The 72,089-nt window shown below is 39.4% G+C and overlaps 3 protein-coding genes and 4 long non-coding RNA genes across 7 annotated transcripts; all 7 read left to right on the top strand.

The window, feature by feature from the left end:
* The first annotated feature begins 11,728 nt into the window (after window positions 1-11,728).
* On the top strand, window positions 11,729-12,406 carry LOC133708195 (vacuolar protein sorting-associated protein 32 homolog 2-like). The gene has a single exon (XM_062133649.1). The coding sequence runs from the start codon at window positions 11,729-11,731 to the stop codon at window positions 12,404-12,406; it is 678 nt and encodes a 225-aa protein (XP_061989633.1).
* Window positions 12,407-16,805: 4,399 nt separating this feature from the next.
* Window positions 16,806-18,493, top strand: LOC133712411 (uncharacterized). Its single transcript, XR_009847385.1, has 3 exons — window positions 16,806-17,265; window positions 17,381-17,454; window positions 17,667-18,493. It is a non-coding gene; the product is annotated as an uncharacterized LOC133712411 (long non-coding RNA).
* A 6,295-nt stretch (window positions 18,494-24,788) lies between these two features.
* Window positions 24,789-25,109, top strand: LOC133711228 (uncharacterized). Its single transcript, XM_062137383.1, has one exon. It carries the CDS (start codon window positions 24,789-24,791, stop codon window positions 25,107-25,109), a length of 321 nt encoding a protein of 106 aa, XP_061993367.1.
* Window positions 25,110-29,224: 4,115 nt separating this feature from the next.
* Window positions 29,225-40,849, top strand: LOC133711226 (receptor-like kinase TMK3). The gene is made up of 5 exons (XM_062137382.1): window positions 29,225-29,838; window positions 38,479-40,400; window positions 40,499-40,566; window positions 40,655-40,717; window positions 40,829-40,849. Exons 1-5 carry the CDS (start codon window positions 29,225-29,227, stop codon window positions 40,847-40,849), a joined length of 2,688 nt encoding a protein of 895 aa, XP_061993366.1.
* A 274-nt stretch (window positions 40,850-41,123) lies between these two features.
* LOC133708592 (uncharacterized) lies at window positions 41,124-43,387 on the top strand. The gene is made up of 7 exons (XR_009845913.1): window positions 41,124-41,167; window positions 41,326-41,402; window positions 41,490-41,561; window positions 41,687-41,810; window positions 41,925-42,056; window positions 42,157-42,850; window positions 43,266-43,387. It is a non-coding gene; the product is annotated as an uncharacterized LOC133708592 (long non-coding RNA).
* A 424-nt stretch (window positions 43,388-43,811) lies between these two features.
* On the top strand, window positions 43,812-57,498 carry LOC133708863 (uncharacterized). The gene is made up of 6 exons (XR_009846108.1): window positions 43,812-44,146; window positions 45,111-45,173; window positions 45,489-45,529; window positions 56,472-56,575; window positions 56,728-56,847; window positions 57,371-57,498. It is a non-coding gene; the product is annotated as an uncharacterized LOC133708863 (long non-coding RNA).
* Window positions 57,499-58,167: 669 nt separating this feature from the next.
* LOC133707810 (uncharacterized) lies at window positions 58,168-60,365 on the top strand. The gene is made up of 2 exons (XR_009845292.1): window positions 58,168-59,201; window positions 60,137-60,365. It is a non-coding gene; the product is annotated as an uncharacterized LOC133707810 (long non-coding RNA).
* The last annotated feature ends 11,724 nt before the right edge of the window (window positions 60,366-72,089 follow it).

The raw sequence follows: 72,089 nt of genomic DNA, 5'->3' as shown, positions 1-72,089 counted from the left end.
AATATAGTTTTGTTCAAGTGAATGAAATTGAATTTTGTGGCCTTTGTGTGGTGAACTAGTTTTCTTAAGTTTTGGATCGTAGTATGGAGATGGACTGCAGTGAATTTGAAGTTGTTGTGTGTTTTAAGTTTAAGTAGGCGGGACACTTAAAGTTTTGCAATGGAGTTGATTTTGGTGTCATTAATTGGGAGAGTTAGAATCAGTTCTTGTGAATGATGTTGGATGAGAGTGTGTGCCTTTGGTGATTGATTTTAGGTGTTATAGTTAAACGCAATTTCGGATATTGATTTTAGTGACCTTGTTAGGTATATCCATAGTGGTTCAAGTGAATTACTATGTGATATGGAGTTTGATTCGATTTCTGAATCGCTAAATGTTAGGGATTGAATTGTGGTGAGTTTTTGTTGAAGCAATTGATAGATGGAATTATCGAGATTCTATAAGAGTTGTAAGAGTAACTTTAAAGATGTTGGTTTTTCCTAGCTAACTCAGGAAGTGTTTAGCTTTATTAATCCCTAATTCTAGCGACGAAATTATTGTGTTTGGTTTGACTCAGAGGATACTAGCTTGACCTCTGTGTGACTTAATTGATTGCTAGGTTTTGAATGATTGTTTGTGATAAATCATTTTGAAAGATGTGTGCAGCAGAGTTCTCGATGGTTTTGAAAAGAGTATTGAGTGACCAAGGTTCGATCCTTGGTGTTGTTGTTGGTTAAACAAAAAGAAAAGAAAACATGCACACAATCTTATTGATTTTATATTACAAAAAGGGAAACGAGGACTATGCTATACTAAGCCTAGTCAGCAGCTCCGGATGGGTTGAGGCTGAGCTCAAGAGAAACGTTTGAGCCACTGTGGTAACCGCCTGAGCCACCAGAATAGTAACCAAAAGCGCTACCTTCCTCGGAAGTAGCCTTCAGGTTACCAAAGACGTCCTCGCCGTGCACGGGGAACAGAGGAAGAGTTTGAACCTCCTGGTGATCTCCTCCTCGTTGTTGCAGAGATGTTTGTCCTCCTGTTGTGCCAAAAGAGTTGTACTGGTATTAGTGTTGAAGTGTGAGGAAGAATATGAAACAAAATTTAAATCAAGAAATCCTTCATTACCAGTAGAATAGGTGGAACCAAAGTTGAGATCAATGGATCTACCATCATCAGTAGAACTAGTGGACCCAAAATTGATGTCAATGGATCCACCAGCTGGCCCAAAATTGATGTCGATGGATCCACCAGCACCAGTAGAACCAGTGGACCCAAAATTGAGATCAATGGATCCACCAGTACCAAGAGAACTAGTTCCCATGGGCACTGGAGCAGCCTGATTACACCTATTCATCTGCTTCTCTCGAGCCCTGACGTTTTGGAACCAAAAGTAAATGTTCTTACCCTCAACATGTCCATACTGGTTCAGCTGGAGGCAGATCTCGTGAATGTGCTCTGTAGTTGGGCACTTAAATCCCTTGACGTAGTAAAGATCCTTGAGGATTCTTATTTGTTCTGGAGTAGGAATCCACCTGGTACGGCTTCGCCAGAAATCCATGTTGGCACTACTTCCGGCTGCTTGGGTGTTTCCTCCCTCCTCTGTTGGTTGCTGTTGTTGTAGTTCCATTTGTTGCGGGGTTTGGAGCTCCATTAGTTGCAGAGTTTGTGGCTCTTGGGTCATGGGGTGAGAGGATGTGAAAATCGAGGAATACATGGTTTAGTGTTTGAGGGAGATTTTGTTAGAAGGATTGGAGTTGTTGAACTGGTGATTGGAGATCTGAGATTCTCAGAGGAAAGATGAGATCGAATCTTCAAATGGAAGAAAAGATCTGAGAAAGAAGGATTGAAGATTTGGAGGAAAAGATTGAAGATCTGAGAGTGAAAAACTGGGGATTTGAGAAGAGAAAGGCTGAAGAGTTGAGAGAGAAAGACTTGAGCTCGGAAGAAAATTTCTTTTCCTTTGGAGTGAACAGTTTTTCTCCAGAATGCACCTATTTATAGAACAAGGTGAGCAGATCTCCACCGTTGGATGGACGATCTCTGAGATTCATTCTACGCGTTGGATTAAAGTCGCCTGAAAACACGGAAAAGCTGTTGGCGCGTGGAGAGCGTGTGAGGGGACTGAGAGAATCTCGAGGCGCTGTGGCAGACAGCTTTAGCCGAAAGTAAATTTGACTTCCGTAAATCACGGAAGAGACGTGTCGTGGCACGTGGAGTGTACCGACAGTTTGTTTTTATTCTATCGCTTATTATAGAATAAATAAAAGGAGTTGCATGGATAGTAACGAGAGCAGCTGGTGCTCTAGTGGTTGAAGAGCAAAGTCCCTGTACTAGAGGTCCGAGGTTCGAACCTTGCCTCTCGTTTATTTTTATTATGTTCGCTTATGACATAATAAGTATAACATTTGTACACATTATATTAAGCACAGCTTGTGCTCCAGTGGTTGGAGACAAAGGTTTTGTGCAGCAGGTTGAGGTTTCGAACCTTGCCTCCCCCGTTATTTTATTTATGTCGCTTATGACATAATAAATATAACACGTGAGCATATATTAATGAAGGCAGCTCTTGCTTCAGTGGTTGGGAGCAAAACCTTCGTGTTCGAGGTCGGGAGTTCGAACCTTACCTCCTACAAATATTTTTGGATCTCGTATATGCTTGATATACGGACGCATATACGGTATGTACGGTATATATACGTATATACGGTCTGTATGGTATGCATACGTATATACGGTATACCTACGGTATGTACAATTTCATACCGTAGCCGAGCTAAAAAGTTGTGGGCCGAATAGTAGGCCCGAATAGTAAGCCCAAATTGGTTGGGCCTATTCAAAATGCGTTTGGTTCGGCCGAATGGTAGGCCCAAATGTTAAGCCCAATTGTTCGGCCCGAATGGTAGGCCCAAAAGGTAAGCCCAATTGTTCGGCCCGAATAGTAGGCCCAAATGTTAAACCCAAATTGGTTTGGGCCGGTTCGAAATGTGGATGGTCCGATTTCTTCAGGCCCAAATGGCCAGCCCTAGTGCTTAGCCCAAGGATTGAGCAAGCCCAAGTCATCATCACTGGGTGACATAATTTATTGGCGTGCTTTTGGGGATGATTGTTTTGAGTGATGCATCTCTATGGTTGTAAAGAGTGGTGCATGCTTAAGTTTTACTATGGAGATTTACCGTGATGCTAATTGAGTAGCGAAACACTTTGTGGGAGTGTTTACTGTGCTTGTATGCCAGTACAGAGTGATGATCTATGTGAAGATCTATGTGATGATCTATGTGAGGATCTATGAGATGATCCACGTGATGATTTTGTGTAATTGATGTGGAGTGATGTTGAGCAGTTGTTTTGTGAATCCACATTGTGATGAAAGGATTTAGTGGCCATAGGAATGTATTTTTATACAAAGGGCCGTGGCTTTGTAGATTACTACAGATTTGGAAAAGATGGAGATTCTATGGTTAGGTCAACCTTAATCGAGAGGAATTGACTTACGCTCAAATTTCGGGACGAAATTTCTTTAAGGAGGGTAGATTGTAATACCCCGAAAAATCCAAATTAATTTCCGTGGATTTTTAGAAATGATTTCACGATAGTGGGAGCGAGTACGAGGCTCGGAGAAGTTGTGGAATTAGTTCGAACGATTTAATTTTCGAAAACGAACGTTATTTAGGGGGTCTCAAAAAGTGACTTTTTATACGTTCGAAATTTGGGAAAACTTCCTTCATGAAAGTTGTAGAGCTCGTCGATACGATCTCGTGCATATGTGGAACCCAATATTCGGAGTTCGTATGAATAAGTTATGAATATTTGAAAATTGAGAATTTTCTATAAATACAAAAAATCAGATTTCCCAATAAGGAAACCCGAAAATTTCCAGATTTTTCTCCTCCTCGCTGCCTTGGCTTCACGGCGTCGCCACGACTTCATCCGGTCACCTATGGCCATGAAATTGATATCAATCTCTTCGCCTTGAAACCAGCTTTCCATTCATATATGTCTTGCATCCTATCATTCACCATAGACAACGAATCGAAGCAAAGAAGGTCAGACCATTTTTCATGCATTTCTTCAAATTCCAGCCAACTCCGGCAAAGGTAGGAGGGGAGACCAACTGGGCTTTGTTCGCCTTGCCATGCTCTATAAACTCACCAAGTTTCACATCTCGATTCAACCCGAGGAAGACGAATTTCAGATTTGAGCGATTTTGGGCGATTTCGGCCTCTTTCTTCTTGAGGTAATTTTCGACCACTTCCGGTCATTTTTAGACTTCATGCTAGTTAGGAAAGTGGTTGGGCTTGATGAGATGAAGAGGAGCAGCCCGGCCCCGACACCATTGGCGGTGGTCGGCGGCGGCTCTGCCACTAACTCCGGCGGCCCTTTCCGGCCAACTCCGGGGGTCAAAAATATAGTTTCTGTGCATTTTTAGATTCTATATTTCAATACGATCATTTCAATATATTATACGCAATTTTCGGATATCGTATGATTTAGTTATGAATTTTACGATTTCGAACGATTTCGATTGTTCGATTAATGATCTGTGAAGATCGGACCGTCTGATGGACTTGTAGTTTTGATATGTTGATCGTATGACTGTCCCAATGACCTTGTGTGGTCATGGGCGAAGATCCGACCGTTGGATCTTCGTATAATTGCAAAACAGTGATTCGGGAGGCGATTCGTGAGAATCCGTCCGTCGGATTTTTATATAAGTTAGAATCCGACCGTTGGATTGTCGTTTAAGTATGTTTTGGAATTGTTAGCTAAATTCAAGTCACATTTGATTAGGTGATTGACGGATTGATTTGGCGGACGATTCGTAAAATCGTTGTTGAGCTGTTAAGAAGACGCAGCTGGATTAGAGGTGAGTAAACCTCACGTGGTTCATATTACGAACCCAATACAATTAATTGCTTTATTTTGTTGCAATCATATGAACTATTGTTGGTGTTACTAGACATTCCTGTGTGAATGTCTGTATATATATTATTACGTGAAATAATATGTATTGTTGGAGTTGTGTTGAGTTATTGTTGAGAAACAATATATTGTGAGAGGTATTGAGTTTATTGTTGAGAAACAATATATTGTGAGAGGTGTTGAGTTTTATTGTTGAGGAACAATAAATTGTTGTGATCTGTGGAGATCACTAGGTCACGAGGTGACCATGACATCTATTAGTGAATCACGCTCTCGTACCGGGCTGGTGGTTATTAATAGTATTAAATCGTAATCACGTCTGTGGCCGGACGAGTGGTTACGTTCAGTTAGAGCTCTAGTCTGTTTGCCAAATGTGGAGTGACCTTATGAGTGAATTTGAGAGTAACTCATAAGTGTCAATATATATATGGTAACCTTATGAGGGAAATTGAGAGTAACTCATAAGAGTCTATATATATATATATGAGTCTGTCTACCAAATGTTGGGAAATCTTATGAGCGAATTTGAGAGTAACTCATAAGTGTCTATATATATATATATATGAGAGTGAGTGATCTTATGAGCTAAATTGAGAGTAACTCATAAGTGTCTATATATATATATATGAGAGTGAGAAAGTAACGTGGGTTTGTGGTGGTCTTGTAATTTAATAAATCAACAGTTCTTTCTTGTTTACTCATACTGGCTGTAAAAAGCTTACCGGGTTTTGTGTTGTTGCAACTCCCGGTACACTATTCAAATTGTGTAGCAGGAAATCCTACAGGACAGGAGAACCAGGACGGTGATCGTGCGGTTAGAGCAATTGTTAGAGTTTTACAACAATTGTAAGTTGTGAGGTGTGTTATGCTCATTTAGAGCTTTACAATATTGCTTGTGAGAGTGAATTGTAATAATGAACTCGAGGTTTCGAGATTTGGAGTTTGTGTACCGTGTGGTGAGGTTATATTGAGAAAAAAATTCAGAACGTTTATTTGATTAAGTGGTTTAATTCATGTTTCGGATTTGAATTTATCATTCAAAATTCGGGGCGTGACACAAGGTGATAAGTAACGATGTAGTTAGAGCTCTAACGTGTTGTGGGAAAGACCACAGTGGTGATATTTGCAGGCTGTGGGAAAGACCACATAAGTGATATTGAGGTTAGGGGATTGTGAGGATGTATTCCTTATTATTTCCCATGAGTTGGTTTGACGTTTTCTTTGTGGATGTTGAGGTTGTTGGTTGTTTACTTGAGTTAAAAGAATTGTGATTTAATAAATCAACCTTTAATTTCTTGTTTACTCATACGAGCTTTCAGAAAGCTTACCGGGTTTTGTGTTGTTGCAATCCCGGTACACTATTCAAATGGTGTAGCGGATAATCCTGCAGGTTAGGATAATCAGGGCGGAGACCGAGCTGGTTAAGAGTTGCAGCATTTACTTTCTTTTCCTTCTATTGTGAGGTTTGTTATGCCCATCTAGAGCTTTACAATTGTGTTTCAATAGCCACACCCTTCCCTTAATAATCTTATTATACCTGTTTGTTTTTGAAAATTTTACATGCACGTTAGACCTAATTAATTCAGTTACCTTGCTCTTCAACCGCTCGGGTTTCCCTCACCCCCAAACACCCTTTTATTTTCTCAACCTTTCAACTTTACCCTTTGAATGCCTCCAACACCTCATGTAGCCACACACTCGTCGGTGGCGAGATGGGTGCACCGAGTGCAGCAACTTTAGGCTGCAATGGCTTTTAAATTTGTTGGTGGTTGAGCTCTAACCTCGCCATGGATCCTGATGCAAATCCTTGCAAATTTAGTTATAGATCATGTCAGATCACTTACAGTACTTCAGATCACTTGCAAATTATATAACGCTACCACATCCATCAACTCTGGCTTTAAGCATTATATGAGTTGGGCCGTGGTTAAGTATATACTAGCCTTTAACCCGTGTGTTCACAAGGATAGTCGAAGAGAGGAAAATGTGATTGTTCTCTTAATTTTGTTTGTTTTCATTTTATGTTTATCTAACAATTAAAAATGAAAATATGCTGATGTAATAATTTATTAAATAGAGGGTTTTTTGGGTGTTTTAAATTTTGGTGAAGTCTATGTCACCAAAATTAGGGTTCCAAAAAAAAAAAAAAATGAAGACGCGACATAAACTATAATATTCATGAATTATTTTTACAAACTAGATTATTAGAGCGTCAGTAGCGGTGGACTCAAAATTTACAATTATATTTGGGCCCAAAGATATCAGTCGATCTGAATAGTCAGCAAAAAAAGATAAGATTGAGTTTCGAATTTTGCCCGTACTTTAGACCTATTTTGAGACTTATACGAAGAATCAAAATAACACGAGTCGTTATTGGCTCCTTATAGTATGGCGGAAGTTCGAAATGCCCTCTTCCAAATGCATCCCTCCAAAGCACCTGGACCGGATGGTATGTCTCCTTTCTTTTTCCAGAAGTACTGGGATCTTGTGGGGTCAGAGGTTAGTAGAGCAGTGATTTCTTTGTTGACAACTAAGGACATGCCTTCGGATTTGAACTTTACTCAGGTGGCTTTGATTCCGAAGGTGAAAGAAGTACAAAATATGTCACAACTACGACCTATTTCTTTATGCAATGTCCTTTACAAAATAGCTTTGAAGGTGTTGGCTAATAGATTGAAAGTGTTATTACCAACCATTATCTCACCACAGCAGAGTGCGTTTTTCCCAGACAGGTTAATCTCTGACAACACTTTAGTGGCATATGAACTTGCTCATTATATGAATAAGTTGCGAAGAGGCCAGGAAGGATTTTTGGCTCTCAAATTGGATATTACTAAAGCCTACGACCGTTTGGAGTGGGATTTCCTCAGGAAAATAATGCTCAAAATGGGATTTGCGGCTCAATGGGTGGATTTGATCATGTTTTGTCTTTCCACTATCCGGTATTCTTTCCTCATTAATGGGATTCAAAGAGGGTTTGTTACTCCTCATCGAGGATTGAGGCAAGGTGATCCCATCTCTCCTTATTTGTTTCTATTATGTGCTGAAGGATTGTCAGCCCTTATTTCTCACTCTGTGGCTAATGGTCAGTGGCAAGGGCTGCGCGCTTGTGATGGGGCCCCTGTTATTAGTCATTTGCTTTTTGCAGATGATAGTATGTTGTATTCTAACGCTTCTTCTCAGGATTGCATTTTGATTCGGAATATATTAAATGTCTATGAGAGAGCTTCGGGGCAAAAGATTAACCTGCAAAAGAGTAGTGTGGTATTTAGTGGGAGTGTGCCTTCCCATATGCGGCAATCATTGGCTGACATTCTAGACGTTCAAGTAGTGGACAAGCATGACAAATACCTTGGCATTCCTACTTTGGTAGGCAGATCCAAAGCTGACACTTTTGCTTATATCAAAGATAATTTGTCAAAGAAGCTTACAGGTTGGCGTACCAAATTATTAAGTGCTGCTGGTAAGGAGATTCTGATAAAAGTCATAGCACAGGCAATGCCCCTATACACTATGAATTGCTACCTTCTACCGCAGAATTTAATTCATGAACTCCACCAACTTTGTGCCCAATTTTGGTGGGGGAGTACAAAAGATAAAAAAAGCTATGCATTGGAGAGCGTGGGATGAGTTATGTAAACCTAAAGTGATGGGTGGAATGGGATTTTGTCATCTGTTTGCTTTTAATCTAGCTATGTTAGCTAAACAAGGATGGCGTCTAATTCAAGATCATGAGTCTTTGGTTGGTAGGCTGTTGAAGGCAATCTATTTTCCCTATTGTAATTTTTGGGACGCGAAGGTTGGTTCAGCTCCATCCTATGCTTGGCGGAGCATTCTGAATGGTAGAGATATTCTACAGGTCGGTATTCGGCGTCATATTGGGGATGGTAAGTCCACCAACGTGTGGACTGATCCTTGGTTGATAGGGGAGGATTTGACTTCTTTCTATTCTCCTAGAATTAATATGGTTTCAGACCTTATTTTATCTCCAGGTGTTTGGAACCAGGCTTTACTACAGGAGCTCTTCCCATTACATATTACACAAAAGATCTTGGCTCTTCCGCTTAGTAATCGTATGCATGATGATCAGTGGATTTGGTCTGGTGATAAGAAGGGAGGCTTCACCGTCAAATCCGCCTACCATATAGCACGGGATAGAGTTTTGGGTGAGAATTCTGGCATGCCTAACCCTAGTGCTGAGCTTTGGAACCGGATTTGGCAGGCCCCGGTCCCGGGGAAGGTTAAAATTTGTGTGTGCAAGGCGGCGTCCAATATTCTTCCATCTCGGAGTCGGCTAAGTTGAAAAGGGTATAGACATTGATACCCAATGCCCATTCTGCGACGAAGAAATTGAGTCCCCTCTACATGCAGTAATAGATTGCTCCCATGCAAGCTCATTTCTTCAATTGGCGAATATTCCCAATGTTCCCTCTGCTGCAAGTGTGATTGATTGGTTAGTAGCTTCTTATTCTCAGTCCCCTACTACCTTTGCTACTTTGTTGATGGTGATTTGGGCAACTTGGCGTAATCGAAACGCCAAAGTATGGGGAGATGAAGCTAAGTTAGCTTCGGAAGTTGTGCCACTTACTCTAGGCTGGTAGGAGGAATTTAAGGTTGCTCATTCATCTTCTCGCCTTGCATCTCCATTACAGAATGTTAGATGGAAGAAGCCTCCTATAGGTATGATAAAACTAAATGTGGATGCAACTTTTAGCAATGTGGGTGGGAGTGTAGGTGTTGGGGGTGTGTTTCGAGACATTGTAGGCTCTTGTTTAGGAGGTTTTCGCCACACACTCCCTGCAGCTTCTTCTGCTCGGCATGCGGAACTGGTAGCGCTGCTGGTGGGCGACTAGCTAGCTATCTCTCATCAATTTGTCCCTCTGATAGTGGAAACTGATTGTCAAGACTTGGTACAAGTTGTGACGCATGATTCCCTTGATCATTAGGAGCTGGGCTACCTCTTAAGTGACCTTCGAGAGGCCCTGCAGCTAGCATCCTTTGCGCAGGTTCACCATGTGCGCCGAGCAGCAAACATAGTGGCTCATACTTTAGCCCAAGAGGATAAAAATGGACAGTTTTTTATGCAACTCTTTAATGTACCTCCTCCAAATGTGGTGGAGCTTATATCCATTGATTGTAATGACTTGTAAGTCAATGAAATCTATTTCATTTCCCTAAAAAAAAAAAAAAATAACACACGCCTCTTTTTGAAAGTAAATAATTCATTGAACTTTTAGCGATAGCAATCGCTCAAGAGGACATCCCGAGTAAAAGTGGAAGTGTACAATAGCCAAGATTGGATTGACCCCAAAACTAAAATAGAACAAACTAGAGGGTGCGTCATGGTGAAAGGACTTTGAAACCGGAGGAATTAGTTGCTGCAGCTGGATAGTGGCAGATGCAATTTGATGCTGCTAATGTGAAAGTCAAAAGTTGTGATACAAAAAGATATGGGCCAGGGAGAGTGGGTGGACGTATTCCAGTGGAGCCTCAAGTCTGGAAACCTCCGAGCTTGGGTTGCCTCAAGATGAATTTCGATGGTGCCACTGATGCGAAGAATGGGGTCTGTGGGCTGGGAGTGGTCTTCTGAGACCATTTAGGAAAACTACGTGGGGCTATGGCTGTTCCCCAGGTCGGTAATATCTCACCAAGGGCTGTTGAATCTTCGGCACTACTACATGGTCTCACGTTTGCTCTACATGTTGGTTTTTTAAGTCTAGAAGTGGAAGGGGATGCGCTAACAGTCTTAAATACTTTGCATGATCGATGAAAGTGGTGATCTCAGTTCGGAAGGTCATATATTAGATGAAGTTAAACAGTTAGTTTTATCTTTTACTAGTTGTAGTTGGCATTTTGTGAAGCGCGATTGTAACATGGTTGCACATCGTCTTGCAAAAGCAGCCCTCAGTCTTAGTCAACCCTTTTTATGTTTGGAGTCGGGGCCTAGTTGGCTTCAACAGTGTGTCAGCTGTATGGACTTCATTAGTGAAGTCTAAAGTGGGCAGAGTTTCAGGTTGAAGCTCTTGTTTCCATTCTCATTGTAATCTTCGTTCTTTAATGAAGTTCTTATTTTGATAAAAAAAAAAAAAAAACTAGAGGGTGTACTACACAATCAAATTATCCTAATACAATAGAACGCAACTCTGAAACAACTAGTAAATTCTTGTAGAAGTCAAAGGTAAGACCCTAATATCCCAAAGACAATTACCAACAATGAAAACATTGTCACGATCTTGAGATTTGTGAATAAACCAATATAGTCTGGTTTAAGGGAAAGCAAAAATCCAGCGGAATGATCAAAGCTATCCTCGACCCAGCATAACTCACACTACTTGTCTAGTCATGCAATTGTGATATTCACAGTGCACCTGTACTGAGAGTCATGATAGAGTCTAGTAATAGTCAACCCGCTAAGAAATTTGATTCCCCTATGTAAGATCCCCCGCCTCTTGCTTCAAATTCGAAAGTCATGTTGTAGGAACTTGAGCTTTATTAGTTTATATAGAAATATTAGGTTTAGAACATTGAAAAAAAATGGTTTAGATATTCTAGCATTGAATGATGTTTACTTGCCCAAGTTTGCAAGGAATAAGATTTAGAATCGAGGGTAATTTTAAGTCCTTTTTGTAATAGGCTTCTAATATCTAGTAATCAAATATTCAGAATTCAGTAATCAATGTCTATCTTTCCATCCCCTCCTTCAAAACCCTAAATTTTCCAACCCGGTCTCCTCAACGTACATCGATCGATCTTAACATATATCCTGCACAACTTCCGATCAACAAGACCGAGAGCTAGCTAGGGGGTCGATAATCGTAGAGAACCAACCATGTTCACCAGGCTAATTGGGAAACCTAAAGCGGATGAATTCTCCGGTGCCCTAACCACCATGTCCTTAGAAAAGTTAACCGAGACACTTGAAGTGCTGGAGCGAAAGGAGAAAGTACTAGAGAGGAAGGCTGCTGTTGAACATGAAAAGGCCAAGGCTTTCTCCAAAGCAAAGAATAAAAGAGCTGCTATTCAGTGTTTGATTAAGAAGAAGAGGTTCGAAGAGCAAATAGAGATACTCGGAAACTCCCAACTGCGACTCCATGATCAGATGATACTGCTAGAAGGTGCGAAAGCTACCACGGAAACTCTAGATGCCTTGAGAACTGGAGCAGCTGCAATGAAGGCAATGCAGAAAGCAACAAAGATAGATGACTTAGACAAGGTCATGGATGAAATTAATGAGCAGATGGAGAACATGAAGCAGATCCAGGAAGCTTTGTCGTATCCGATTGGTGACGGCTTTGATGAGGATGAGTTGGAAGCAGAACTTGAAGAGCTCGAAGCCGCCGAGCTGGAACGAGAACTTCTTCAGCCTGTAACTACAAGCACGTCTACTTCTGCAGCTCCGGTGCAGGTCCCAGCAGGAGTTAGGCAACCCAGTACTCGTCCTGTTCCGGAGAAGCGTAGTGCTGAAGAAGATGAACTGGCTGCTTTGCAGGCTGAGATGGCACTATAATAAGCAGGTACACCCTCTGCAGAATAAATGGATCGAACCATTGATTTGGTACTGAGAAACATTATTTGAACTGCATGGTTTCTGTGGATATATAAATTTTAATAACCGAAAGAAAATTTGTTCTAAGTTGGTAATTTTTGCATGTGATACTTCTTTCTATTTGTTAGTTGATAAATTTGCAGGCTTTGGAATGTGTTTGAACACAATAGAGCGAGTGTATTTTAAGATTTTTCTCCAGCTATTTGTAACGTGAGGTTATTTAATTATAACTGTTTATATTCGATACTTGGAATATCTGCTTAATTTTTTTTTTCCCACGCATGAAAAGAGACCAAAAGAAAACTATAATTAAGAAGGGGGACTCCAGGAAAAGTGTAGGAGAATGGTACCTAGCTACTATCGGACATTTAATTCATTGCAGTCGTTGTATGATCTTTTTGCTTGAATTCGGTTATTCTATTCCACCTCTTAGAAAGAAAAGGATTTGAATCAAAATAATTAAGGGATAATGACCACTTACCCATAAAATACCAAAATACACCTCATACATTCCACCAACTTATTTTTATCTCCATTCACACAAAAGTTTTTCCTTTTTCTCCCTACTATTCCCTTCACTTAATGTTTATACCATTAATACCCTTCTCAACCGGGTACCCTCTTGCGCGGACAATGCCTAGTAAACTATTGATGGTCATTATCCATTCACATGGAGCATCATGCTTGGACAACTCCAAAAACATGATTTGGTACTTATATGTTGACTCCAATTTCAATATACTCCAAATCGGCATAAGATAAGTCACAATATCTCTCTTTTTTACGGTCTTTCACTTTGAGCTAATGCAATGCTTTACATGCTTCAATAACGATTTCTATAATCTAAGCATGCCTACAAAGTATGATAGTTTCGATATCATATTCGTTTATGTCTACGTGTTAATGCTTAATTTAATTGCCCGTCGATTAAAATTATTACATATATACATTCCACACTAAACAAACGTGTTACGTGCGGCACTAAAAATCCTCGCCCGGAGAGCGGTACCCCCAAGGGGTAAATCAAGGTCAAATCCTTGCATTAAACCCTCCAACCATGTGAGGTACCCCAACGGGGTTAGAAGACTCAAGTCCTCATTCTGCCCGGGGCCACACCACCGGGTAAAGGAGGCCCACAAGCCTTCATTTCGACCCCATCGGGTCAACGAGGCTCAAGCCCTCACTCTACCCCATCGGGTACGAGTCATTCTACCCCATCGGGTACGAAGCTAAAAATCCTCGCCCCGAGCGAGGTACCCCCACGGGTAAGCCAAGGTCCAGTCCCTAGCATTAAAAATCCTCTCCCCGAGCGAGGTACCCCCAAGGAGTAAGCCAAGGTCCAGTCCCTTACATTAAAAATCCTCGCCCCGAGCAAGGTACCCCCACGGGTAAGCCAAGGTCCAGTCCCTTGCTTTTTGAGTCATCTCACCTCCCGAGCGTTCTCTACACTTGGGGGACTTATTCATACCACTTATCACAAGTGGAGGTAGTACCCGACTGGGACTATCATTAAGCGTCGCGCTCATACTTTTCATGCTATGGTCTATTAATGGAAATATTGAAATTTTTTGCCTATTGTTGATCACAACAATTAAATTTCTTTTACATCCCATTAATAAGACCATGGGACAAAACTCACACAACCTATCACTCGCTCAAACATGAGCAAACTCGGCCTCACAGGCATCCTCGAGCGTAACCTAAGTACTAACTACGTGACTTGGGCACTATGCCAATAACCTCATCAGACGACAGAGATCAGACGACAGACAGGTTGGTTTCTGTCGTCTGATATATTTTAACGACAGACAGTGTAAAAACTGTCGTCTGAATATAGCAACATACCATGGTAAGTTAGCTTTGAGAATTAGGTTTGTCTTCACACTACAGTTATCTGTCATCTAATCAAAGGAGATAAATTTGATTTCGGATCGTGTTGTATCTGCTTTTTTTTTTTTTTGTTCAGACGACATTTATCTGTCGTCTTGTCAAAGGAGATAATTTTTTTTTTGTCATAGCTGTTTGTTTTTTTGGCACAACATGAAGGGATATATGCCAAATTTTAAAGCTATTTCTCTCTCCCCGACAAATTTAACCCTTTGAAAAATTTTCTCTTCCACATCTGAGAAACCCTATCTATCTCACTCTCCCTTAGGCACAGAAGAACCCAGTAGCCCCAACTCAACACAAATTTCTTGGCAGATCTCCCCCATTAAACTCTCCTCTAATCAAAACTAAAAACTCAATCTCCCCCATCTCTCTTCGACAAACATAGAACCCATCTCAATCACTTTTTCAAACCATACAGCCAAACCATCTCAATCCCTCTCACGAGTTCTTGTTGGTGTTGAGAAGATTTCAACGCTTTCAATCCGTATTGTTTCACTATTGTTGGGTAAGCCCTTCGATTCACTGTTAATCAATTTATTTAGAATTTCTTTTGGATTGGGTTTTAGGGTTTTAATTGAAAATTTCTATTCAAATTTGATTTGTGTTTACTGGGTTATATTCGAATTGGGGATACAAGGTTTTCTTTTGTCTGGGTTATGTTCAAATTTTCTTTTCGAAGGTACGATTCGTCTCTGAAATCGGTGAAGGAGCTTAACCAACCCCTGGATTCGAATTGCGGGGTGTTCGTGAATCGGAGAAGGAGATGATAGGTTAGTTAGCATTTTATTTCCATTTTCATTTGCACTTTTCGGGTCATTACCTATCTGAACTTTGTTTTGCTTAACTATCTTTGTTAAGTTTCAGTTTCATGCTTGTTGTTTGCGAGGTTTGATACGTGTATATTTGTATTATGTGCATCTTATTTTCAGGAGAGTTGGAAAACTAAAGGTTGCTGCTCCAGTTGATAAGAGTAGCAAAGGAAAGGCCATTTTTCATTGGTTTTGCTAGCATCTCATTGAAGGGTCAATTTAGTTTTGTCATGTTTTATTCAATTCAATTGTGTTTGTGGGTTTTGTAGATTGGATTTATTGAAGATTTTGAAAGCATGTTTCTGAAATCTTGGACAGAAGACCATTTGAGGCAAGAGCCTCTTCTTCTCCTTTCATACTTCCAGAAAGGTCAATTCTTTTTTTCTTAGGCTTTAGGTGTCCCAAGCTATAATGTTTATCATTCTATCTAGTATGCTGATCCTAGTATGGTCTTGTAGATTTGGAAATGGTATCCTTCCTGCTTAATTTTTTTTCTTTCTAATTTCATTGTTATTGAGCCCAAATTATTGATTGATCAATAGAAGGGAGCATGCTGATTAGTTGTGTGCTGCTCTATTGTGCCCGACTACATATTCTATGCCTTCTACAGAACTTAGTGACAAATTAACAGTTGTATTTGTTGTGAGTTTTCTCGAATTATATGCACTTGTTTTTCTATAGTGGTACCCTCATAATTAGCTTGGACATGCATGTTGTAGTCATAGTGGAAATTGCCAATATGTTATAATGGACTACAAATAATGATAGAGGGATTGATCGGACTAGTGCATTCTACTAAAGGTTAGTGACTATCTTCATGTCATCGATCACTTACGTTTTTGCAAATATGGTTTCAGTTTTTAATTATGCACTAATTATACACTACTTGCATTCTAAAGGTTACTAAGCTGAACATTTCATTGATGTGGTAAATTGGCTCACTATATGCTAATGTTTTTTTTTTCTTTCTTTTATTGTGACTTGTATCAGCCTCTTCAAGAACCAGAGAAGATGACCAATATTATTCTTCAAGCTCTGAAAACTACTGGACAAAGAGGCATTATCAACAAAGGCTGGGGTTGGTAATTGTAAATCTTGGTTCTCAAGATTACTTTTGAGCATAGTGTATATGTATGCTTATCTGGATATGAAACAATTTATTTTTATCTTCTCAGCAGTACAATCAAATGATTCTGTGTACTTAGTGGACAATTGCCCCCATGATGACTCTTCCTCGGATGCTCTGTTGTGGTAAATTATTTATGTTATTAGTTTATTTTGGTTTAGTACAGATTTTGCTGCACTAGTGCTTACTAGATTCATGCTCGCTACGTGGTTTATTTGTTGTAGTGACATGATCATTAATTCAAATATGACTAACAAAAAAAGGTCTTGAACATTTTCATTTGAAGCATGTAGGAGCAGTTACATGTTGTAATGATAAATTGATGTAGTAGTAATAAATTCCTGTGGTCCATAGTAGTCTACTTGTTTTATAGCAAGAGGAATATATGTTGGTTGATTCACTCTATTATATGGGACACTGCAGGTCAGGAACGTTACCATGGCCTAGCTCCCATGTATTACCGCGATGCAGCTGCAGCTGTTGGTCTATGATATCACAAGCCTGGTAATCATTCAACTATCCAATTTAGGTTCAGATGTCCTTATGTGTTGCTGGTTTTTGCAAGTTCGTGTTTGTAATTTCACGGAACATTAGACTTTCAAGTTTCAACATTATACAGTCCCTGCAATGGTTCCATTATAAGTATCTGCAGATTATATGTAATCAACTTGAAGTTTTTCTGTTTTTGATACTCTTGAAGCAAAGACTTTAGCATCTTTGATATATAACTTTTGAAAGCAGAATGAGCCACTTGTGACATGCTCATTGTAAGCCTTAAAATTTTATCTATCAAATGATCGAAGACTATGTCATTAATTATCTGCAATATGAGTTGCTTAGACTTTATCTGTCAAATGATACGAGACTCTTTGGTGATTTGTAATATGAGTTATGCACTTTTTAAGTGTAATCAGTTGGATGCATATTGTTTTTCGCTGCATGAGTAATTTGTTTTTAACGAGCTAAGAAGTGGGTTTTTGAATTGCAAAGACAAGGTACATTTGAAAAGTTTTGGAGTGACCACTTTTTGGATTGATATAACTTGAGTAACTAATATTCTTAAAGACTACTAACTCACTCAAGTTTATTTTACTTCTCATTTGATATTAGCAAATCCAACTTTAATAATGTTCTTGGCTGGAAACAAGGCTGACTTGGAAGAGAAGAGAAAAGTAGGGACTGAGGTATATGCTCACTACTACCTTTCCCTGTTCATTTTTTTGTTACCTCTATTCATGAAGTATAGTCAACTATACATTTGCATCTCGATTGAGTTTTGCAAATGAGTTTTCTGCTTGATACTGTTAATCAAGCAATTTGACTATAAAAGTTTGATTTATATTTCATGTGTTTAGCCCAATGGTAACTGAACTAATGTTGGTTGATGTTGTCACAGAAAAGTAGTCCTCACTTAGGAAGCATAGATCTATCAGGGCAGAAATGGTTAGGAAGTAGAGACGATACGTCGTCTGCAGAAGGCAAGCAGAAAACAAGTAGTGAAGTCTTTGACCATTGCGCAATAGATACACTGCTGATTTCTCATGGGACAAGTACACTCTTCATGAAGGACCTTTTGAGGAGGTCGGAGCAACGTGTTGAAACTTTTATCAATGGGGTAGATTAGTTTATGCTGTTGTTAACGAACTGTATTTCATGGTTTGAGTATGACTTTCATCATTGGGATATATGATAATACATTGGAAGTTATATGTCTTTTTAAATAATATCAAACAATAGAAAGTTACCAACAACTATGGTTTGAAACAAGTACACACAACAGAAAGATCAAAGATACTTCAAGCATCTACACATTCAAAGGACATTTAAATGTCCTTTTACAACAATAGAGACAATAGATAACTAATAGTGGATGTTGTTTCAATAAAGTTCACACAACAGATTTGGCAAAGAAACATGGAAATTCTACACATTCAGACGACATTTTATTGTCGTCTCGCATTAAAACAGACAATAGATTATTTGTAAAGTCTGTTGCTAGAGTTTGACAACAACAACATTTGACTGTCGTTCTATTTCATATCTAACCACATATACTTACAATTTGTACATATTTAAGCACATTCAGACGACAGATTTTTTTTAGGTGTCTGTCGTCTGAGTGAATTTCTGACGTCGGGCTTTAACCGTCGTCTGAACGTCAATCAGATATCAGCTTACTAGACGACAGATTTTTTGCATATCAGACGACGGTCATTGTCTGTCGTCTGATGAGGTTATTGGCATAGTGGGGGGACTCGGCGAGTAACAACACTCCCGATCCTAACACATGTGCATCATATGCATACAACGTATACATATCATTATGTATGTGTCATCGTATTCTTCACACATCGTTGCATCATATGCTCTTCGTTATACTATCATAACCATACATTTTCAACTTATATGTCGCATGTGCATACACACAATGTGTAACATGCATCTCATAAAAACATTCATCCACCTCGATGCATTTGACTCAAATGTCACTTAGATTGCCCTAGCGCAATCAATACGCTCTTTGTACATTCTTATTTTATTCGCAGGTACTACCTCGATGATGGGCCCCGTGGCACCAACCTGTCATGAAAACTTCACAAGACCCGGAAGAGTCCCTTCTTACTTATGGAGTTGGGGGACTAGTATGGGTATAGCGTTCAACAGGGTCATCACTCATACTTGGTGGCATCATATTTAAACTCCCCAACCAAGAAGCGCCTCTTACTCGGGGACTTGGGGGACTTGTACATACTGCCGATATTACATACCGCCAAGCATAAACAACAACCTCGTAGGTGGCCCCGCGACATGGTTAGTCCCGCCTACAACATGCCTCCGGTAGACCTACACCCAAGCTACCTCGCTATGGTGGAGGTCGGCCGGTATTTAGCCAGGAGGCCACCCTCCTATGCTCTCCAAGAGGCTTCAAGAGAAGCAAATATGTGTATTATGTCCCACATCGAATATGTAGAATAGAAGGGGACTTCCTTTAGCTATAAAGGGAAGTCCTCCCCTTCTTAGAGAGGATGGATCCATGATCCCTATACTTGTATCACTACAAAGGCTACTTGGCCTCACTCATAGTAAAGTCTCTAAGTGGACGTAGCCTTGCCTCAAGGACAATGTGAACCACTATACATGCTTGTGTCTCCCTCTCTCTCTCTCCCCATCATGATCCATGCTTAGTTCCCGTTCCGTATTCTCACACAGAAACATAAAGAGATTCACGTTTGCTGCTTTGTAGCACTCGGTGCATTTCTTACATAAACAACCATAGAAAGGATATTCAATAAAACATAGGGTGCGTCTATTGCCACCCTAACCATTTTCTTAGTTCACCCTACAAATATTTGAATTATTGAAAGACTATATTACCCAAGTGTAAAATGACTAATTATAAGTACACTAATTTTCTAAAATTCAAATATGTAAGAAAAAATAAATATATAAGTAATTAATTAAATACAAAGACTATAAGTAAGGGAAAATTTTGGTAAGTGGTCCTGAACTATGGACCCCTACGAATTTCAGTACACCAATTTCCAAAACATAAACTTTAGTACATGAGGTTTCAAAACCGACCCAATAAACATACACGACGTCAATGACGCCGTTAGTTTCGTGCCAGCTGTCGTATTTCAAGGGGTAAAACGGTCTCTTCAAATTTTTTTACTATTGAGCACTCGGTCCTCTCTCCTCTTACCGTGGGCACCTAGCTCTCCCATCTCTCTCTCTCTCTCTCTCTCTCTCACCTGCTTGCACAGTGCAGCGTGCAAGCAGCACCACCACGCTTTCAACATAGCGTCCTACCATCACAACTGCCGACAACCGCTGGTCCTCACAAAACGAGTCGATTGAAAAGAGTGGCCTCCTATGATATTCTTCGTGCATAAATTGTACTAAAACCCAAATTGACGATATTCTTCGTGCATAAATTGTACTAAAACCCAAATTGACTGCAACAAGAGTTGGATGAGGAGTACCTCGGCCGGAAACAGCTTGGTGCTTGGTTTTTGCAACTGGGTCGGCTCCGAAACGGCGGAAAGCGAGCATCTTGGAGGTGTGAAGTGGGTTCTGCGAAGTGGGTTCGGGGTAGCAGAGCCGGTGAGTGAGGTTTAGAGAGAGAGATCGAAAATCGCAAATTCACCAATAGATCTGAGACTTGATGGCCATGAGCAGAGGCTTCTTGGGATTGGAGCCGTTGGCGGTGATCTCCCCGAGCTGGACCGGCGGCGGCAGAGGCTACATCTCCTCCAAGTTCCTGAGGCGGTAGTGGGTCTCGGATGGCCCAAAAAGCTCATAAATGACATGGTAAGCGGCAAAGAGCAGAGCCAGAAGTGTGAAGAAGGTCGCCGGAAGATAGGCCTTTGTAGACTACAGTTGCCTCCTTCAGTGATTCCTGGAGTTGCAGAGCCATTCTAGAGAGAGAAGAGATAGAGATAAAGAGAGAGGGAGAGGGAGGGGGAGAGTCAGAGAGAGTGAGGGAGAGGAAACCCTTGACAAATGAAAAAACCTATTCTGCCCTTCATTATGTGCATAATGGCACGACGTCTGACGGAGTCATTGACGTCGTGTACGTATATTGGGTCGGGCTTAATATTTGATGTACCAAAGTTTATGTTTTGGAAATTTGTGTACTGAAATTCGTAGTGGGCCTTACTTCGGGTACTATTCATGATTTTTTTCCCCTATAAGTAATTAATTAAATACAAAGACTACTTAATTTTTCATTGGATAACATTAATCTTTATCTTCTCCACCCAAATTTGAATTTATTACTTATGAAGGTGATACTAAGCCAGGTACGGGCGACATGGAGGTGGGACAAGGGCTCCGGTCGGAGGTCTCGGCGGCGACGGCGATGGCTCTGGAGGATGTGAGTCTGATTAGGATTGATGTGGAGTCGATGGTGGCAGAAAAGCAGGCGAAAGTCGGCGTGGAAGCTGTCGGAAAGCAGTCGACGGTGGCAGTCTTAGTGGTGACCAGAGCAGTGGGGAGGCCTAACTCTAATCGGGTGCCCCAATCAAATCTGAGGCACAATTGGGTGTCCAGAACAATTCTGAGGCCCAAACCAATTCTCAGGCCCAATGGGGTGTTCAAAGTTTTCATGAATATTGCTTGGATTTGGGCCCATTCGTGGACCAAAATGATAGGTTCTAGTTCTCTAGGGGTTTCGTATTTGGGATCCTGGCGGCTTGATCCAACAAACTATTGCTACTTTCGACTTTTGTGGTATTAGCGAATCTTCTAGAGTAGTACTAAAAGATGATTCAAGCTCTTTATTATTGGCGGAGCACTAGTTGTTCAATGAGTGGACCTATCTCTATGTACCACCGTGGGTACTACCACAACTTCTTGTCTTATCCTTAGACGATAGCGGAAGGGTATGTAATGGCCACTCTGGCTTGAGGCTAGCACAAATTTCAAATCATTTGTTAATACTCCTAGAACTTTTCTGGATGTATTACAATACGATTGTAATCGACTCTTTGAGTCTTTCTATCATATGAAGATAATTTCCTTATTCAAAAAAAAAAAAAAAATTGAATTTATTACTATTTTTTTTGTCTTTTTGTTGCATCCTTATCGTTTAATTTGTTATTCAATTCACAAAATCATTACTTTTAACTTCATCAAAATCTTTGCAATATTTTTTGTGAACACTGAAAATAAAAATTTAAAACACGAAGAAAAAAAATCAATCTCTTCTTCATTGATCATAGTTGTAAATTTACTAATCTTTTTACATAGATTGAAATAGAGAACATTGAAATTGAAAGAAAAAATTTAAAAAATGGGAGTAAATCATATTATGATTTTATTAGGAAACTTTAATAAATTTTAATTTTTTTATGAGTATAAATTAAATGAGAGATTTTCACTAAAAATATTTATTTTTTAATTGGATATGTCATATAAGAATATTCTTGGAAAGAGAAATGGGTTAAATAAGTAAATTTAATAATTGAAATTAAATTGTAGGGTGTAATGAACAAGTATGGTGAACAAAGAAAATGGTAGGGTGGCATAGCTGCACCCTAAAACATATTTATTCTTTGTCATTCATTAAAAGATATTCAACAAAACGCATCCAACCATATTATTGTCATAATTGTTGTTTCTCTTCTTGCATCTGTCTGTGAACTTTTACATAGGGGCTGTGACCAGTTACCCATTTTTAGCCCAAAAAATGCCCACTTACTCCACCAAGAGTTTTTTAACCCCATTTACCCAATCTTAAATCTATTGACATTTTAGCCCCTGTTAATTAAATTAAAACCCATCCATCTCTTATCAGTCTCTCTCTCCTTCCCAAACTCTCTCTCTCTCCCCCCGATCTCCACCTCCACTCTCTCTCTCTCTCTCTCTCTCTCTCTCCTCCCCATGATCTCCACCTCCGGTCTGTCTCTCTCTCTCTGATCGCCGCGCCGGAGATGCAGTCCAAATCTGAACACGACGATGAAGCTCCAGTCGGCGATCCAACGTTCTCGTCGCCGTTCGATTGATCGGCGATCCAGCCACTCCAACGTCCTCGTCGCAGTTCATCGGCAATGTGTCTACTGCCCCTAACGCTGCCCCTAAACCCTAAACTTAACACGAAGACATTATTTGGGGGCAGTAATGTGTCTACTGCCCCCCACTAAACCATTAAAACTTGCCCCAGTTTTGTGAAGGGTTCTGACTTCGTATAAAGACATTGTTTGGGGGCAGTAATGTGTCTACTGCCCCCCACTAAACCATTAAAACTTGCACCAGTTAAGTGAAGGGTTCTGACTTCGTATGAAGACATTATTTGGGGGCAGTAATGTGTCTACTGCCCCCCACTAAACCATTAAAACTTGCACCAGTTTCAAGGATTCACAGTGTATTGCACTTTATCACAAACAAATCAACAAGAGATGATTACTGTCTCCTAAGAAAGACATTATTGGGTGGCACTAATGTGTCTACTGCCCCCCAATAGACCATCAAACATTACATCGCTTCCTATGTTTCGCAGATTATACAAGTTATTCACACTCAAAACAACAGATAATGTCTAAAAACCCACATTATGAGGGTCAATATTCTGTCTACTGCCCCCCACTAGACTGACACAAATAACACAATTTTTTTCATTTATCAACTACTGCAATTTAACACTACATTTACTTTGGAATAGCAGTTTTCAGTCCGTCAATAAATAAAGCAGTCATCATTGGCCCCCAATACAAAGTCTACTAGGGGGCACTAATGTTACAACTTTTATGGTTATGACTGCACAATAGCAGATAGCCATTTTCAGTCCGTCGTCGATTCCTTCAGAAGGTCAACCCCGGCCTCGCCGAGCTTCTCAGCGACGAGGACCGTCGGCTTGGCGTCGAGCCTGGCAGCGGAGAGCACGACGACGAGTTTCGGCGCGGCGATGGCTAGAGCAGGCGTCGTGGGCGACCTGCCGGAGGGATGGAGGGAGGGAGAGAGAGATCCGACGTCTTCTGGAGAGAGAGAGAGAGAGAGAGAGAGAGATAGAGAAATCGGTGAGGGGGGAGGAGAGAGAAATCGGTGAGGGGGAGAGAGAGAGAGAGAGAAACTGAGAGTAGAGAGATTGAAGGAGAGGGCAAAAAAGTCCCAAAAATTAATAAAAAGAATTAATTGGGTAAAGGGGAAATAATCCCTTAGAGTGTTTTGGGTAAATGGGGTTTAAAAACTCTTAGTCGGGCAAGTGGGCACATTTTAAGCTAAAATTGGGTAAATGAGCATTTAGCATACATACAACATTGACACATAGCTGTATAAAGAGATTCACGTTTGCTGCTTTGTAGTACTCGGTTCATTTCTTACATAAACAACCATAGAAAGGATATTCAATAAAACATATTTATTCTTTGTCATTCATTAAAAGAATATTCAACAAAATGCATCCAACCATATTTATTGTCATAATTGTTGTTTATCTTCTTGCATCTGTCTGTGAACTTTTACATAAATACCATACATACAACATTGAAACATAGCTGTATAAAGAGATTCATGTTTGCTGCTCTGTAGCACTCGGTTCATTTCTTACATAAACAACCACTGAAAGAATATTCTTTAAAACATATTCATTCAATAAATTCAACAAAATGCATCCAACCATATTTATTGTCATCATTGTTGTTTCTCTTATTGCATCTGTCCGTGAACTCTTACATACATACCATATATACAACATTGAAACATTTCTGTATAAAGAGATCCACATTTGTTGCTTTGTAGCACTCGGTTCATTTCTTACATAAACAACGATTGAAAGAGTTTTCTCAAAACCTCTCGCCTTGAAAATATGAAGAGCTTAATATCTCTAGCAAAACTCATCATACTTGTCAGTGAAATTGTGTTTCTTCCAATAAGCCAAGGTAGCAAGGATTTTTGGCCAATGGATGCTAAACTCATTGATGAAACATGTCAAAAAACCCCAAACCCCAATCTTTGTGTCTCATCTCTCAAATCAGACCCTTGAAGTTCCGATGCTGATGTCAAAGGCTTGGGCATAATAATGGTGGATGTGGTTAAGGCAAAAGCAATTATCGGTCAAAACAAAGCACAAGAATTGCTTAAGCAGAGCCCAGGAGATCTACGCTTAAAAGCTTGTTCAGGTGACTATGATAGGATATCAAATCATCATGTCCCAAATGCTTTACTGGCATTTAAGAAAGATGCCCCGGACATTGCTGAAGAAGAAATGAGTGAAGTTGCTGAAGAGGCAAGGGCATGTGAGTCTAGTTTTTCAGGGGGTTCTCCTCTGACAGATGTGAATAATGTTTTAGCAGATGTTGCGACTATTACTGCAGCTATAGCAAAGGAATTAGTTGGTTGATATGTTTCATGTTGTTTTATTTCCAGCCATATAAGTATTAAAATAAGTCAGAAAGACAGTTTGTTAAAATTAACATTCAAGCTTACTTAAACAGAACCCAACATTTTATTTTCCTTGATCGAATATTATCATGTTGTGGATGCTGAATCTTCTAGATTGTATCTATCAATAAAATTTAAGTAAAAAATCAGGTCATGTTTTATGTAAGATCTAGGACTGAAATTGAAACCTCAATATAAACCATAGCCCTCTCCATGTGTAAATTTTCAATGCATATGTGCATGGAGGATTGAAGAGGGTGTGGTTTGTATACAAGTTAAAATTGGATTGGTGTTATAAATATTATAGTCCACGTAATTACTCATTAGTTATCTTTTTATGTTGTAAACCTTACCCCTATATAAAGGGGTGTAATGAGAATGAATCACACACTTCTACCTGTTGGGTGTGTGGATCCGATTCCACATAGGATAAAGATTTGTTAATCCTTGATCAAAGAGGAGTTTTGATTGTTTCCTACCTGCTTACATAATCCTACTTGGTAATGGTTTCTATGTCTATTGGGAATAGGTTTCCAATGTCTTATAGGGTCTAGTTAGATATCTATAAATAGGGGCATATGTTGTAGTAGTAGATCAAGTCTTTGAAGCATTAAACAGAGAGAGCAAGTGAGGTCTTGAGAGTTGGTGAGAACTTCTTGTGAGAGATCCTTGTATTCTTGTTCGTGTATTCTTCTTCTTCTACAGTGAAACCCAAGCAGCCCGGGGACGTAGGCAAAGTTCTTTGCTGAACCTCGTTAACAAGTTCGTGTTTGTTTTCTCGATCATTTATCTATATTGTTTTGCACTTATCTGCTTCCGCAAGAGGAATTTTAGGTCAAATTCCTAACAAAGTGGTATCAGAGCTTAGGCTCTAGAGTGGAAACAATGAGCATAGAAGACGTTGAGAAGAGGGTTGATAAGTTCGACGGTAATGACTTTAGCCTATGGAGGTCACAAATCGAGGACTACTTGAATATGAAGAAACTTGCTAAGACTTTAGAGGGCAAGCTCCCAAAAGATATGAAGGAGGAAGAATTTGTCGAGATGGATAGGATGGCCCTTGGAGCCGTTCGACTATCGTTTTCAAATGATGTACGGCGATTTGTTATCAAGGAGACTACGTTGAAGGGGATGATGGATAGTTTGTCCAACATGTATGAGAAGCCAAATGCCGTTCAACAGTTGTACTTGATGAGGCGGCTGTTCACTTTGAAGATGGGTAAGGGTATATCTGTTCGCCAGCAAGTTGGGATAGTTGGTGATATTATCGAGCAACTAGCATCGGTGGATGTTAAATTCGACGAACATATCAAAGCTTTGGTGTTATTGACTTCCATGCCTTCGGATTGGGATGTGACTGTGAACTCGATTTGTAGTGGAGCTGGGACTACGAAGAAGCTGAAGTTTAATGATGTGCGTGACATTCTTCTGAATGAAGAGACACGAAGACAAAATAACCTTGAAGATCCTTCAAGTTATGCGCTCTCTATAGAAAATAGAGGTAGAACGGTCAACAAGAACTCAAACAACAATCGTGGAAGGTCCAAGTCTAGGGCATCTGGAAAAGGCCGAAGCGTGTCCAAGTCAGGAAAATGGTCCGATGGGTGTTGGCATTGTGGGAAATCTGGACATGTCAAGAGAGACTGTAACCAGTGGAAGGAGACAATGAAGATGGCAAACACAATTGAGTGTGATTCGGATGCACTTGTACTAAGCGTTAATGAAGCACCATTGGAGTCATGGATCGTAGACTCTGGAGCGTCATTTCACTCAACTTCACAACAAGAGCTCATGGTGAATTACCGACGTGGTAATTTTGGCAAAGTGTTTCTTGCTGATGGTGGAGCCTTGGAGATTGTGGGAAGGGGTGATGTGAAGATTTTGCTGACAAATGGTGGAACATGGACCTTGACCAATGTTAGACACATACCGCGGTTAAAGAGGAATTTGATCTCTGTGGGTCAGTTGGATGATGAAGGATGTCGCACTACCTTTGAGAAAGGTACGTGGAAGGTGTGTAAAGGAGCTATGCTGTTAGCTCGTGTAATCAAGACAGGAACACTTTATACGACCTTGAATATTGTTGCTATTGTTGAGAACAATGAAGGCACTGCGATCGTTGAGAAAAATGAAAATGCATACTTATGGCATCGTAGACTTGGGCACATCAGTGAGAAAGGTATGGGTGTACTTCAGTCGAAGGGTAAACTACATGGTGTGGACTCAGTGAAGATTGGGCTTTGTGAAGACTGCATATTTGGGAAGCAAAAGGTTGTTAGTTTCTCAAAGGGTGGCAAGGCACCAAAAGATACAAAACTAGAGTTGGTTCATACTGACGTGTGGGGACCTGCACCAGAGCTTTCGTTAGGTGGCTCAAAGTACTATGTGACTTATATTGATGACTCCATAAGGAAAGTATGGATTTATTTCTTGAAAAATAAATGGGAAGTATTTGATACTTTCAAGAAGTGGAAGGCGATCGTAGAGAATGAGACCGGGTCGAAGATTAAATGTCTGAGGTCGGATAATGGAGGTGAATACTGTGGTAATGATTTCAAAGAGTATTGTACAAAGAATGGGATTAGGATGGAGAAGACAATTCCCGGAACTCCACAGCAGAATGGAGTGGCTGAACGCATGAATAGGACTCTGAATGAGCGCGCAAGGAGTATGAGGATACACGCAGGATTGCCAGACATGTTTTGGGCTGATACGGTTAATACTGCTGCATATTTAATTAACCGTGGACCATCAGTACCATTGAATCATCTCCTACCTGAAGAAAAATGGAGTGGAAAAGAGATAGGCCTATCGCATTTAAGAGTGTTTGGTTGCGTGGCATATGTTCACATTGAGTCCGGTGCGAGAAGCAAGTTGGATCCCAAGTCTCAAAAGTGCATATTCATAGGCTATAGCGGTGACGAGCTTGGCTATAGGTTTTGGGATATGCAGAATAAGAAAGTTGTAAGGAGCAAGAATGTCATCTTTAATGAAGAAGTGATGTACAAGAATAGGCAAGCAGCAGAGCCTAAAAGTCCTGTAAGAAAAGATCGGCAGTTTGCAAGGTTGGAAGAATTGTCCAATGAAGATGTGTCTAAGGAAAATCACGGGGAGGAACGACAACAACAAGAAGCTCCTGAGGTTGCACAACCTGAAGAACAAGTTCCTAGTGATGAGCCAGTGACACCTCCTTTTGTGCCAAGAGTATCGTCAAGAAGTACTAAAGGAATACCAGCTGATAAATAATCGCCTTGTGCTAACTATTTGCTGTTAACTGACTGTGGTGAACCCGTGAGTTATGATGAGGCAATGCAACATAAAGATTCTGCTAAGTGGAAGGGTGCCATGCAAGATGAGATGGACTCTCTCATGTCCAACAATACTTGGGAGTTAGCTAAGTTACCAACAGGTAAGAAAGCATTGCATAACAAGTGGATTTACAAAATTAAGCAAGAAGTTGATGGGAGCAAACGTTACAAGGCAAGGTTGGTTGTGAAAGGTTTTCAGCAAAGGGAGGGAATTGATTTTGATGAGATCTTTTCGCCGGTTGTGAAACATACCACAATCCGGGTGGTGCTTGGTTTAGTGGAAGCTGAAGGTCTGTATTTGGAGCAGCTAGACGTCAAGACTGCTTTTCTTCATGGTGATTTGAAGGAGGTCATATACATGAAGCAACCACAAGGTTTTGTAGCACCTGGTAAGGAGGACTTGGTATGCAAACTGCAAAAGAGCCTTTATGGCTTGAAACAAGCCCCAAGACAGTGGTATAAGAAGTTTGATGCTTTCATGTGTGGGAGTGGCTACACAAGATGTCAATCCGATCACTGTTGTTACTTCAAGAGGTTTGACAAATCTTATATCATTCTTTTACTGTATGTGGATGATATGTTGATAGCTGGGGAAGACTTCAATGAGATTGAGAAGTTGAAGAAAGAGATGTCAAACCAGTTCGCGATGAAGGATTTGGGTGAGGCGAAGAAAATCTTAGGTATAAAGATTATCCGTGATAAAGTGGCTGGTACTCTGAAGCTTTCACAAGCGTAGTATGTTGAGAAGGTGCTTAAGCGATTCAATATGGATGAATCAAAGGCTGTAGGAACACCGTTGGCGGCTCACTTTAAATTGTCCAAGGAACAATCACCCAAGAGCGAAAAACAGAAAGAATATATGAAGAATGTACCTTATGCATCGGCAGTTGGATGCTTAATGTATGCTATGGTGTGTACTAGACCCAATATTGCTCATGCAGTTGGAGTTGTGAGTAGGTACACGAGTAATCCAGGAAAGCAACATTGGGAGGCTGTGAAGTGGATCATGAGGTATCTTCGGGGTACTACTGATATGTCTCTTTGTTTCAAGAGAGGTAGTGCTGAACTACAAGGATATGTTGATGCAGACTTGGCAGGAGATTATGATACTTGTCGGAGTACTACTGGTTATGTGTACACTGTGGGTGGTGCTGCAGTATCTTGGGTCTCAAATTTGCAAGGGCAAGTGGCCCTGTCTACAACGGAGTCCGAGTATGTAGCAGTCTCAGAGGCTGGTAAGGAGATGGTGTGGCTAAAGGGTCTGTTGGAGGAATTAGGTAAAAAGCAAGAGAATTGTGCATTATACAGTGATAGTCAAAGTGCAATTCACTTGGCAAAGAACCCTGCTTTTCATTCAAGGACTAAACACATTCCTATGAAGTATCACTACATACGGAACTCGTGGAGAATGAAGTGTTGCAATTGTTGAAGATTCAAGGAAGTGAGAATCCATAAGTAAACTGAAGCTGTGCTTAGCTTCAGTTGGTCTCCAAGTTTGAAGAAGGAGATGTTGGCTGTGATAATGGGTTTTGTGTTGGCTATGATGGAAGAGTATTGAAGAATGTTAGCTACTAGCGTAATCGGCTCCAAGTGGAAGATTGTTGGGTGTGTGGATCCGATTCCACATAGGATAAGGATTTGTTAATCCTTGATCAAAGAGGAGTTTTGATTGTTTCCTACCTGCTTACATAATCCTACTTGGTAATGGTTTCTATGTCTATTGGGAATAGGTTTCCAATGTCTTAGGGCTAGTTTGGGATTGCTGTGACTTTTAAAAAAAAATTGATGCTGCTGTGTTGTGAGAATAATCAACTGTGAATTAAAATAGTTTCGTGTTTGGTAAATAATATTTTTAAAAGTGCTGTTAGTACATAAAACAACTGCAGAGTGTGTTTTGATCCTCAGCAGCTTCCAAAAGCAACCTCTAGGCTGCTTCTAAAATCTGCTGCCAGTGACCTATAACTTTAAATTAAAACTGCTTTTTATTTATTTACCAAACATAATAAAATCTAAAATTTTGAACAAAAGCTGATTTTTTTAAAAGCGAAGCAATCCCAAACGGGGCCTTATAGGGTCTAGTTAGATATCTATAAATAGGGGCATAGGTTGTAGTAGTAGATCAAGTCTTTGAAGCATTAAACAGAGAGAGCAAGTGAGGTCTTGAGAGTTGGTGAGAACTTCTTGTGAGAGATCCTTGTATTCTTGTTCGTGTATTCTTCTCTATAGTGAAACCCAAGCAGCCCGGGGACGTAGGCAAAGTTCTTTGCTGAACCTCATTAACAAGTTCGTGTTTGTTTTCTCGATCATTTATCTATATTGTTTTGCACTTGTCTGCTTCCGCAAGAGGAATTTTAGGTCAAATTCCTAACACTACCTCCTCATATATTTTATCCCTCTACGTTCTCTCTCTCTCTCTCTCTCTCTCTCTCTCTCTCATTCTTAGTTTATAACACGTTATCAACACGTTTTGCTCTATTTTTCTTTTTGCCCTAATTTTTTTATATACTCAATGATGATCAAACAGTTATATAGTGCTAACTTTTGTTGTTTATGGTCCAATAACTTGATCTATGAGTTCTTCATTATTGATTTAACCTATCGTAAACTCTATTAATCAACTTTTTTTATCACATCTATTCTGGGATTGTGATGTTATTCGTCAAGTATGGATATGGACTTTCTCACTATTTCATATTCTCCCTTCACATGATGCCCTACTTCATTAATTCTATTCTATCTTCAGAGTTAATGAGCCAGTTTTCACCAGCTTTACCGGTTAATGGCGCATTGCAATGTGCACATTTCTATGGTGTATATGGACAAAACACAATAAGGTAAGAAGCAATGATATAAAGTTCAATTACTTGCATTTCCAGCATTACTTTCTTCTTGATTTCAAAGAAGGAGCACAATTAAGTTTGAAGCCTAGGAAGCCTTTGAGCCTTGTTTGTCTTCATACAATGTTGTACCAGCTTTCAAACTTTGGGGGCTCTCACCATTGCGTCTTACTGCTCCCATTTTTAAATTGGTAAAATGGCAGCCTCCTCCTGAGCTCTGGTTAAAAGTAAATACTGATAGGCCATTTAGGAGCACAGATGTTACATCCCGAACCCAAATTCACCGGTTTACTAGTCATTTGGGCAGTAAACGACAATTTGTTTACTTTTACTCTTTTTTCGGTAACTTTAGTGGCCCTAAAAGTCGACTTTTTGTTCGGATAAGAATTTGAGAAAGTTTTCTTCACGGAAGTTGTAGAGGACGTTAAACCGAGCGCATGCACGTGTCGATCATAAAAATCGGAGTTCGTATGCAAAAGTTATAAGCGAAAATGTGAATGTTACTGTTCATGGTAACTTTCTATATATATATAGAAATTTACTGTGGTAGATTTCCATTTCCGGAAATCTACCTTCTCTCTCCTCTCCCCCGAACTCTCTTCTCTCCCTTTTGGGTCCTTCTTCCTCCCTTCGATTCCGCGCATTCCGGCCACCAACCGGCGTGCAGCCGGCCACCACAGGAGCGCCTCCCTCCTCTCTGCACCCTAGTAGCCTTAGGTTGTGGCGATTTGGCCGAGAAACCTTGAATCGAAGCAAAGTTCCTCATAGGTGCAGTTTGGCTTTTCCGGCAAATCTTCCGTTTCCGACCACCAAATTGGGACCGTATGAGCGCCTCAAGCCGGTGATCATTTCCCCTAAGGTCATTCATTTCAATTTGCAGTGTGGAGGATGAATTGAAGGAAATTTCAAACCTAGGGTTTGAAATTTTTGGGTTTTTCTTCACCGGCCGGTTTCGACTATTTCAAGGTAAAATTTGGATGTGTTGTAGTTGAGAAAAAGGATCAGTGTGTCGAGTTGTTGTTGTACATGGAATTTGGCAGCCGGTTGTGGAGGTTGGTACCGGCGCGTGGACCCCACGTGCCGCCACTGTGGGTGGCGCGTGGAGGCGTGTAGGGCAGTGTTTTAATTCCAATTTTTAGCCCATTAAATTGTATAATTGTTGTAGAGCTTGTATGTGAGGTTTGGTGAATTTTGGAGGAGTTTGGAATTGTTTGTGATTTTCCGAAGTTCGGAGTTTTGTGATTGAATTGTGGGAAATTCGGTTTTCAGATTTCCCTCGTTTCCGCTATGGAGTATGTAAATTGAGGGATTGGTGTTATGGGGGAGATTTGGGTTGAATCCGAGAAGTTATGAAGATGAGATTTCGTTTTAGGCTCGTAAGTATTTTATCGGATTGTCGTTTACGGAAATATAATTGTGTACAGGACGATGTCGCGAGCTACGGCTAGATGAAGGAACTCGTTTGCGTGGTCGCCCAATAGTACTGTGAGTGGACTTTTGATTTTAGTTGATGCATGCAAATTAATTTCCGCAAATTTTGATTTTATTGATTTATCAATTTAATTATCGAGCATTTTATTTTGGTTTGGATTATTGATTGATTTATTGGTTTGAACTTTTGAACTAAGATTCATTATGCTCGATTTGAGGATTTTGATTTATGTAATAGTTACCATATTTTTATTCCGTGGAATTTCCGGAAATTTTTATTATAATTAATTATCAATTCTTGAGATTTCAAGAGAGATTCGGAATTGGTTTTGGAATATATGATTATTATTTTGGAAATATGATTTACGTGATTTTTCGACGATTTATTTTACCAAGATGATTCCGGATTACATATTATATTTAGTAGCCAATTTTGAGATATTTTGGAATATTTTTGGAAATCGGATTTTCCGAAGGAATTTGTGCTCGTACTAATTTCCGGGTTTGGTTACGGATATGAGAATATTTTGGCGTGCGGGGCCACGTCATTGGAATGGTTATTTTTCTCGTGAGAGATTGGGGAAGTCTTTTGAATTTTTCGGGATTTTTGAATGTTTTCTTCACCATACAGGGGTCCAATTACTAGGTCTCCTCCTCACTTACTTTGTGTTTGTGAGTGGCAGTTGAGGTAGTTTATTCTCCTCCTCACATGAGTGGCAGTCGAGGTTATTAGTTCTCCTCCTCACACAATCTATGTGTGAGTGGCAGTTGAGGTTATTAGTTCTCCTCCTCACACAATCTATGTGTGGGTGGCAGTCGAGGTTAGGGGTTCCTTTACCCGTATGGTGACATCTCTTCCCCATATCCTTTTATTTGTTACTTGACTAGCGGGGCTAGTCCCATTTTCTTAACCAGCGGGGACTGGTATGTTTTCACGAGACTCCGAGTTTTAACGACTTACGTTTTATAAACGTTGCATGCATCGAAGTTTTATGAATTTAAATTTGTGGGAAAGTAATTCAACTTCTTTTCTTTTAAATTATTTATTTAGTTATATATTTTTGTCCACTCACGCTGACGTGTTTTTCAATTACTTTCCCCTGGGCCCTTCGGTTTCAAATGCCCAGTTTGCAGGCGAAATTAGTTGAGGTCGGGCGTACACGGAGTTGAGGCATAGTCAACAGCATGGCTTCTGCGTTTTCCTTTGAATTAGGTTTCCTTGTTTACCCTTTTTATTAGAATTGCTCTGATTACTTGTGGAATTAATGTTATTCAAGTTGCGTTTTGTATTTTGTGAATTGGGGAATGTTGTGATTTGGGGAGCAGGGTGGCTCCAGGAGAATAAGGATGGATGATTTAGAAGTGTAAATGTTTTCCTACAGGTTTTGGGTAGCCTACTTTTAGGAGAAGTTCCGCCAAATTTTTGGTATAATTTCTTCTAAGGTGGGCCCCGCAGGGCCACTTCGGATTTTGGGGTGAAATCTGGGGCGGGTCCTGTCAGTTGGTATCAGAGCATTAGGTTGTCAGATTCTGTAGACTTGTTTCTATCATGTTACCTTATACGCTTGATGTTACACAGTACCTCCCGAGTGATGGCCCGACTGCAGCGGTTCCCCATCGTTTACTCTTCGGTGCTGATGTACTCATTAAGTGTGTAAGGTACATGTCTAGTTGGTGTTCTTTTAGGTGCTATGCCTCTTGTACGCCGATCTCATAGGGATTCCTCTGCATATTAGTTTCGTTACGTGTCTTGCGCCTTTTCCTGGAGATGGTAGAGTCAGGTTACTCTACAGGTTTGGGTTGTGCTATGAAATGTGAGCCGATGAAATGTTGTGATTATCTATCCCTCGATGCCAACAAGTTGTTGGGACAAGGTTTAAGGTGCAAGACCGTAGTTCGGTTTCGTACTTGAATGTCTGAGATGAATGACTATAGCTTTGGGCCGTTTCTGAAGGTGATAATTGTTTCGGAATTAGGATTGTCGCGGGAAAATGGAGCTAGTGGTAATGGTGGTTCTGATTTTAAGCCGAGTTTCAGGAGATGTGTTACATAGCATAATTGGTCATGTAAACAATATTTGGGACACTGTTGGCGGTGCTTGGGGGTTTCTTGGAAATCTTTGGACTAGTCATCTTGGATTGTTGACCTGGCCATGACATTTGGAGTTAGTTTTGTTCGAACTGAAGGAATTGATTCAAGATATATTGACTTATAATTGGTCTTTTAGGTTTTGGATTATAATGAGTAGGGAGATGGATAGAATTGGAGTTTTGAAATAGTTTTATGTTTGAAACTTGAACATTTAGTTGAACGCGTAGAGCTTTATATTTGAGTTACGATCTTTGGCAGTATTTAATTAGGAGGATTAGAAATTAGAAACAACTGTTGTATATGAGATTGTACAGATGCATGTTTTTGGTTATCTGTTTTTGGGTGAAATGGCTGTATCAAAATTTGAGTATAGTGGTAGTGACATTGTTGGGTGTTCATAATGGTTCAAGTGGAATTATTTGTGATACTGAGTATGATTTGAGTATAAATTGTAGAACCTTGAAGGTTAATTGTGGTAGGTTCTAGGTGGAGTTTTTGCTAGACAAATGGGTTGTGTTCTGATATGAGTGGTTGGTGAAATAATTTGAAGGAAATAAGTTTTCCAATTGGCCCCGGAAATATTTCTAGTTAAGGCTTGACCAAAATCCTTGTAACATATATTTGGTAAAAATGTAATGCGGTTGGTCTAGGCAGTAACATTTTTCTACGGTGACTAATCTAAGAAATTGGACCGCTATGTGGTTGGACTAATTTTTTCAGATCCAGGTATCGCTTTGTGTGATACAAGATGTTGGACGGGCATCTGTTTACATCCAGGTTGTTGTTCAACGGAAGACTTTGTGAGTGGTATTTTTTCATCTAGGAAAACTGGTTGTTGTTTGAGTTGAAATACATTTATGAAAAGGATGGCTTTAGAGGAATTGAGTGAGTTTGTTTACCCTGGTGTCATTATTGGTGGTAATTGGTTAAGTCGTTTGAGGGATATCAGTTGTTGCCTTGATTGATGTTTGTTCACCATCACGGGTTTATAGATACAATGATTTGGCAGGAGATCGGAGTTGAGTTGGGAATCATTTTATTTGACATAAATTTTATCAAGGGTTCCAATCCACAATTGAAGTATTAAATTGTTGGGCTACTCTGATTGGGTAATGTTGTTGGATTATTGCTTAGCAAGAAGAGGTTTGGAAAAAGTATGATGCAAATTTAGTTAGCGCAGGAATGTCGTTGGGATTGTTGTTGTGAATGAAATCTTGTGGTATTCAATTAAGATTTTAAAAAGTCATTTCAAATCTGGTGATATTTAAAAGCCTATTGATCTTCAAGGATTTTATTAGATGGTTGATTGTGTAGGATTTTAGGGTGCTTGGTATAAATACCAAACTCTATCAAAAATCCACTCTAGACATGAGAATTTTTTTTCTCTCATTCTGAAGATGAAAAGAAGACGAACTGAGCCCGATCTCTCACCTCGAAGGCTCGAAGTGACCTCAACCTTTCCTTTCTTTATTCTCTACTAACCAAGGTCTTTGCTGCCGTTCTCTTAGGGTTTGGAATACAAAGAAACAAAAATAAGAAGATTGGTGCCACTCGAGGCTAGTCTCGGAGTCCAACGGCAAAGGTGGTAGTTTCAAATCTCCACGGAGCACAGCTCATCAAAGGTTAGATTTAGAAACCCTAACTCGCGCCCTTTTTACTTTTGTCGAAATTTGAAGCTCTGGATTTCCCCAATTTAAAAGCTGTAGCACCTTGTTTATTTAGCTGAATTGTTCGATTTAAGTGACCTTTAAATTTTCCTGGTCATGGTTATGGAAGCATATGCTATATTGTTGATAGATTATTCATCAAATTATAAATAGTTTAATACAATGCATCATTAGATTTGTGGTTTTGGTTTAAGTATGGTTTTAGTGTATGAAATCTGGTTTCGGCTAGCATCAATACACTGATCTTTTATTTTTTTCAGAAGATAAATCCTAGTACATTATATAAATGGTTGATCGAATATAGAAAATAAAGAAGTATGCTTGCCCAAACAATACATCAGGTTCTTGAACTTCAAATTGCTCTTGATATGTGGCTCAAGATTTTCACCAAACTCTGGTTCAGGTTCAAGATTTGAATCAGTTGCAAAACTTTGTAGATCGGATGAGGCATGTTGGTGATCTGCTTAATATTTCCATAAGCAAGTATGAGGATTTACACATTCAGATTTCAACTACACTGATCACACTGGGTGCTGAATTTCTCAGAAGATTTTGGTCATAGGTCAACTACACTGATCACACTTACCATTCCTGGTACGTACCCATCAACTTGATAAGTCAATCAGTATGCAGTGAAGACTCCTTGCATTTAACCAAGGATCAGCTACAGGACTTTGGTGGGTTTACCCATATCTGGTCAAGTTTAGAACTTTGGAATTAGTGAAATCCAGTCCACAAATTAGCATCAAAAAAAGAAATCCAGTCCACAAATTAAATAATCTAATGGCCGGACAGCATCGGTCATAGTAGGAAATTGGTCGTAATGCTGGGAGAACCCGGTAATGACATTGAGTAGAATGTATATGGTAAAATAGGGCTTTTGACAACATGAATAGACATATACTAGAATCGCAACCATATAATAGGACCCTAATCGAGTCTAATCCAAAAAGACAGACCTTTCTTATTTTATAGTGGAGCTATATATGAACTTTTCATACTTGACAAGAGTATTGACCTTAATCAAGCTCAAACTAAATTTCATTCTGAGCTGGACCTAAGTGGTCATCAACTCGATGCACAAAATAAGCTATAAATGAGCATGCAAGTCCAGAATAAGAACACAGTAATGAAACCAAAACAGAATATTCTAACTTACTTTTTCTCTCTCAAAACATCAGCAATAAAATTTGTGAGATCATTCCCATAGAATCAATGTTTATACAAGGTTATTCACAAGAACATAACAACATGTGGCTCGCAAATCAGCAACACATGTCCGCGTGCAAGGGGGGTTATGGATTTCTAGGAATACGCTATACACATGTTCAAATGCATGACCTTCTGTTCAATCGTATAAATAGCAGGCGGTCATCCTTTGTAATATATTCACATCCCGTTGGGGCAAAACCACTTCCCTGAGTCCCTGGCCAGCCGTAATAATGTCTCTGGTGACAATGGCCAGCTTCTTATACTTTATCTTGTGGCAACAGCAGCAGCACTAGCGCCTCTTGTTAGCGTCACCTTAAGAGCCAAACAAAAATTTTGTCTCAGAGTCTCAAACGATGCGATGATATCTTCACGTCATGCTGGACTGGAATCGGTGTCCATGTATTGAGATTGGCCATGTAATGAGTTAAAATTGAACTATAGTAACCTTGTTTTGCAATTAGAAATATCAATCCTTCGAACTAAAATTTTCATATTTGTGCGTTTTGCATCCCTATATCTATTCCTTTCAAAAAAAAAAAAAAAAAACTACAATATCTATTTCCCTTATTGGTAAATAACTCTATAAAGTTCTAAAAAAAAAAGTTCATTTATTTATTTATTTATCGATATCTTTTGCCAGGGTATCTGATGAGCTTCACTATTTACTTTTAATTTTTGTTCCTAAACTTGTGATAAAAAATAAAAAAAATCCATAAATGTATAGATATAAACTTCTAAATAAAACATATAAATGACTTTTATTTATTGACCTGTTTTGCTAGGGTATCTTCTGGTTCTTGGCTTGAGTCGCAATCTGATATAAGTGGCCATGATCTTGTCGGCATGGAAGCTTTCCGAAATAGTTTAGGTCCTAACACTCTGGGATGGTCCGGCTCCGATTACTGTAATTGGACCGGGGTAATTTGTAACGAGGACAATAGGGTCTCGTTCATTACTATCCGCAAAAAGAACCTAACTGGTTCGATCCCAGCTTCTATCGGAAATATCAAGTATCTTAAGACATTTGATGTTTCCGAGAATCAATTAACTGGCCCCCTTCCGAGATTTCGTGATTTGCAATTATTGGAGCGGCTTTTAGCCAACAACAATAATTTCACTTCAATCCCAGTAGATTTCTTCTCATCCGATTTACCCACCTTGTTTTCTATTGATATTAGTCACAACCCCTTTGCACCTTGGCGCATTCTAGGCGCTGCTAGGGAGCTAGGGTTTTTTTCGGCCACGAACGCCAATATTATAGGAAACCTGGACGCCTTTAGCCGCATCAACTTTCCTAGTTTGGTGAATTTAGACCTTTCTTACAACCATGTCACTGGTACTGTACCATATGAATTCACACAACTGCCTCAACTTAAGTACTTAGATTTATCGAACAATTTACTTAGTGGTAAAGTACCTGAGTTTAGGGCAAATGTTACTGTGAGGTTAGAGGGTAACTCTGTCATGTCATCGAGTTCCACTAGAAAGATGAGTGCTAGGGTGCTTGTTGTAGTTCTGATTGGGGCTACAACTGGACTAGTGCTTGTACTAGGACTTGTTGTTTTCTTCTTTAGGAGGAAACCCGGTGTTGTCCAACTCGAGGCTTCTAACACTCGATCTACTGCTCCCGGCGATATTGATGTTCCTGCTATGGATAGGATTAGTATTTCAGTTGATGTAGTGAGGCACGCGACCAACAATTTCAGCCGAGATAATTTATTAGGGGAAGGGGGTTTTTCTAGTGTTTTTAGAGCGGAAATAGATGGGAAAATAGTTGCAGTGAAAATGATGGGTAGAATAAAATTCGGTAGGGTAGCTGATGAGGCAATAAGGTCGTTTGAGCGTGAGGTTCACGTCCTCACCAAAGTGCGACATACCAACTTGGTTGCACTTCTAGGATACTGTTGGGACTCAGAAATTATGATACTGGTCTACGACTACATGCCTCAAGGGAATCTAGGAAGGCATCTTTTTCACTGGAGAGATGAAGGGCTCCAACCCCTTGCTTGGGCCACAAGACTCAATATTGCCTATGATGTTTCAAGAGGGGTTGAATATCTCCACCAGTTTGCGAACCAGACATTTGTTCACAGAGACTTAAAGCCTTCCAACATTTTACTCACAGACGATTTGCATGCCAAAGTAGCTGACTTTGGACTGGTTCGCCCTCTTAGATACTATAATGCCACAACTGATACCACCCAACCAGGAGGAACCGCCGGTTACAAGGCTCCGGAATATGCTTTATATAGACAAATATCTGCCAAGGCAGATGTGTTCAGTTTCGGAGTCATCTTACTGGAGTTGACCACCGGTAAGAGGGCAGTTGATAAAAGCTTCCCTGAGTCAGATCCACACCTACCAACTTGGTTCTCCAACCAAGTCATCAATAAGGGCAAGGGCGGCATTGTTTGGGATGAACTCAAAAGGGTTATTGACCCCCCTATAGTTTCTACCGATCCCAACATTGTATCCTCGTTTTTAGAAATTGCCAAGCTAGCCATCAGCTGCTGCAACAAAGATCCCAATCTGAGGCCCGACATGACACATGTTGTCAACATAATAGGACCGCTCGTGAAGCCCTGGAAGCCGTCGGAACCTGTTCCTGAAAATTTGGACCCGGCCGCCGATGGAACAGACTGGAGCATTCCTCTCTCCGAAATGGTCACGTGCTGGGAGCGTGGTGAACCTTCGGGTCAAGCCGGTTCGTCCGGGTAGGTTCGGATATGGTTTCGTGTGTAACAACTGAGGACATCAATGCTGCTTGATTTGCATCTGCCCAAGGCTTTATTTCTTGGAAAGGCAAAGTCCATCTCGACTCTCGACTCAGAGTTCCTAGTTCACCTGATTATGATGGTATTGACACACAGGTACTGACATGAGCAGTCAACTTTAATTAGAGTTATTTTCTTTCATATTAGCTTAATTTCCATTGCTAATCCTATCAACTGATTTCAGATGAGCTTCCATATGTCATTGAGATTGTATGGTCTATATGCACCTGAAGGCTCGCTTGCTCTGGTATGTTTCTGTTCAGAATCTTCTTGCATTACAAATTTACAGTACATAATTTCGTGTTGGCGAGCATGAACTCAATAGATAACATAACATTCCAGCAGTGTTTCTGTATAGAGGTTTTTCTTCATTTTGTAAAATCCCTACAAAGCATTGAAGGGATTTGAAATTGCTTTTTCACTGCAGTTTCTTTTTTCATGATAATACCCTTCTGATAAAATATTAGAGGATTTTTCGCTATCACATTTTGATTTACTATAATATATATCTTTCCAGATCGCCTTTATGTTGCTCAGTATGTTCTTCCCTCTCTTCTTTATTAATTTTTTTGCTGGCAGAGCGTATCTAGCTAGCAGAAGGCAGATGCACTGCCTGCTAGCTTTGTATACTGTCCGGTTGGAGAGACTGTACGTTGATCAGAGGCTTTCAGCTACAATTTCACCTTGTCATGTCACGGTATGTTCCTATTTTTAAATATATAGAGGGAGTGGAATATGCTTTGAAGAACTCTCGTCTTGAAGTGGTTAATTGCATTTACATTTTGCATGGATTCCTAAGGCTCCTCAACTGTGATTTTCATAATATTCCTAACCTTATGTTTTATCCATCTTTAGATGGAGCTTCCTGGAGCCTACTTTACTTGCAGTTAGTCCTACTGTTACATTGGAAACGGCAACTGCTACCTTTTCAGGTAGTGATTTCTTATTTTATTAGCTTTTATGCTACATGTTTGACATGACATTAAACATTTGTTAATGTGCCGTCATTTATTTCTAAGAGCAATTGCAAATTGAGAAAGTGACCGTAGAGCAAAAAAGCAACTTCAAATGTTATTAGAAGAACAAAGAAGGTTAGTACATGTTATCCTTGGTTGAAAACAGTATATATGTTTCCTATCTCTATTTTGCTTTGTTTTCTGTGCAGGGAAAGCACCTGAGTTTCTAACATTGCTGTTACTTTTTCTTCCTGTTTCAGATTTGGCCTCAATATTGATCTGGATGCTCCAAAAGTAAGAGTTCCTATCAGAACCAATAAGGACTTTTCCAAATCTGATAGCCATTTTCTGTTGGATTTTGGTCATTTCACGCTGCAAGAGAAGGTATGTTTTTTTTTTCCCTCAATTTTTTTGTTTGTTTTCTTTAATGCCCTTTGAAATTGCCTCTAGCTGCATTTTCATGCCTGAAATGATGAATAATCATTGCACGATACTCAGCATGATGAACAGAAGAAGAACCTGTTGCCCACCGATCGGTATTGTGTTTGTCATGAGAAAGGATGTGAACTACGTACTGATTGCTAAATCTGCATGCCCTCTCATGGAAAACTCCTTATGTTAAATCTGATGGTGAGCTTTCCTTTATTTGCAGTATTTTTGCATGTTTGGTGACCTTAGTTGTGTACAAATTCAGCTTTCTTTTTTATTTTTTATTCTTGCTTTTTTATAGGACCTTGAAGGTTCAACATAACAACCTTGAAGTCACAGACGAAGGTAGATGCCTGTTGGTTTCAACTTCTTTTGAGAGGAAACAACTCCAAGTTTTCGAAGAGATTTGGTAAATCAAAATGTAATTGATAGAAGTTGCTAACTTGCTATGTTAGTCTTGTCCTGGTAGGAGTTTGGCAGAACATTTGTTAGTAGCTACCATTCCCATTTGTCCCACAGTCCTCACTGGGAGATTTTATTGCATTTGAAGTTCCGCTGAAAAAATGGCGAGAAGCATGCTATATCAGGGGTATTGCAACAGTGGTAAATGAGAATCATGTTAAATTGAAAATTTCAGTATGTGGTGCTTCTGTTGTTCAAGGTAACGATTCTTCTGGAACAAATGAAAATATAAATACGCCTAGGAGTGACATCTCTGCTAAAAATCCCAGAGGTTATTGTACGTGTTCTACCTTGGAGAAGTAAATCAAGTCATTCGGGCCGCTGCTTACAAATTTATCCTTGATTATCCTTGGCAGTGGGTTCTGGAAATGCATATAAAATGGACTCGACTTTTGTGGAGTTCAAAGCAAGAAAATAAGATGCATAATGATGGATCATAATGATCATCCTTTCTTAAAATCAGCAGCATAGTAATCAAGGAGTCTGTATACAGACAGACAGATGATTTGGTGCATCTGTCTCCAAGTAGACAGGTAATAGAACATTAATTTTTTTATCATTCAATATAGAAATGATGGTTGTTGAAATTCTGTACCTTTCTTTTTAGTATCTTCTTTTAGCATATTCAGCTGGCTCAGGCTCTGAAATCCTTAGGTAAGATTGTCTAACTTATTAGTCAATGGATGCCATTATATTGCAAAGAGTGCTTCTTGTTTAACTTATTAGTCAGTCAATTCCATGAATATGTCTAAACAAGTTTTCTATCATATGTGATGACATTGGTCACTGACTTGTCTGTTTATCATCAGTCTCCATGTGAGTCTTGTAATAAGTGAATCATTAGATTAATTTTTATTGTTCGTCATTGTACTTTTTTCATTTATATTATTTTTCTTAATGATTGACAATTAGTGATTCAAAAACTACATTTTCTTGTCCTGTTTACAGGTTAAAACTTGGAATGCTTCGGATACAATCAGATAAGCCGTTAACATTAACACCAATGCCGCCAGTTCTCCTTCGACCACATAGAGTTGGAGAGGAGATGGACTATATCTTGAAGTTTTCCGCCACCTGCAATATAATGAGTCACTGGATCTTTGTGTCTATCTATATATTGGTCTCCATGTGAGTATGAACATGTTTGCAAATATGAGTTACTTTCCTTTAGCTTTTTTTATAGTAATTAGTATATATGTGGTGAGACAGTTTCCGTATTCAAATATGAGCTGATTTCTTAAATCTTTTCCCGGGATAGAGTAGCATCTCGTACAAAGATTTTATTTTTTCATTTTAGTAACTCATCTCTCTGTCATTTGTACTCATTTATTCTGGCTCATTGGAACAGCCAATGCGATGTTTGATACTTTCCTTGGGTTTTACTTTTCCAGAAATCGCTAATTTCAATTTTAATATTGACGAATCTCAGTGTTTAGCTATTTATCCTGGACCTGGAATATATATTATATTTTATGGAATTTACCTTGGCAGGAAAGCAAGGGTGTATAGGACTTCTGATGTCAAGAGAAGGAGGTGAACCACTGACAAAAGTTAAAAGATCTCTACACACGAGTCACTTGCATATTAAGAAAGCCACTTGAAGGTGCAAAATCTGGGCGGTGAGGGTTTTGTTCAAGTAGTTGGGATAGGATTATTTAGTGTGGCTGCTCAGCCAGTGAGTGGGGTTCTGGATCTTCTGTCAAAAGCTACCAAAGTTGCTGATGCAATCAGATGAAAATAGCTTCAGCTATAACTTCTGAGGACCAACTCCTTAGCAGACGACTACCTTTGTCATTGGTGATTTGGAGGAACACAAAGCAAAAGGACAGGTACTAGTTGTTTGACTGGCTATAAATCTCTCACTGGCATATTTATGTTGGGACTGGATGTGATCTAGAAAATCGAGCAAGGTCATGCTTTTCAGCTGATTCTCAGCTTGAGAGCGTGCTTAGTGATATATCTTGATCACTGCTTAAACTTAATCTTTTTTTGCTTTGTCATGTGGACAGTTTGCTTTATCAGATGCTTATAAAAGTTCTTGTGGTCACTCAATGCAGAGTGCTACTGCTGCAAATAAGTACGCAATATTTTAATCATTTGCATGCTATGTATCCTTCCCTATCTGCTATATAATTAAATGACACTGATGAAGAATACGAGCAGAATATTTTAAGTCAGGATTTGGAAAGTAAGTCAAATAAATCTAGGCTTTTATTATTTGGATTCTTATTATTATTAGGATTATTTCTTTAGGATTCTTTTAAGCATAGGGATATTCCTAGTTATTCTAGAATTGTCTGAGCCTCCCTATATATAGAGGCCTTTGTAGTCTTTTATTTTGAGAATTGAGTTAATAAAAATTGAAAGCTTTTGCTTCTCTCCAGGTTTGTGTGATGCAACCTAACCTTAGGTGTGATGCCTAAGTCCTCTGGGTGTGTTGCCTAGAAACCTGAATGCAGTGATGCTAGTAGTTCTATCCCTTTTCTTCTTAACTTTCTTATTCTAGATCCCTTTTCTTCTAAAAATACAAGAGCACGGCAACCAAATCCAAGAGTACTAAAATAAACCCTAGTTCTACAGTTCTCTTGCTATTTGTCCTGCATCAAACACTGTAATTTATAATTAGCAACTTTTACCACTACTTCTTAGAGGAAGTTCAAACCAGCTAGGGATCTGTTTTCAACTTTTCATTATTGTGGTATTTACTTTGGGATGACCTGCTGTAATGGAAATGGCATTTGGAAAACAGAACCAGCCAAAAGCTTCACATTGATGTTCCCTCCTTCTTGACAGGATAGATCAAGTGCGATGAGGAAGCAAGCTTGTGTCATAAGGCTCATCCCTGACACTCCCCAGGTTAAAACTGCATATGTTTCTCAATGTCAGTGTAGTCTTAAGCTGTTAAAGCATGAGCCAACAAACCATATCAAGCTAACACCCTCTTTCAGGCAGATCAACCCTCTTTCAAAAAACAGTATTCAAACTCTCGCCTGGATTTACTGTACAAACCATTAAAACCATGGAATACAGTTAGATTGTATGTTTTCTTTTAACTTAGTGTAGCTTTAGAGCTAAAGCTACTCATAGGTGCTTTTCAAATATTAATTTCTATTAAACTTTCATGCCTGTGGAGAATTAAAATTCAGAGATCCTTTCACACATTGCATGCAGGAAGCAGAGTCGGCAACTCTTGAAGCAATATCATAGTAATTGTATGGTTCTTAACTTTTTACTATTTTACTTTGGCATCTATTGTTTGTCAAAATTCTCATGCATCCAAACCATATTTGCAGGAGCTCTCTTCATACATTAGTAATTGTTTTACTGGCTATCATCTACCTTTCTCGGTTGTATTTGACCTTTATGCCTTTATGTTATGCTTCAGCAATTGAAGACTTAGTTGGTTCTACATATTAAATTCTAAATTTGGCGCTCTTTACTTTCTTACCTGCTTTGTTATTGATCCCTTCCTGGTCATATTATGGTTTTATTTTAGGCCTCTTTCACGGTTACATGTAAGAGATAAGCATCCAACCGAAAAGTTTAAGTGGTTAGCTTGAGTGATACAAAGGATATATATACTTATACATTTAACATATTTGGATATCTGGTTCTAACTGTATATGGATAGTGCATAAGACTGGTATCAGGTTGTGTGGTGTAATAACCTCGATTTTCAATCGAGCAATACTTGGCGGCAGTTTTATTCAATGAAGTATTCATTTCGATTTGGTGGAAAATAAAATTTCGTCAAATCTCAATTGTTAATTTCGTAGCAAGGATTAATCAAATTACACTACATTAATCATTGCTGTACCTTCTTAATCTGGTTTTATCACAAAGTGCATGTAGTGGCATTACTTTGTTTTAAAGAAAACTTAGGCGTGCTGTGTGTTTCAAATAGGACGAGAAGAAGTGCGACACTAGTTGTTTTATACTCTACATTTATTGATGGTGGTGTACCAGCTCCAGAAGAAAAGAAAGAAAATTGTTTCTCCCTCTTTCTCTCTCTCTCGTCCGAAATCATCCAAGAAACAGAGCAATTATTCTCCAAGCTTGTTCTCGCTCCACAGGCCATCGATCGACCCCAGACCACGTTCCACAGCTTCACCTTGATCTTGCGCAACTGCAGGAGGCAGCCTTGCGCCGCAGAACGGTCGGAAACGGCGGCGGAAGTCCGGTTAGTTTTAAGCCCGTTTTAGTTCCAAGCTCGATAACTCGTGTTTCCGGCCACCGATCCTTGCCAAACTGCATCCTCGTGCTTCCCTCAACCCCCTGAAGCCCCCAGAAGCAGCCTTGCACGGCGGCGCATCCCGTAGCAGCAACTACAAGTCAACCCCGCCAAGAACGAAACCGGAGCTATCGATCCAAATATCTCGAGCTACAGGACGTATTTTTGAGTGATTCTTGAACCAGTGAGCTCACCTTGAAGTTCTGAAAAACTCTCCAGAAGGAATCGAAGCGTTTCGTTGAAGTTTTTACGTCGAAACTCAAGCTCGCCGGATTCTGGAATTTTTCCGACCACCGAAGCTTTCGATCGGTATATCTCGAGCTACAGACCATATTTTTCTATGATTCTTGAACCAATGAGTTTTCATTGAGTTTCTTAACAACTCTCTAGAAGGGATCGAAGCCTGAAATTGACGTTTTGACGTCGAAATCCAGCCTTGACGGATTCTGCAAATTTCGCCGGATTCTGGAAATTTTCCGGCCACCTCGACTGTTTTAGGTAATTTCAACCACTTCCGTTCATTTTCAGCTTACATGGTAGTTATGAAAGTTGTTAAGCATGATGAGAGGAAGAAGAGCAGCCCGGCCCCGACACCATTGGTGGTGGTCGGCGGCGGCTCTGCCACTAACTCCGGCGGCCCTTTCCGGCCACCTCCGGGGGTCAAAAATATAGTTTCTGTACATTTTTAGATTCTACATTTCAATACGATCATTTCGACATATTATACGCAATTTTTGGATATCGTATGATTAAGTTATGAATTTTACGATTTCGATCGATTTCGATCGTTCGATTTGTGATCTGTGAAGATCGGACCGTCCGATGGACTTGTAGTTTTGTTATGTTGATCTTATGACTGTCCCAGTGGCTTTGTGTGGTCATGGGCGAAGATCCGACCGTTGGATCTTCGTATAATTGTGAAATAGTGATTCGGAAGGCGATTCGTGAGAATCTAACCGTCGGATTTTCGTATAATTTTGTGAAGATGTTAGTAAGGACGATTCAAGAAGATCTGACCGTTGGATCTTCGTGATAATTTTGGAGGATGATCCTAAGGGCGATCCGTGAGGATCCGACCGTTGGATCATCATATAATTTTGATCTGACCGTTGGATCATCATTAAACTAGAATCCGACCGTTGGATTTCCGTATATATGTGGTTTATGAATGATTGCTAAGTTAAGATCATATCTGACTAGGTGATTGACGGTTTAAGTTGGTGGACGATTGTGGATCGTATTCTGAGCTGTTAAGAAGACGCAGCGGGATTAGAGGTGAGTAAACCTCACGTGGTTCATATTACGAACCCAATATATTTAATTGCTTTATTTTGCAATCATATGAACTATTGTTGGTGTATTAGACATTCCTGTGTGAATGTCTGTATATATATTATTACGTGAAATAATATGTATTGTTGGAGTTGTGTTGAGTTTATTGTTGAGAAACAATATATTGTGAGGGGTATTGAGTTTATTGTTGAGAAACAATATATTGTGAGGGGTATTGAGTTTATTGTTGTGAAACAATATATTGAGAGAGATGTTGAGTTTTATTGTTGAGGAACAATAAATTGTTGTGATCTGTGGAAGATCAATAGGTCACGGGGTGACCATGGCATACTATCAGCGAACCACGCTCTCGCGCCGGGTAGGTGGAACTGAATAGTATTAAATCGTGAACCACGCTCTCGCGCCGGGTAGGTGGAAACGATCAGTTAGAGCTCTAGTCTGTCTGCCAAATATTGAGTGACCTTATGGGGGAAATTGAGAGTAACTCATAAGTGTCTATATATATATATATATGAGAGTGAGAAAGTAACGTGGGTTTGTGGTGGTCTTGTAATTTAATAAATCAACAGTTCTTTCTTGTTTACTCATACTAGCTGTCAAAAGCTTACCGGGTTTTGTGTTGTTGCAACTCCCGGTACACTATTCAAATTGTGTAGCGGGTAATCCTACAGGACAGGAGAACCAGGACGGTGATCGTGCGGTTAGAGCAATTGTTAGAGTTTTACAGCAATTGTAAGTTGTGAGGTGTGTTATGCTCATTTGAGCTTTACAATATTGCTTGTGAGAGTGGATTGTAATAATGAACTCGAAGTTTCGAGATTTGGATTTTGTAATTGTAATTATTCATGTTTCGGATTTGAATTTATTATTCAAAATTCGGGGCGTGACAGTTTGGTATCAGAGCGTAAGGTACATATTTGGTGATAATCAGTACCTCCCGAGTGATGGCCCGTCTGCAGCGGATCCCCATCATATACTCTTCGGTACTGGTATAATCATTGGGTATGTCTTAGTATGGGGTCTAGACAACGTGTAAGTCCGTAGGACGGTAGAGTTGTCTACTAAGTTCGTATTAGAATAAGTTTAGTTTCCGCGAGTTGTGATCTTCGAGGAATAGGAACCTCTGGATTTAACTCTGATGAGTCGGTGAGGTAGAGGTCGAGTCTGATGTAGGGACAGGATCTTTCTATGGAGACAGTTGAGGATGAGGTGGAGGCATTAGAGGTTGAGTTGCCTAGTCTACCTGTAGTTGATGTGATGGATGTTATTCTTGGGTTGAAATGGTGAAAGAGATTGAGACCCTAGGAATAGTTGAAAAGAGAATTGATCTCACCAACTCAAGATGATAGGAGTGTGAGAGATTATGAGACAGAATTCTCAAGACTATATTGGTGTACGAGTGTAGTGATGTAATTTGGGAGATACTTATGTTACCTTTAATAAGGGTAGTATGTTAAGTGATCATGGCATAGGTTGACTTTGTAAGTGAAGTGGTGGAGTTTGTGTAGCTTCTTTGAGTTATAACCTTTGAGGAATGGGAACCTTTGGATTAAACTCTGGTGGAGTTATTGAGGATGGTTTCCACGAAAAACAGTATCCTTATGTGCATTGTAGTCGTTGGTTGTTGGGGTCATGGTGTTTGACCAATGCTTGTATCTAAAGTCGTTACGAGTATTTGACTAGTAGTTGTGATACTTTCCATTAGTTGGATATGCAGATGTTTTGAGTTGAAGAATACTTAGCAGTTATTGGTTGACTTATGGAAAGATTGATATGACCTCGTGATAGGATTGACTGTGAAGAGACATTGTGTTGATGTATGAGCTTAGGTAATAACGTTGTTTTCAACTCTAGGAGTGCTAGTGTTGTATAACTAATTTATGAGGCCAGATACTGTTGTGAGGACAGATTATGGATTATGACGTGGTTAGTGTGAAGTGCTATAATCACAGAATTTTGACCCACTAGATGTTGACTTACCACCAAATGAGCAGTGAGGTGATTCGTGGGTGAGATACTGAGTGTTGTACCATTATCGATTAGTGGATGCTAAGATGGTACATATTGCTTGTTGAAGCAATTGATAGATGGAATGATCGAGATTTTTTTTAGAGTTGTAAGTGTAACTCTAAAGATGTGGGTTTTTCCTAGCTAACTCAGGAAGTGTTTAGCTTTATTAATCCCTAATTCTAGCGACGGAATTATTGTGTTTGGTTTGACTCAGAGGATACTAGCTTGACCTCTGTGTGACTTAATTGATTGCTAGGTTTTGAGTGATTGTTTTTATTGCATCATTATGAAAGATGTGTGCAGTAGAGTTGTTTATGGTTTTGAAAATAGTATTGGGTGACCAAGGTTCGATCCTTGGTGTTGTTGTTGGTTAAACAAAAAGAAAAGAAAACATGCACACCATCTTATTGATTTTACATTATAAAAAAAAAAATAAAAAAAAAAAAAAAAAAAGGAAAACGAGGACTATGCTATACTAAGCCTAGTCAGCAGCTCCGGATGGATTGAGGCTGAGCTCAAGAGAAACGTTTGAGCCACTGTGGTAACCGCCTAAGCCACCAGAATAGTAACCAAAAGCGCTACCTTCCTCGGAAGTAGCCTTCAGGTTACCAAAGACGTCCTCGCCGTGCACGGGGAACAGAGGAAGAGTTTGAACCTCCTGGTGATCTCCTTCTCGTTGTTGCAGGGATGTTTGTCCTCCTGTTGTGCCAAAAGAGTTGTACTGGTATTAGTGTTGAAGTGTGAGGAAGAATATGAAACAAAATTTAAATCAAGAAATCCTTCATTACCAGTAGAATAGGTGGAACCAAAGTTGAGATCAATGGATCTACCATCATCAGTAGAACTAGTGGACCCAAAATTGATGTCAATGGATCCACCAGCAGGCCCAAAATTGATGTCGATGGATCCACCAGCACCAGTAGAACCAGTGGACCCAAAATTGAGATCGATGGATCCGCCAGTACCAAGAGAACTAGTTCCCATGGGCACTGGAGCAGCCTGATTACACCTATTCATCTGCTTCTCTCGAGCCCTGACGTTCTGGAACCAAAAGTAAATGTTCTTACCCTCAACATGTCCATACTGGTTCAGCTGGAGGCAGATCTCGTGAATGTGCTCTGTAGATTGGCACTTAAATCCCTTGACGTAGTAAAGATCCTTGAGGATTCTTATTTGTTCTGGAGTAGGAATCCATCTGGTACGGCTTCGCCAGAAATCCATGTTGGCACTACTTCCAGCTGCTTGGGTGTTTCCTCCCTCCTCTGTTGGTTGCTGTTGTTGTGGTTCCATTTGTTGCGGGGTTTGGAGCTCCATTAGTTGCAGAGTTCGTGGCTCTTGGGTCATGAGGTGAGAGGATGTGAAAATCGAGGAATACATGGTTTAGTGTTTGAGGGAGATTTTGTTAGAAGGATTGGAGTTGTTGAACTGGTGATTGGAGATCTGAGATTCTCAGAGGAAAGATGAGATCGAATCTTCAAATGGAAGAAAAGATCTGAGAAAGAAGGATTGAAGATTTGGAGGAAAAGATTGAAGATCTGAAAGTTCAGAGGAAAGATGGGATTGAATCAACTAGATGGGAGAGAAGATCAGAAGAGAAGGATTGAAATTGATGAAGAAAGGATTTGAGAAGAGAAAGGCTGAAGAGTTGAGAGAGAAAGACTTGAGCTCGGAAGAAAATTTCTTTTCTTTTGGAGTGAACAGTTTTTCTCCAGAATGCACCTATTTATAGAACAAGGTGAGCAGATCTCCACCGTTGGATGAACGATCTCAGAATTTGAATCCACGCGTTGGATTAAAGTCGCCCCGAAACCCGGAAAAGCTGTTGGCGCGTGTTGAGCGTGTAAGGGGACAGGCCGAACCTCGAGACGCTGTGGCAGACAGCTTTAGCCGAAAGTGATTTGCTTTCCGTAAATCACGGAAGAGACGTGTCGTGGCACGTGGAGTGTACCGACAGTTTGTTGTTATTCTATCGCTTATGATAGAATAAATAAAAGAAGTTGCATGGATAGTAACGAGAGCAGCTGGTGCTCTAGTGGTTGAAGAGCAAGGCTCTTGTACAAGAGGTCAGAGGTTCGAACCTTGCCTCTCGTTTATTTTTATTATGTTCGCTTATGACATAATAAGTATAACATTTGTACACATTATATTAAGCACAGCTTGTGCTCCAGTGGTTGGGGAAAAAAGGTTTCGTGCGGCAGGTTGAGGTTTCGAACCTTGCCTTCCCCGTTATTTTATTTATGTCGCTTATGACATAATAAATATAACACGTGAGCATATATTAATGAAGGCAGCTCTTGCTTCAGTGGTTGGGAGCAAAACCTTCGTGTTCGAGGTCGGGAGTTCGAACCTTACCTCTTACAAATATTTTTGGATCTCGTATATGCTTGATATACGGACGTATATACGGTCTGTACGGTATGCATACGTATATACAGTTGTACGGTATGCATACGTATATACGGTCTGTACGGTATGCATACGTATATACGGTATGTACAATTTCATACCGTAGCCGAGCTGGAAGTTGGTGGGCCGATTGGTAGGCCCAAATAGTAAGCCCAATTGTTCGGCCCGATTGGTAGGCCCAAATGGTAGGCCCAAATGTTAAGCCCAATCGTTCGGCCTGAATAGTAGGCCCAAATGTTAAACCCAAAGTGGTTTGGGCCGGTTCGAAATGTGGATGGTCCGATTTCTTCAGGCCCAATTGGCCAGCCCTAATGCTTAGCCCAAGGATTGAGCAAGCCCAAGTCATCATCACTGGGTGACATATTTTATTGGCGTGCTTTTGGGGATGAATTGTTTTGAGTGATGCATCTCTATTGTTGTGTAGAATAGTGCATGCTTAAGTTTTACTATAGAGATTTACCGTGATGCTAATTGAGTAGCGAAATGCTTTGTGGGAGTGTTTACTGTGCTTGTATGCCAGTACAGGAAGATGATCTATGTGAAGATCTATGTGAGGATCCATGTGATGATTTTGTGTGAGCTTACTTTTGTGATGAAAGGATTTAGTGGCCATAGGAATGTATTTTTATACAAAGGGCTGTGGCTTTGTAGATTACTACAGCTTTCGAAAGGATGGAGATTAGATGGTTAGGTCAACCTTAATCGTGAGGAATTGACTTGCGCGTAAATTTCGGGACGAAATTCCTTTAAGGGGGGTAGATTGTAATAACCTCGATTTTCAATCGAGCAATACTTGGCGGCAGTTTTATTCAATGAAGTATTCATTTCGATTTGGTGGAAAATAAAATTTCGTCAAATCTCAATTGTTAATTTCGTAGCAAGGATTAATCAAATTACACTACATTAATCATTGCTGTACCTTCTTAATCTGGTTTTATCACAAAGTGCATGTAGTGGCATTACTTTGTTTTAAAGAAAACTTAGGCGTGCTGTGTGTTTCAAATAGGACGAGAAGAAGTGCGACACTAGTTGTTTTATACTCTACATTTATTGATGGTGGTGTACCAGCTCCAGAAGAAAAGAAAGAAAATTGTTTCTCCCTCTTTCTCTCTCTCTCGTCCGAAATCATCCAAGAAACAGAGCAATTATTCTCCAAGCTTGTTCTCGCTCCACAGGCCATCGATCGACCCCAGACCACGTTCCACAGCTTCACCTTGATCTTGCGCAGCTGCAGGAGGCAGCCTTGCGCCGCAGAACGGTCGGAAACGGCGGCGGAAGTCCGGTTAGTTTTAAGCCCGTTTTAGTTCCAAGCTCGATAACTCGTGTTTCCGGCCACCGATCCTTGCCAAACTGCATCCTCGTGCTTCCCTCAACCCCCTGAAGCCCCCAGAAGCAGCCTTGCACGGCGGCGCATCCCGTAGCAGCAACTACAAGTCAACCCCGCCAAGAACGAAACCGGAGCTATCGATCCAAATATCTCGAGCTACAGGACGTATTTTTGAGTGATTCTTGAACCAGTGAGCTCACCTTGAAGTTCTGAAAAACTCTCCAGAAGGAATCGAAGCGTTTCGTTGAAGTTTTTACGTCGAAACTCAAGCTCGCCGGATTCTGGAATTTTTCCGACCACCGAAGCTTTCGATCGGTATATCTCGAGCTACAGACCATATTTTTCTATGATTCTTGAACCAATGAGTTTTCATTGAGTTTCTTAACAACTCTCTAGAAGGGATCGAAGCCTGAAATTGACGTTTTGACGTCGAAATCCAGCCTTGACGGATTCTGCAAATTTCGCCGGATTCTGGAAATTTTCCGGCCACCTCGACTGTTTTAGGTAATTTCAACCACTTCCGTTCATTTTCAGCTTACATGGTAGTTATGAAAGTTGTTAAGCATGATGAGAGGAAGAAGAGCAGCCCGGCCCCGACACCATTGGTGGTGGTCGGCGGCGGCTCTGCCACTAACTCCGGCGGCCCTTTCCGGCCACCTCCGGGGGTCAAAAATATAGTTTCTGTACATTTTTAGATTCTACATTTCAATACGATCATTTCGACATATTATACGCAATTTTTGGATATCGTATGATTAAGTTATGAATTTTACGATTTCGATCGATTTCGATCGTTCGATTTGTGATCTGTGAAGATCGGACCGTCCGATGGACTTGTAGTTTTGTTATGTTGATCTTATGACTGTCCCAGTGGCTTTGTGTGGTCATGGGCGAAGATCCGACCGTTGGATCTTCGTATAATTGTGAAATAGTGATTCGGAAGGCGATTCGTGAGAATCTAACCGTCGGATTTTCGTATAATTTTGTGAAGATGTTAGTAAGGACGATTCAAGAAGATCTGACCGTTGGATCTTCGTGATAATTTTGGAGGATGATCCTAAGGGCGATCCGTGAGGATCCGACCGTTGGATCATCATATAATTTTGATCTGACCGTTGGATCATCATTAAACTAGAATCCGACCGTTGGATTTCCGTATATATGTGGTTTATGAATGATTGCTAAGTTAAGATCATATCTGACTAGGTGATTGACGGTTTAAGTTGGTGGACGATTGTGGATCGTATTCTGAGCTGTTAAGAAGACGCAGCGGGATTAGAGGTGAGTAAACCTCACGTGGTTCATATTACGAACCCAATATATTTAATTGCTTTATTTTGCAATCATATGAACTATTGTTGGTGTATTAGACATTCCTGTGTGAATGTCTGTATATATATTATTACGTGAAATAATATGTATTGTTGGAGTTGTGTTGAGTTTATTGTTGAGAAACAATATATTGTGAGGGGTATTGAGTTTATTGTTGAGAAACAATATATTGTGAGGGGTATTGAGTTTATTGTTGTGAAACAATATATTGAGAGAGATGTTGAGTTTTATTGTTGAGGAACAATAAATTGTTGTGATCTGTGGAAGATCAATAGGTCACGGGGTGACCATGGCATACTATCAGCGAACCACGCTCTCGCGCCGGGTAGGTGGAACTGAATAGTATTAAATCGTGAACCACGCTCTCGCGCCGGGTAGGTGGAAACGATCAGTTAGAGCTCTAGTCTGTCTGCCAAATATTGAGTGACCTTATGGGGGAAATTGAGAGTAACTCATAAGTGTCTATATATATATATATATGAGAGTGAGAAAGTAACGTGGGTTTGTGGTGGTCTTGTAATTTAATAAATCAACAGTTCTTTCTTGTTTACTCATACTAGCTGTCAAAAGCTTACCGGGTTTTGTGTTGTTGCAACTCCCGGTACACTATTCAAATTGTGTAGCGGGTAATCCTACAGGACAGGAGAACCAGGACGGTGATCGTGCGGTTAGAGCAATTGTTAGAGTTTTACAGCAATTGTACGTTGTGAGGTGTGTTATGCTCATTTGAGCTTTACAATATTGCTTGTGAGAGTGAATTGTAATAATGAACTCGAAGTTTCGAGATTTGGATTTTGTAATTGTAATTATTCATGTTTCGGATTTGAATTTATTATTCAAAATTCGGGGCGTGACATGTGGACTGGATTCATTGGCTATAAAAAGTATTTGTATGATATGTGCAAAGATTTTTACCAATCAGATAGCAATTTATATGACAATCCACTGGTTCCTTGTGCTAATACTTCATCCTTTTCTTATTTTTAATTTACTGTGATATGTGCAAAGATTTTTACCTATCAGATAGCAATTTATATGACAATCCACTGGTTCCTCGTGCTAATACCTGTGATTGAGGAAATAGCAACTTCTTGTCCTCAATTGTACCATGATCCTTATTCATTTCTAATAAAATTTCTGTGTCTTCTTAAAAGAAAAGTACCTGGGGTTGAGGGATTCGATACACACGATATAACACAAGCTACTGTATCAGTTTAAAACTATATTGTGTAAAGCTGATGGTATAGAAATATCACAAATATGGTGAGGCAGTATGCTACATGTAGATACCACCTAAGTTACTATGACAGTATGTAAACTACATGTTGTAAAATTTAGTACATTTAGGCTTGTATCACATCACATTGCATTATGTTTTCTTCACAGGGTTACTTTTATGTAGTAAGTTTACTATTTGCCTTAATGATATTTGCAAATAGAATAGACATCATAATTGTTCTTTTAATTTATTAATTTATTTAAAGATATTGCCATTTCATTTTACTTTCTTTTTGGGGAAAAATAGCAGTTTGGCTGACAAAAGAATCTTTTGCAGCAATCTAATGGAAATTCATGGCCAGGTTCCCTTATTGCTACTATTATTGGGAATCTAAAGATATCAATTAGCAATGTACATATAAGATATGGCGATTTGGTCAGGTAAGTAAAGAGTGCTTCCTTAGCTTCTTTTGAAGTCTGAAATGTTGTAACAATTTTATTTCCACTCTCTTTTTCTCTAGATGAATTGACTTCAGTCATAATTTCCTCTGTCTGCTTCTGCTTTTAATAGGCTCTCTCTTTTTTTTGGGTAGTATTCCAGGACAAATCCTTTTTGTTCCGGTGCCACTTTAGCCAAGCTTGCTGCTGTTATGATGGATGAGGAAGGGAATGAAACATTTGATAGCAGTGGTGATCTTGATAAGTTGCGAAAGGTTAGCCTTGTAACTTTTTCCTGCTGATTCTAGTTGTTTGACAATGCTATAGAATCTTCTGGATTGAAAGCTTTCTTTGCAATTAATCCTAGTTATAGCTTTGTTTTTCGACTTTTTCCGCTTTTCTACTCTTGTTGCCCCTCAGTAGTGGGCTTCTTTTTCCAAGTATTCGAGACTCCAATGCTTTACTTCTTGATTGGGAGTAGTACTGTATTGAGTGATTTTTCTTGGAAACTCTTTATACTGGCCTTTACCTTTTCTTTTTTTTTTGGTTGTAGAATGGTTTTTTCCTCCTTGTAGGTTTCTCTGTCGGTCTGTCCTGTTTGTGTGGGTTGAGGGTTGTTTCTTTTGTTGACTGGTCAACCTTCTGTTTGTACCCTCGTACTGTTTAATGCAGATTTCTTGTTTCCTTTATAAAGAATCATTAAGAGAGAATGACTCACCTTTGATTAGACACTTGTGTGCAAATTGATGCTAGTTTTTATAGAAAATGCAGCTCAAAGTAACCCATCAAGTTTTCCAGAACATTTGGAAGGCTAAGGTACCTTGTACTGGCAAGGTTGGCAGTTGTGATGATATTCAATGGAGGAGACGGATGTTTGTATATTACCTACTTGATGTGTGGTTTAAAGAGTTAACAAAAACTGAAGGTGGGCTGTTTTGCCAATGTAATAACCTCGTTAGAGGAATTGTACGAAACTCGTCGGAGGAATAATACGAACCTCGATAGAGGAATAATACCATCTCGTGAAAGAATCAAAGACAAACATTTCACCCTTCCTTTAGTTTTCTCACCCCTCCCTTTAGCTGTAACGGTCCTCCTCTTGTCGGAGAGCCATCATTCTGTTTCTTTTTTTCATTTCTCTATCGACCTCTCTCTCACTCTCTCTCGTCCGAAAGCATCCAAGAATAGAGCAAACTTCTCCAAGCTCGTTCTCGCTCCATAGGCCATCGATCGACCCTAGACCACGTCCCACGCCTTCACTTCTTCCTTGCGCAGCTGCCGGTGGTAGCCTTTCGCCGGCTCTTGAACCGTACACGACGGTGGAACACGAGGCCGGTTTGAGCTCATTTTGGTTCCAAGCTTGATATCTCAATCTACCGGCCATCAATCCTCACCAAACTTCATCCACGAGCTCGCCTCAACTTCCTGAAGCTCCCAGAAGTAACCTTGCACGTCGGCGTGGCTTGTGGTGGCGACTGGAAGCTCAACCCGACCTAGATCGAAACTGGACTGTGGAGCTCGATATCTCGAGTTGTAGAGCTTTGTTTTGAGTGATTCTTGATCCAGTGAGTTCTCCTTGCGTTTCTTAACAACTCTTCAGAAGGGATCGAAGCGAGAAATTGAAGTTTTTACGTCGGAATTCAAGCTCGCCGGATTCTGGAAATTTTCCGGCCACCGACGCTTTCGATCAAGATATCTCGAGCTGTAGAGCTTCGTTTTGAGTGATTCTTGAACCAGTGAGTTCGTCTTTAAGTTCTGAACAAGTCTCCTGAAGGAATCGAAGCGAAAGGAGGACATTTTTACGTTGATCGGAGCTTCGCCGACTTCTGCAAATTCTCGCCGGTTTCTGGAAAAAATTCCGGCCACCTCGACTGTTTTAGGTAATTTCAACCACTTCCGGTCATTTTCAGCTTACATGGTAGTTATGAAAGTTGTTAAGCATGATGAGAGGAAGAAGAGCAGCCCGGCCCCGACACCATTGGTGGTGGTCGGCGGCGGCTCTGCCACTAACTCCGGCGGCCCTTTCCGGCCACCTCCGGGGGTCAAAAATATGGTTTCTGTACATTTTCAGATTCTATATTTCAATACGATCATTTTGATATATTATACGCAATTTTTGGATATCGTATGATTAAGTTATGAATTTTTAAGTTTAGATCGATTTCGATCGTTAGATTTGTGATCTGTGAAGTTAGGACCGTCAGATGGACTTGTAGTTTTGATATGATGATCTTATGACTGTCCCAGTGGCTTTGTGTGGTCATGGGCGAAGATCCGACCGTTGGATCTTCGTATAAATGCAAAACAGTGATTAGGGAGGCGATTCGTGAGAATCCGTCCGTCGGATTTTCGTATAAATTTGTGAAGATGTTAGTAAGGACGATTCAGGAAGATCCGACCGTTGGATCTTCGTGATGATTTTTGGAGGGTGATCCTAAAGGCGATCCGTGAGGATCCGACCGTTGGATCATCATTTAATTTCGATCCGACCGTTGGATTGTTGTTTGAGTATGTTTTTGAGTTGTTGGCTAAGTTAAGGTCATGTTTGACTAGGTGATTGACGGTCTTCCTTGGGTGAGCGGTTTCGGTGTGTATTGTGTTGAATTGAAGACGCAGCGGGAATATCGAGGTGAGTAAATCGCACATGGTTCATTCACGAACCGAAATTCGGTGATTTTATTTAATTGAGAAATTGTGGAAATTGTTTTATGAAAATAAATATTTGTTTTAAATTATATGGACTTGATCGACTACGGTCCATAGGTAAGTAAAATGTATTTAACTATAAAAAAATGAATTTCTAGATTTTATTGCATGTGAACTATAGTTGGTATTAGTGGTCACTCTTGTGTGGGTGACTACATATATATATATTTACGTGGAATATATATTGGATGGTGTAATTTACTGAGTTATATTTTGAGCATTACCCTTTGGAATATGTGATTTATCTTAGATGTTGTGTTGTCTATGATAATGGGTAATTGAGTAAAGTGCGATAGTTGAGTCGTTGAGATGAATTAAATGAGGAGTCGAGTGAATTGAGAAAAGCAGTCATTCGTAAGGTGAACCTTGGCCCAGGTGACACTTTACGATACAGTTAGAGCTCTAGTCTGTCTGCCATCATACTGCTTGGGGGATAAACGAGTTATCATATGCCCTTGGGTATGACATGACATACTGAATGGGGTGATTAATATAATTAATCATAAGCCTGTAAGTATGATATACTGAATGGGGTGATTAATCTAATTAATCATAAGCCTGTAAGTATAATATACTGCATGGGATGATTTATATAAATAAATCATAAGCCTGTGAGTATATATTGAGTAAACAGTTGTTTGTTTTTGAGTAGTCATGTTGAGATGTGAGTTGATTGATGCTTGAAGTGACGTTGTACACTTCAATTATTATGCAAAGAAAATACTTGAGTTAAATTTATGCTTGAGTCGATTTGGTTACTTTAAATCGTGCAATCCTTTCATTTACTCATACGAGCTTTGCAAAAAGCTTACCGGGTTTGTATTGTTGCAATCCCGGTACACTATTCAAACGGTGTAGCGGGTAATCCTGCAGGTCAGGAGAATCAGGGCGGTGATCGAGCGGGTTAGAGTATTTGTTATAGTTTTACAGCATTTGTAATAGTGAGGTGAGTTAAGCTCATTGAGCCTTACAATTTGATTTGGTGAGAGTGTGTTGTAATAATTAACTTGAGGATTTGATTTATTGTAATATTGAGAGGTGTGAAGTGTGGTTGTTTGTGAGAAAAAAATTCAGGACGTTTATTCTATTAAGTTGTATAATTCATGTTTCGGATTTTAATTGTATTTAAAATTCGGGGCGTGACAGCCAAGATATATGCATGTATGTTATTTAGCCATTCCTCTAGAAGCTTTGACATTGTTAATGTGGGGTCAAATATCTAAGAGAAGTTAGCAGAGAAGAGGATAATTGGAGAAATCCTTCTCTTTTGTTTAAGATCTGATAACTATCCTTGAATGATTTTGTTTTGTAGTTGTTGTCCTCGTTTATTTTTTGCTTATACATGTACGTGTATATTAGTCTCAAGACTCTCAATATTACTTTGGCTAAATTTTTTTCGTTTCCGTCATTGCAACTAGAGAGACTTGCTATGTACCATGATTTTGATAGTGTACTGTGGAAGATAGATAAGGGATGGGAGGATCTCACTCCAAGGGGTAGCTTTAGCTAAATGTACTAGCCAAAGTGTACTCTTTCTATTTCATGCATTAACGTGTGGTGTCCATGCAAATATTGCAGTACTGTACTGCCTGCATGAATCCTCCTTTACTCATTTCTTTGCATCAATACATTACTAGATTTTTGAAGATGGAATATGTGAACCCACAGATGACCATGCAACGATGTCTAAGTGGGATGTGAATAGCAAATATTTGGTGTCACCTATAAATGGAGTTTTAAAGCTAGTGTCACTGTGTAGGAAACTAAGAAAGAAATGATCCAGAGCTTCCCTTGTCCTAAGTGACGTTTCCTTGACAATAACGGAGGTTAGAATATTTCTTCCATTATGGCATTATGTATCTTCAGTTTCGATTTTATAGAAATTTATTGCTTCCCTTATTAGAATCTAAGAAAACAGTCTAGTGCTACAATTGACACTTGGTTTTGTTAGGCTCAATATTGTGATTGGATAAAACTATTGGAAGTTGTTTCGAGATACAAGAGATACGTGGAATTTTCCCATCTAAGACCAGTGCTACCAGTCTCAGGGGGTCCATATTTGTGGTGGCATTATGCTGCTCAAGCAGGACTTCAGCAGAAGAAAATGTGGTACTATATATTTACTGAGTATTATGCTTCTTTCCTGAAAGGGTTACTGTATGCTTGATAATAAAGAATTTATGCATCTGTATATATATATTTTTTTTATCACATCTACAACTCATAATTACAACAACTCGTTTTCTGTCAGTGCAACTCACAACCTCCTACTTACAAATGGAAGACTTAAGAAACTAGACCAAATGGTGCTGGGCTTATGCATCATAAACTATAAATATTGTACTTGAGTTGAGAGTAAATATTTGGAAGAATGGGTGAATCTTAATGACCTTTTGGGTGCATGTTTCCGATAGCTAATTCTAACTTCACTCCTGTTTCCTGAATCAGTTACTGGTTTTCTTGGGACCGCATTCAGCTTCTTTGCCAGCTTCTTCGCTGTTACATTATATGCTGGTTTATTGCAACATCTGACAAATGTTGATAATGCTGAAATTAGAGAAATTGAGAAAGATTTGGATTCTAAAGTAATTTTTCTTTGCAGGTAAATGATTTGACCACTTCTCTGTATCTATTGATATTTGTACATCTGTGCAAAGTAATGAGCTTACTTTCCCTCAAATTAGTTTGCCTAAATTGTGGAAGTAATAAGATTATCAACTATGGTTAAAGTTGGAATCTAGATGGTATTTTTATTCACATTCATTAATGGGGAAGTCTTTGAACGTTAATTATTCAAGAATTAATGACGGGCTATGTTTTTCTGGCTCAGGCATTTTTAAATATTCAGAGATTAATAAATCCACTTCTCTTCTGAAGGTGGTATCTGAATTACTTGACCCTAAAACTCATTAAGAATCATTTTGATCACATCTAAACAATCAAATTTGGTGGTCATACCAAAAAGGCTGATAAAGATTTTTCTTTTTCAAGGGTTTATATCCTTTAGCATCTATATTTTTCATGGGATTCACTTTTTGGTCTACTTTGCTTTCCTTTTCTTCTAGCCTTTCTCTTTTAATTAAGTCTTTGTGGTAAAATATGATGCTAAATATATTTATATAGGGTGCATGTTTCGGTTAGGTTACTTGCACATGCAAAGGTAAGATCTGTAAAATTGAAGGAAGCGGCTGAATAGAGGATGCTCCAGAAGAATAGCTGATTTTCTTTTAGATGCATGGTTAGCTAAAACTCAACCCTAATTCTTAATCTTTTCGGTTGTTTTGGTTGGGATGCCGTGCTAAATAATGTTATTTTCATTTTGGGAAAATTGTATGTACTTTTTCTGTATGTATACCACCCAATCAGTGTATAGTTTAAGTTTTCTTTTTCTTCACCCGTACACCTGATGAATCTGCTGACGATCCTTCTGATTAATCACAGTCGCCAGAAGAAAGACCGACTAAAGAGGAGTGGCAAGTTAATAAGTTACTGAGTTTCCAGGCAGATGAAACATTGACATCTCACTCAGGAAAGGACATGCAGAATACGTTTCGGTTTATGGTAATTGTGTCTGTTGATCAGGCTGCTGCGCGCTAGGATTGTTGACATAAATCACACTGAGATTTTGTGTAGTAAATTTGAGAAACTTCAAGTGTCAATGAAGTTTAAACATCAAAGTACTGTGATGTGTCATTGAGATTCTATGGTCTGTATGCACCTGAAGGCTCCCTTGCTCAGGTATGTTTCTGTTGAGACTATATCAATTTCGGAATCTTCTTGCATTACAAATTTACAGTACATAATTTCTTTTGGTTTTTCCACCATTAGCCAGTTGGTGAACATGAACTCAATAGATAACATTACATTCCAGCAGTGTTTCTATATAGAGGTTTTCTTCATTTTGTAAAATCCCTACGAAGTGAAGGGATTTCAAATTGCTTTTTCACTGCAGTTTTTTTGTTCATGATAATACCCGTCTGATCAAATATTAGTGGATTTTTGGCTATCACAATTTTGCTTTACCATAATATATATATCTTTCCAGATCACCTTCATATTGCTCAGCACGTCGTTCTTCCTCTCTTCTTTCTTTTTTTTTTGCTCGCAGAGTGTATCTAGCGAGCAGAAGGCTGATGCACTGGCTGCTAGCTTTGTATACTGTTCAGTAGACAATGTTGATCAGAGGCTTTCGGCCACAATTTCACCTTGTCATGTCACTGTATGTTCTTATTTTTAAATATACAGAGGCAGTGGAATATGCATTGAAGACCTCTCGTCTTGAAGTGGTTACTTGCATTTACATTTTACATGGATTCCATAATATTCCTACCCTTATGTTTCATCCATCTTTAGATGGAACTTCCTGAAGCCTACTTTACTTGCAGTTAGTCCTACTGTTACATTGGAAAGGGCAATTGATTTGCAGGTAATGGTTTCTTGGTTTATTAGCTTTTATGCTACATGTTTGACATGGCATTAAACCTTTTGTTAATGTGCTATTATTTATTTCTAAGAGCAGATGGAAATTGAGAAAGTGACTCGTAGAGCACAAAAGCAATTCCAAATGGTATTAGAAGAACAAAGCAGGTTTGTACATGTTATCCATGGTTGGAGACAGTGTATATGTTTCCCATCGCTATTTTGCTTTGTTTTCTGTGCAGGGAAAGCACCTGAGTTTCTAACATTGCAGTTGCCTTTTTCTTCCTGTTTTAGATTTTCTCTCGATATTGATTTCAGTGCTCCAAAAGTAAGAGTTCCTATCAGAACCAAGGGCTTCCCACAAGTGATAGCCATTTTCTGTTGGATCTTGGCCCATTCTTGCAGCACAAGATGGTATGTTCTTTTTTTCTTAATTTTTTTTGTTTTCTTTAATGCCCTTTCAAATTGCTTCTCGCTACATTTTCATGGCCCGAAATGATCAATAATCGTTGCAGGATACTGAGATGATGAACAGAAGAAGAACCTGTATTTTCGTTTATTTATAATCAGAAGAGATATTGCTGCATTTTTTACGGATTGTAGTTCCGATTGTCAAATTTGCACCTTTGGAATCACCTGATTCTGATAACCTCCCACCGGTTACCACAGAAAGCGTTGACAATTTCTACACCATCATAGATAGGTGTGGAATGACTCTACTTGACGATTAGGTAATTACTCGATCATATTTCTAACCTTCTTTTAATGATTTGAGGTAAATGCTTTAGTTTTACTCTTTTTAGACCTAAGAGTCTACGGTAATTGTTTTATGCTTTTAAATCATTGAAGATCAAAGTACCTCACCCAAGTTACCCGTCAATGCGTATTTCAATTCAAGTGCCAAACCTCGGGGTCATTTAAGGTAATGACCACTCAGATGATCAATTGTGCATTGTACACATCCTTTTTTTTTTTTAAGTTGTATATTTCCTTCTTTTTATGAGATGATTTCATTTTTCCATTTGTTTTCCAGTTCAGAAAGTCTTGTTGTGCTGCAAGAGGATGGTTATGAAGGATATGACAATTCCACGACTTTTTTCTGTTAGTATGCCTTTTGTTCAGGAGGTAAGTCTGATGCTGCTAACAATAATTTTATTACAAGACAAATGAGATGCATTGTTGTTTGAACATAAATGAAGTTTATACTTTTTCTGGGGCATATAGATTAATTTGTTGTTCACCTTAAAATTATGGTTTGTTGCTTTTTTCTGTTTTAATGACTGCAAATTTTGTGTGCGGGCTAATGCAGATACAACATACTTTATGGAACTGTACTGTTCAATCACCATATCTCTAATCTTGAGTGGGCAGAACATCTTTTGTATGATAGGGGCTGTTCATCAGTTTTTGGTACTTGAAATAGGCGGGGGAAGGGGTAGGGTTCTTCATTTGGGTTGATAGTCGATACATGTACTGCTTGAAATCAAGCAATCCTATATTTAAGTCATGTTGACCCATTAGCCACAAAATTCATTGTTAGCGTCTTAAGGCTTCTAAACTTATTTTATATTGGGTGCATGTACTAGTTGATATCTTGTAATTTGTTGTATTCAGATTTTGCTTATTAATTAACCAAAAAATTCCTTATGATGGTCTTAAGCTGTAAACTGGCTATATTGGGTGCACTCACCAACATATTATATCGATAGTTTCTGCACTAGCTAGTTCATATTTATTTGAATTGTTGGGTCTACTTCACATGCTCTAAATAATTTCATATTATTTGTTCAAAAAATTATGGTTTGCAGAATTTTATTTTTGTTTTTTAGTCGACTCAATTTCACTTTACTGAATTTTCAAATTTACTTTCTTAAAATTGATTGCTCAAATGTTTCTTTGTTTATTGGATTTTGTTCTGTCATTCGTAAAGTTTTGTTTGTTGAGAAAGAAATTTTTTTTCCTGTCACTCATTTCATACTTCTCTTCTTGATTCCTATTTGTTGCCTTAATTATACCAGGTGGGCTTATTGCACAGTCATGATAAATATTATGAAGTCTTTGCATACTGTGTATACATGAATTTATGTGAAGAGCCAAAGCTTTCCCTAGTTTCTGAAGTGGAGAATCTGATTCAGATGATACAATGAGGCTGCTGGTGATCATTTACGATAAGGTCAACATGAATTGTCATGTTCTGCTATCATTGACAGTTTTGATAGTGGCAGTTGTGGTTGCTCTTGCCCTGTTGGACTCGTGTAATCGTATTCATGGTCTGCTTCACTTAAATTTATAATTCTATGAGTTCTCATAATAATTATATTTTATTAGTTAGTTTGAATTTTGTATCTGCTATGTGTTTATGTCGTGGTTGTTACACTCTCATATTGCAGCTTTCATTTTGGCTGTCGTACACAGCAGATGAGTGCAATAATTTCCGAATCAGATCTGTACATAACAATATCAAATTTGCCGTAAGTGATTTTCCTTTCTGACATAGCCCCTGATGTTTTCAAACAAGCTTCATCCGGATGTTAGCCTTTTTCTAAAATTAGGGAGCTTTAGGAGAATTGACTCTGATGCTGGATTCAATGGGGATTTTTAGCAATATAAGAAAATGTTCTTGATCGATAAATTATAGATGCTCCTTTTCTTTTGCGGTTAGGGTATCAACCTCGAGTTCTAGTTGTAGCTGATTGCCTTCCGGTTGTGGGATTTTTTTCTTCCATTACAGAATATATTTGGTACAGAGGAGTCATGGATCGTAATGATCATCCCATTCTTAAAACAGGAGCATAGTAGTCACGGAGTCTGTATTTAGACAGACAGACAATTTGGTGCATCTGTCTCCAAGTAGACTGGTACTAGCACATTTCTATAGCATTCAATATACAAATGATGGTTGTTGAAATTCTGTACCTTTCTCTTCTGTATCTTCTTTTGTAGAAAATGTGTTTTCTATATTCTCAATCTGCTTCACACGAAACACCCATTTACAGCCAACTAGGTTCTGGGATGGAGATGGGGGAACGAGAGTCCAGGTATTGTTCTTCAGCAAAGCATTGATCTCTTCAACCATTGCTGCACGCCATACCTCGTGTTTGGAGGCCTGAGTGTAGCATGTAGGTTCTGCAGATGCAACAGCAGTGAGGAGTGCACGAGAGATGGGATACTTAACTGTACCATCTGTTCGTATGCGAGGCTGAACAATGCCATTTTGAAGACGGGTTCGCCTGGGAGGATCCGGTGGTGGAGTTGGGTGATCTGGTGGTGAAAGGGAAGCCGCCGAAGCAGGTGGGGACGCCGGGGAAGGAGCGGCTGGCCGAGAGGACGGTGGAGCAATGTTGGGTGCTGGGTGTTGGCCATGAGGGAGGGAGGGGAGGCGCAGAGGAGGAAGAGATATTGGATCGAAAAGAGGTAAGCAACCTAAACTATGATACCATGTAGAAAATGTGTTTTCTATATTCTCAATCTGATTACAATGTACAATTATATAGCTAAGCTAATTGACTGTTATGCTACTGTTACAATCAGCTATAAACACTATTCAATTTTATAAATACAAAGATTCAAAACTGATGATCAGTTTTGATTGCACAGATCTTCAGTTACACAAATCTCTCTAACATCTTTTACCATATTCAACTGGCTCAGGCTTTGGAATCTGTAAGTAAGTTTGTTTAACCTAGCTATTAGTCAATGGATGCCATTAGATTGCAGAGAGAGCTTCTTGTTTAACTTACTGGACAGTGAATGCCATGTATATCTCTAAATAACTTTTCTGTCATATGCAACAACATTGGTCACTGATTTATCTGTTTATCATCAGTCTCCATGTGAGTCTTGTGAAAAAGTTAATCATAAGATTTATTTTAGTATTTACATTTATATTCTTTTTCTTAATGATTGACAATTAGTGATTTAGAAACTACATTTTCTTGTCCTGTTTAAAGGTCAAAACTCAGAATGCTTGGGATACAACCGGACAACCAGTTGTCATTAACACCGGTACCAATGCCAGTTCTCCTTAGACAACTCAGAGTCGAAGTTCTTCGCCACACTGCCATATAGTCACTTGATCTTTCATGTGAGTACGACCAAGTTTGTAATATCTAAAGGAAGGTTATATGATTCCTATATGTTAATATCTGCACGGTTGATTCAGGGACCTGAAAATCTTTCCTAACTAAAACCATGCCATCAGACACTATTGTAAACCTATTTACAGCACTTTGTTGAAACAGAATAAGATGATTCCAAATTAAACATGAAATATTTACCATTAGCTTTTTGTGGTAATTGGTATGTGATGAGACAGTTTCCGTATTCAAATATGAGCTGGTTTCATAAACTTTTTCCTGGGATAGAGTAGTGTCTCGTACAAAATTTTTTATTTTATTTTAGTAACTCATATTTCTGCCATTTGTACTCATGTATTCTGGCTCATCGGAAGAGCCACTGCAATGTTCGATACTTTCCCTGGGTTTTACTTTCCCAAAAATTGCTAATTACAATTTTAATATTGACGAATTTCAGTGTTTTAGCTACATATCCAGGGCCTCGAATTATATATTTATTTTATGGAATTTGCCTTGGCAGCAAAAGCAAAGGGTGTAGAGAACTTCTGATGTCAAGAGAAGAAGGTGGACCATTAAAAGTTTAAGAGATCTCTACACACAAGTCACTGCATATTAAGAAAGCCGCTTGAAGGTGCAAACTCTTGGCGGTGTGCGTTTCGTTCAAGGTGTTGGGATAAGATTATTTGGTGCAGCTGCACAGCCAGTGAGTGGGGTTCTGGATTTTCTGTCAAAAGTGCCAATGCAATCAGATGAAATTGCTTCAGCTATAACTTCTGAGGACCAACTCCTTAGCAGACGACTGCCTTTGTTATTTGTGATTTGGAGGAATACAAAGCACAAGTACAGGTACTAACTGTTTGACTGGCTATAAACCTCTCACTGGCATATTTAGAAATGGATGTGATCTAGAAATCGAGAAGGGTCATGCTTTTCAGTTGATTCTCAGCTTGGGAGCGTGCTTAATCATCTACCTTGATCGGTGCTTAAACTTAATCTTATTGCTTTGTCATGAAGGTTATATACAGGTTCCCGTTTCCCCCAGGTTGGTCTGTTTAAAGAATGTGGACAGTTTGCTTTATCAGATGCTTATAAACGTTCTTGTGGTCACTCATTGCAGAGTACTGCTGTTGCAAGTAAGTTGGCAATATTATAATCATTTCCCTTGCTATCTGTCCTTAATTTCCTTTCTATATACTAAAAAAGGACTCCATAATTTATAATTCAGCAACTTTTAACAATACTTCTTAGAGGGAGTTCAAACCAGCTGGGGATCTGTTTTCAGTATTGCAGTATTTACTTTTGGAGGGCCTGGTGGCAATGGAATTGGCATTTGAAAGCTTCACATTGGTTTATTTCTTCACCACGGATTCTCGGGTCATTTTCTTGACTTGTGAAAGAATACTTGCTGCGCACCTGCACGCCTTTCAAGTCAAACGGAGATTACCAGTTCCAGAGGGACCAACCCCCTCTTGTATCATCAAACCGTCACCCATTAATACAACACCAACAATGTTTGATTCGAAATTCAGAGCAATGCCTGCTCCCGCCTTCACAGGGGAGATCAATTGCTATGAGGGAGCATGCTCATGTCATAAATTTCATTCCTGACTCTCCCAGGTTGGTTAAGTGTATATATTTCTCATTACTCTTTTGATTGAGCAGTCATGGACAAAAACAAATAGATTTGATGCCATATGTATGACCTCTAACTGTCATACACTCATACCTTGAAGTTATCATCTTATGGATACAAATTAAAGGAAATCATTAGATATTTTTTGGTCTTGCATTGAAGTTTAAACAAAAATATAAAACTTCTAATAAGTTCATCTCGTGTCATTTTTTGACGGTCTATTGTATATAGATTGGTGTACTGATAATACTGTATTGTTTAATGTGACTCACAACACCCCCTACAGATGCCCACATTGATCACTTCCTCGTAATTGGGGTGTTACAAATGGAAATTCTCAATTTGCAATTTTGTCATCAAGGAAATTAAGTCCACAACAAAGAAGTGACAAGGCCATATGTGGTGATATTGCCAGTGCTGAAGTTAATAATAATAATAATAAATAAAAAAAGGGCTTAGAGTTTTGTCACCCCGGCGGATGCCACTTCATCGTAGTTCAGCTTTTGGCAGCAGTACCGAGTTTTGAAGTCATTGCTGGTGAGTTGATATGGTTTTTGTGAAACGGCTCTGGATGAGTTGAGTTATAAGAGCCAAATTGGATTTGCCTGCTTGCCCTCCGATCAGTATTGTGTTTGTCATGAGAAAGGATGTGAACTACTGATTGCTAAATCTGCATGCCCTCTCATGGAAAACTCCTCCTGTTAAATCTGATGGTGAGCTTTAATCCTTTATTTGCAGTATTTTTGCATGTTTGGTGACCTTAGTCGTGTACAAATTCAGCTTTCTTTTTTATTTTTTATTCTTGCTTTTTTATAGGACCTTGAAGGTTCAACATAACGACCTTGAAGTCACAGACGAAGGTAGATGCCTGTTGGTTTCAACTTCTTTTGAGAGGAAACAATTTCAAAGAGATTTGGTAAATCAAAATGTAACTGATAGAAGTTGCTAACTTGCTATGTTAGTCTTGTCCTGGTAGGAGTTTGGCAGAGCATTTGGTAGTAGCTACCATTCCCATTTGTCCCACAGTCCTCACTGGGAGATTTTATTGCATTTGAAGAAATGGCGAGAATTAAGCATGCAATATCAGGGGTATTAATGCAACAGTGATAAATGAGAATCATGTTAAATTGAAAATTTCCGTATGCGGTGCTTCTGATTTTCAAGGTAATGATTCTTCTGGAACAAATGAATTATATAATTAAATACCCCTAGGAGTGACGTCTCTGTCTCTGCCATAAATCCCAGAGGTTATTGTACGTGTTTTACCTTGGAGACTGCTTACAAATTTGTCCTCGGCGTCCATATGTGGGGTTCTATCGTTGCAGTGGGTTCTGGTTATGCGCGCATATGGAGTTCAAAGCAAGGAAATAAGATGCCTAATGTTAAATTCACGTTGAATCAGCTTGAGGAGAAAAATACAGGTTTGTTTTGCTTTAGTACTGTAAATATGTCTGGCTTGATAGATGCCTCCGTTCTTCAAATTGAACTTAATGTTCCTTGTTTACAGTGGCAGATTATTATTCTATATCTCTATCTCTATCTCTATCTCTATCTCTATATATAAAGGGAGAGTGTGACTGTTTTACTGTTCCTAACAAGTGTCGGAAAAGCCCTTTTTGTCCTCACTGTTGAGGAGAATATCGAGTTGATGGAAAAGTCGGTTTCGTCCTTGCTTTTCTCGGTGTTACCATCGGGTTTGGAATTGAGTGGCTCACATCAAGATCGAAAAAAGCGAAAGAAGAGAGAAGAAAGAAAAGAGGGATAGAAGATCTCGGTGAGTAGACAGTGTGGAAGGAGATCAAGATCAGAAAAAGGAGAGGAAGAGAAAAGAAAGTCGTTATAGGCATAACCGTCGGGTTTGGAACTGAGTCGCTCACATCAAAAAAATATCTCGGCAACAATAGACCGGCTGGAAGGTATTTGTGAGAATTGGATTTGTGGTTTTGTTCTTGATTGTTTTGAATCGTTTTGTGGGTTTTTTTCTTCTTTTATCAAGTGTTTTTGAGGAGGATAGTTGTTTTGGGATATTTTGAATGAACCGGAGGATAGCATAGTTTATGGTTTTGGGTTTCTGCCGACACAGAGTGTGAAGATTGAGTAGCCCAATTTTTTTTTTTTTTTCCGTTTCTCCTCGCTCTCAATGTTCCAGAAATACAGTGAGTAATTGAGGCTGATGAGACTCATGAGAGAGACAAGGAAGGGTGGTGATGTTGCTGAGTAATTGAGCTTCGTCGAAGATGGACAAAGCACAAACTTCCAGGTTTTCGTTCGTCTGCGGAATGGAATGGCCTTAGATGAACTGGGTCTGCAACAGCTTATCTCCATATTAATAATAATGACATCAATAGTTCAATTACTCAGCAAATTGATGAATAAGAGAAATTGATGAAAATTCGATCAAGACCATGCTAGAATGGTTTCATTGCTCAAATTTGGGTTTGGGGTTTGTTTGGGTGTTAGGTTGACTGCTGAGATAGTCAGGGAAGTGAGCAAGATTAATTGCCCTCTTTCTCCCTCTGATGACAAAACAACTTTTTACTGAACACAAAATGTAAAGTAATGAAAGGACTATTCATTACATTGTACTTCTCCTGTGCAAATAGAAATCCTAAATAACACTCTTTGAATCTCAACAAATCATAGTGACAGTATTTATTATTCTCTTCTAAAGTATCTATTTGTA

This window comes from Rosa rugosa, chromosome 5, assembly GCF_958449725.1.
Source record: "Rosa rugosa chromosome 5, drRosRugo1.1, whole genome shotgun sequence".
NCBI classification, from domain to species: Eukaryota; Viridiplantae; Streptophyta; class Magnoliopsida; order Rosales; family Rosaceae; genus Rosa; species Rosa rugosa.
This window is presented reverse-complemented; position numbering and strand designations above follow the sequence as displayed.

Coding starts and splice junctions, on each gene's coding strand:
- LOC133708195 (XM_062133649.1), top strand. CDS start 11,729: ATGTTCACCAGGCTAATTGGGAAACCTAAAGCGGATGAATTCTCCGGT.
- LOC133711228 (XM_062137383.1), top strand. CDS start 24,789: ATGGTGGATGTGGTTAAGGCAAAAGCAATTATCGGTCAAAACAAAGCA.
- LOC133711226 (XM_062137382.1), top strand. CDS start 29,225: ATGGATGAATCAAAGGCTGTAGGAACACCGTTGGCGGCTCACTTTAAA. Junction 40,567..40,654: donor ATGATGGTATTGACACACAG/GTACTGACATGA, acceptor AACTGATTTCAG/ATGAGCTTCCATATGTCATT. Junction 40,718..40,828: donor CTGAAGGCTCGCTTGCTCTG/GTATGTTTCTGT, acceptor GTTTCTGTATAG/AGGTTTTTCTTCATTTTGTA.